General features: G+C 44.1%; 1 protein-coding gene across 1 annotated transcript; it reads left to right on the top strand.

Moving 5' to 3' along the window:
• Positions 1 to 28,350: 28,350 nt before the first annotated feature.
• On the top strand, positions 28,351 to 44,004 carry LOC140731816 (uncharacterized). The gene is made up of 2 exons (XM_073053656.1): positions 28,351 to 28,380; positions 40,613 to 44,004. The coding sequence occupies exon 2, from the start codon at positions 41,365 to 41,367 to the stop codon at positions 42,760 to 42,762; it is 1,398 nt and encodes a 465-aa protein (XP_072909757.1). The 5' UTR covers positions 28,351 to 28,380; positions 40,613 to 41,364; the 3' UTR covers positions 42,763 to 44,004.
• Positions 44,005 to 72,089: the final 28,085 nt, after the last annotated feature.

The following is a 72,089-nucleotide window of genomic DNA, read 5'->3' on the forward strand; positions in this document are numbered from 1 at the left end:
AACCTCACCAGGAATGGCACAAGCAACAATCCAGAAATTACAACCCTGGAGGTACTGCTCTCAGCTTTCTACCAAGCTCTCCAAATTCAATTTTCAGGACCTATTTGCATTTACTGCTAATGTCATTGGTCCCAAAATATACCAAGATATTTGGTGCTTTTCCCTCTCACTCTAAAATGATGCAGACACGATCGCAGGCGTCCCTGACCCTGGCACCTTGGAGGCAACGTACCACTCAGGTGTCCCGTTTACATCCGCAGATTCCCCTGTCTGTTCCCCTGACGATTGAGTCCCCTATCACTACCGCTCCCCTTTCTGTCTCTAACAACAGTGAGAGTCGCTGATCCAGAAGGGAAGAAGCCCTGTGTCAATCAGAGTCAGCACTCACAGCGCAAAAAGGACTTGTGTATTTTCATGACAATCCCGTTAACCACGCTAATATCCGCTTTTATTCCCTACAATATCATCAAGTCAGTATTAATTTCCCAGCTCCTGAGGTAGGATTCAAACCCTTGTCCTGACGTGTTAGTGCAGTGTGCCTGGGATCAGGACGCAGAGGTTCATCTGCCAAACCCGTGTATTGGTTGTATTGTGGCTTTGGGCTAGTGTGTTCAGGGGTCTGACATCTCCAGCTGACCAGGTGACAGTGTTGCTCTAGTCAGTGGGTTTGATGTGGAATAAAATTCAGTTCCCCTTCAGCCCAGTATTACAGCCAATCTTTGCCTGAAATTAGAACTTAATTATGTCTCATAAACAAGGAAAAATGAATCATTGTAAGTTTTACCTTGATTAATGCCATCAAGTGTTTCTCTCAGCATTGTGTTCGACAAATAGAGGTGATCAAATTTTTCAACCGGTAGGGCTTCATCTGTTCACTGAGAATTCCTGGACATCGTCATTAATCCTGTAAATAATAAACTGCTGTTCTGAAATATTTTACAAATCCATACAGGGTTTCAGTAAAGAGCGTGTCCTACCTCCTGTTCTATCGAGCTTCCTCCTGAAATAGATAAAAACACAAAATCTGATTAGACTTGGACTTACTGTCCACATCCTGAATTTCATCAAAATCATTACAAGGTGTTGAAAATTCCCACTCCCGCAGTCACTCACACACACAAACAACACAGAACCATGGGTATATTACAGGTAATGTTTCTGAAAATTATACCATCACTGAGGATGAAACGTACAGGAAAAGCAGGGCAGGTTGTGCATTTTCATTTGGATATGACATCAGGATGATAAGATGGGGGAATTTAAGATCAGGGATGGTTTGGATTGTGTGCAGGTGGAGAAAGTACCTCTCTTTATGGGGTGATAAAATTCCAGTTAATTTTGATAAATCCCATAAGAAATTTAGTGAAGAGGATGTGGACCTCACTGTCACATGAGTGGTTGAATCAGAACAGCAGAGATTGAATGTAATAGGAAAACTGGATAAACACACGAGGGACCGTGGAGTTCGGAGCACTGTCACTGGGTGTGGTGAGTAGATGAGAGGAGGAATGTGAAGCAGGGAATCTGATAGGATTAAATGGACCGAATGGCCTGTTTATGACGGAGAATGGGATATAATCCCGTGTGAAATTTATCTGGGAGAGTAAAGAAACAGTGAAAGTTTCCCTAATCTGACGTAAATCGGATAGAGAGGATAAGTCTGATGTATGCGTCACATTCTTTGTTCTTATTAACTGACAGAGAGACCCTCACACCCACCGCACCAGGCACATTCGCAGCCTGTGACTGGAACTGGGTGCTAATGGGAGTATTAGAGGACATTTAATGCGGAAATTAAGGACAGAGTCAGCAGATCTGTGTTAGTTTCAGAGTAAATCATTTCAGAGCAGATTACATTCTGTCTTGGGAGGTAAAGAATTTGTAGAAGTCCAGTTCTGGGACAACAGCAACCCTGAACGGTTGCATCAATTGTCCAGTGAGAAACAGTTTACTGACATTTGCAAATGCTGCTTGTTGGAGTAATGCATCAGATTTCCCTCTGCTTTGTATTGTGTGCGTGTTTAGTATGGTAACCCGTCACGTGAGTGGGGCGTGGTAATAACGAGCGAAATTAGCTTCGTATTCAAACTTTGCTCTCGACAGCTTTGAGCTGGGGACGGACGGATGTCATATCTTTGTTGACCAATACATTGCAGCTTAATTTACGATTTATAATGTTTAAGATTCATCGCTTCTAGATTGTATGTTGTTGATAAAGGATCGAATACATATCTTAAACATTTTGGAACGTCATTATTGCTGTGAGTGGAGTGCGCGTCATACAAGTCTATCAACCTGTGCGACGTCGCCAGAAGCGGCAAATGATTTGTTGGAATTGGCTGCTGCGCTGTGTTTATTTCAAATATATCACTGTTCATTTAGTGGCCTTTGACAGAAACAAATTGAAATATAATCCCTCACCTTGAGAAGTATCACATTGTCGTTTTGATCCATCTGTTCCTTTAACTTTGAGATTTCCTCCTGCGTAAACCTTATATTCTCTTGAATCTCCGGAAGAATTTGCTCCATTGTGTTTAGAATCCTCTCCTCTTCCTTCCTGAGACCCCTGAGTAAGTTCTGCTTTTCTCAGTGATAGTCTGGCGCAATTCAGCAAACTGGGATGTGATGTGGGTCTGAAGGCTGTGTAACTGCTCCTGTCGAATGAAAGGTGCATATTAATTTACTGCATTGCTGTGTTGTATTTCCTGTTGACATTAAGGAGAGCACTTCGTCCATTAAAGGTCATCCTAGTTCTGAGAGCATTCTTGTTAACACCATTCCCTCACATTTTCCTGAAACCAATTATCCCTCATTGACGCTTTAACTCACATCTGATTCACATACACCCTCCCCCACCTTCGCAGGGTTAATAGTAAATAACCATTCATCCAGCATTTCCTTGGGATGTGTCTGAAACTGTCGTGGTCACAGGGAGAGCATGCAAACTCCACACAGCCAGCACCAGATATCAGGATCGAATCCATGTCACTGGAGCTGCGATACTCTGCTATTCAACATTAAAGGGAGCAAAACTATAAAGTAATATCGGAAATTCTGCACGGGGAGCCTCACCCGAACTCTGGAAATCTTCTCTTTCTGTTGCTGTTCCTTTTCTTGGAAGTCTGATTTCTTTTTTGTGAGAGAGTCTATGGAAGATTTTAGTTGATCCTGCAACTCAGAGAGCGAAGGAAATCGAAAAAAAAAACGATGGATCAAAATAAACATACGATCAAACCCGATTATCGCGCAGAAAATGTCGAAGAAACTCAGCATCTACTCAGGGCAAAGAAGCCGTCACGTTCCGGGATGAGACACTTCATTAGGACTGTGAAGGAATGGGGCAAACGCCAGAATAAAAAGGTTGGGGATGAGAACCAGCTGACAGGTGACGGGTGAGACAACGTGAAGGGAGACGTGGAGAAGGGTGATGAAGTAAGAAGCTGAGAGGGGTGGAAGAGGTAAAGAGCTGAAGAAGAAGGAATCTGATACGAGGACAATTGACCATGGAAGAAACGGGAGGAATTGTGTCTATTTCGGCCCCTGAATAGTGACGAGGGAGGGGGAGTAGTAGTCAGGTGAAGCACTTGTCCCGCTTGCAGGTATCGGTGCCAGGAGAGAGATTTGGGGCAGGTGTGATGGGTTACACTTGAATCCTAGGAGGACCAATATATAGGCGGGGAGATTTGCTAAGGCTCCTGGGGGGACTTTAAACGAGAAAGGTTGGGGGGGGGATCAATTTCAAGAGACTAGGGGAGAGGAGTTAATTCACAAATAGAGGAAGCTAGCAGACAGTGTATGAGGGAGGATAGACAGGTGATAGAGAAGGGGAGCGGTCAGTCCGAAGATGTAGGGGAGAAGGAAGAAAAAGATAATAAAGTTATTTGTACCGTTAGGGAGAGAGAGAGGAGGAGGAGGAGAGGTTCTTAAAAGCATTTATTTTAATGCTAGGAGCATTGTAAGAAAGGTGGATGAGCTTAGAGTATGGATTGATACCTGGAAATATGATGTTGTCACTATTAGTGAAAAATGATTGCAGGAGGGGTGTGATTGGCAACTAAATATTCCTGTATTTCGTTGCTCCAGGTGTGATAGAATCGGAGGAGAAAGACGGGGAGGTGTTGCAATGCTTGTCCGAGAAAATATTACAGCGATGCTTTGGCAGGATAGATTAGAGGGCTCGTCTAGGGAGGCTATTTGGGTGGAATGAGGAACGGGAAAGGTGTAGTAACACTTATAAGGATGCATTATAGACCATCTAATGGGGAGCGAGAATTGGAGGAGCAAATTTGGAAGGAGTTAGCAGATATTTCTAGTAAGCACAGGTTTGAGACTGTGGGAGTCATTAATTTTCCACACATAGACTGTGAAGCCCATTCTGTAAAAGGGCTAGATGGTTTGGAGTTTGTAAAATGTGTGCAGGATAGTTTTTTGCAACAATACATAGAGGTACCGACAACAGAAGGGGCAGAGTTGGATCTCCTGTTAGAGAATGAGATAGGTCAGGTGACGGAAGTATGTGTTGGGGAGCACTTCGGGTCCAGTGATTACAATACCATTAGTTTCAATATAATTATGGAGAAGAATAGCAATGGACCAAGGGTTCAGATTTTTGATTGGAGAAAGGCTAACTTTGAGGAGTTGCGAATGGATTTAGGAGTTGATTGGGACAGTTCGTTTTATGGGAAGGATATAATAGAGTAATGGAGATCATTTAAAGGTGAAATTTTGAGGGTACAGAATCTTTATATTCCTGTTAGGTTAAAAGGAAATTTTTAAATGTTTGAGAGAGCCATGGTTTTCAAGGGATATTGGAAACTTGGTTCGCAAAAAGAGAGAGATCTACAATAAATATAGGCAGCATGGAATAAATGAGGTGCTCGAGGAATATAAAGAATGTAAAAAGAATCTTAAGAAAGAACTTAGAAAAGCTAAAAGAAGATATGAGGTTGCTTTGGCAAGGAAGGTGAAAATAAATCCAAAGGTTTTCTACAATTATTATAATAGCAAAAGGATAGTGAGGGATAAAATTGGTCCCTTAGAGAATCAGAGTGGACAGCTATGTGTGGAGCCAAAAGAGATGGGGGAGATTTTGAACAATTTATTTTCTTCGGTATTCATTAAGGAGAAGGTAAGGGAAACAAGTTGGGTAGTTATGGAAACTATGATGATTAAAGAAGAGGAAGTATTGGCGCTTTTAAAGAATATAAATGTAGATAAGTCTCCGGATCCTCACAGGATATTCCCTAGGACCTTGAGGGAAGTTAGTGTAGAAATAGCAGGGGCTCTGACAAAAATATTTCAAATGTCATTAGAAACGGGGATGGTGTCGGAGGATTGGCGTATTGCTCATGTGGTTCCATTGTTTACAAAGGGTACTAAGAGTAAACCTAGCAATTACCAGCTTGTAGGTTTGACGTCAGTGGTGGGTAAATTAATGGAAAGTATTCTTAGAGATGGTATATATAATTACCTGGACAGACAGGGTCTGATTAGGAGCAGTCAATATGGATTTGTGTGTGGAAGGTCATGATTGACAAATGTTACGGAATTTTTTGAGGAGGTTACTAGGAAAGTTGACGACGGTAAAGCAGTGGATGCTGTCTATATGGACTTCAGTAAGGCCTTTGACAAGGGTCCAAACGGAAGGTTAGTTAGGAAGGTTCAATCGTTAGGTATTAATATTGAAGTAGTGAAATGGATTCTACAGTGGCTGAATGGGAGATGCCAGAGAGTAGTGATGGATAACTTTTTATCAGTTTGGAGGCCGGTGACTAGTGCTGTGTCTCATGGATCTGTACTGGGTCCAATGTTGTTTGTTATATACATTAATGATCTGCATGATCGGGTGGTAAATTGGATTGTTAAGTATGCAGATGACACTCAGATAGGTGGCTTTCTGGATAATGAAGTAGATTTTTAAACTTTGCAAAGAGATTTAGGCCAGTTAGAAGAGTGGGCTGAAAGATGGCAGATGGAGCTTAATGCTGGTAAGTGTGAGGTGCTACATTTTGGTAGGAATAATCAAAATAGGACATACATGGTAAACAGTAGGGCATTAAAGAATGCAGTAGAACAGAGTGATCTAGGATTAATGGTGCATAGTTCACTGAAGGTGGAATCTCATGTGGATAGGGTGATGAAGAAAGGTTTTAGTATTCTGGCCTTTATAAACCAGAGCATTGAGTATAGGAGTTGGGATGTAATGTTAACATTGTACAAGGCATTGGTGAGGCCAAATTTGGAGTATTGTGGACAGTTCTGGTCACCGAATTATAGGAAAGATGTCAACAAAATAGAGAGAGTACAGAGGAGATTTACTAGAATGTTACCTGGATTTCAGCACATAAATTACTGAGAAAGGTTGAACAAGTTAGGTCTTTATTCTATGAAGCGTAGAAGATTGAGGGGGGACTTAATAGAGGTATTCAAAATTATGAGGGGGATAGATAAAGCTGACGTGGATAGGCTTTTTCCATTGAGAGTAGGGGAGATTCAAACAAGAGGACATGAGTTGAGGGTTAAGGGGCAAAAGTTTATGGGTAACATGAGGGAGAACTTCTTTACTCAGAGAGTGGTAGCTGTGTGGTACGAGCTTCCAGTAGAAGTGGTAGAAGCAGGTTTGATCTTATCATTTAGAATATATATATATATATATATATATATATATATATATATATATATATATAGGTATATGGACAGGAAAGGAATGGAGGGTTATGGGCTGAGTGCAGGTCGGTGGGACTAGGTGAGAGTAAGCGTTCGGCGTGGACTAGAAGGGCCGAGACAGCCTGTTTTCGTGTTGTAATTGTTATATGGTTATATCAGTGGGAAGGAGAGAAGGGATAAGGGGGTCACGTAAAGAGCGATCTCTACAGAGCGCGGAGGGTTGTGAAAGTGGCATGGCGGTGGGATGTGCTTGGTGGTAGACTCCCGTTAGAGATGGCGAAAGATGCGAAGAATCATATGTTGGATATGTAAGCTCGTGTGGTAGTAGGTAGCAATTTGGAGATTGAGTTGACGATGGGGTCAGTATCGCATTCGGGTTAGTTTTACCTTGTAAATTTTAACGGCTTCTTTAATCGGCATGAAGCGGTGCTCTCTGTGTTCCTGCGCATCTCTACAGATCAGACAGATCAGTGCCTTGTCCGTTTCATAAAACAGCTTCAGTTCTTCCTCATGTTCCTCGCAGTGAAGTTTACTGTCCTTCGCTTTCGGTTTCAGGTTTAGATTTCGAGCTTATTCAGCCAGATTTGCTAAGGCCTGACTGGCCCTGAGGGTGCGGTCAGCAAACACCTCTCTACATTCCGGGCAGGAGTTTCTCTCATCCCTTTCCCAACACCATGTGATACAAGAGCGACAGAAGTTGTGCGCGCACAGCAGTGACACCAGATTGGTGAAGAACTCCAGGCAGATGGGACAAATTAACTCCTCGGTCCAACTCTCGACCTGTCGATTCGAAGCCATGTTAAATCCCAGCACTTCCTGATTCAGAATGATTTCACTTTCGCGGGGCTGCTGGTCCCCTGCAATAGCGCGATTGTCCACTACACGCGCTGCAGTCTCAGGGAATGAAGATTACGTCCCTGCAAATGATTTCCATCCCAGGGTAGGATGGGAAATACATAAACAGGTCGGAAGTAAAAACTTGGCCATGGACTGCCCATGCCCGGCTGCAAAAGGAAGATGGCGGGCATGGGGCTAGCAATCCCAGTGCAATAGCAACTTCAGGGAACGCAAATATTGAAAGCAAATATTAAATTAGTTCATGCCATGAAACTGGGTATATGGAGAGAATATTGTGCTTTGAGGAGACAGGTGCAGTGGTGATGACCGAACTGTGGCTACAAAAAAAAGAAACACAGGACTGGACTTTCTACCTCACAGCGTGCAAGTCATTATGTTTTTTTTTCGGTGAAGTCCTGATTAAAACAGCCCTTCGTGTGAGAAACTTCGACACTTTACGCATCTTCGTCCTGGTTGCAATGGAAGGCCCGGTCTTCCTCACTCAACCTAGAATTTTAATATTATTATGGTGACTAAAGCCCATATAGATATTTGAAAGGATAAACCGTGCAACGCCTTTACCCAATGAATATACAGTCGTTGTCAGTGCGGTATTTAGTGCTCTTCTACATTCGTTAAAATCGATAGGACTGTTGTCGCTCTTGTGGCCCCCTTGGGTGGTTCACAGCAACAATAACTGAGAGGCTTCCTCAGCCAGCCCGGACGCTCCCTGTCCAGCAGTGGAGGATCCCGATAGTTTCAATGTGTCCCTGCAGCCTGGAATGTACCAGTGGGCCGCATTCCTGTACAACAGGGGTTCCCGACATTTTTTATGCCATGGACCAACACCATTAACCATGGAGAGCAGGTTGGGAATTCCTGTTCTACGGACATCTCGATGTGATGGCAGACCATCAGGCTTCGGGGGTCTTTCCCCGAGTTCCAACAGCATTTGCTGTCCGCTTTCCCGTGCGTCCTGGGAACTGCCCGAACATCAGTGAGCCTTCTGTCATGCAGCTGCTGTGGCACAGGTCCTTGCATTTTTCCCCACATACCTTCTCCAGGCCACAGTCCGCAAATAGGTGAGTGACCGTCTCGACTCCACTGCAGTAATCTCGGGGCAGCGCGCTGTGGGAGTGATCTCCGGGCATGTACCAAGGATCAGACTGGGAGGGCCCCTCTCGGCACAGGGCAGGGAATCTCTTGCTGCCTGTTAGTGAGATCTGGTGATGAGGCATTCTGCCAGATGGTCTAGACTGTCTGCTCAGGGAACCACTCCACAGACATATCAGTGGACACTGACAGAGTGTTGTGCACCCATAGGAAGGTGGGGGCTTCGCGGACCGAATCAGGAGATCGATCAATAAAGCTCACAGTGTGACGGCAGGGCCGGTGGGAACTTGTGTGTGTGTCGACTCATGCCAGAGTGATGAGTCCACCACAGAAGAACGGTCTAGCTGAGGACGGAGGGGTCATAACCGAACGACCACAATGGTACGACGGGATCAGAAAGCAACAGGTTTGCTGGCTGCAGCTGCTCAATCTCTTGCTCGCTCTCTCTCTCTCCAACGATTGCAACATAACCATAACTACCTCAGCACATATGAACTGAACTGAACTTTATATTCTTCTAGGACAATTCATTTACCCGTAGACATTGATAGAGCTTATTTATTATTGTTGATAACTGTTGATAATAATCCCTACACTTTTGTTTATTATTGCTAACCTGTTTTATATGTATATTTGCATTTTTGATCCTGTATTGTGTAGTTTACTAACAAACACCTTTAGTTTTCGGAACCACCGCACTCCAACAGATTCCTCTATTTCTGCTGGTCTGTAACCCCAGTTACGGGGTACGTAACAACTGCAACTTGCCATGGCACAGGTGAAGAGACTGGTCGAGATTCCGTGAGCTTTTCCGTGCCCGGCCTTTCCCTACCGTGGATCGGGCCTCCCAGATCTGTCCCCTGTTGCTGGGAGATGGGAGATGCCCCGAAGCCGCTTGCCGATAGATCTCGGGAGCTCTGTGTAATCCGAATGGCTGAAGGCCAAGGGAGAACAAGGCGCAGAGAAAATCTTGTGATTTAGATAATAAGAAGCATGAACAGGCGTAGCCATTCGGCCCCTTGTGCCTTTGCTGCCCTTCACTCAGAATATGCCTGATCTTTGACTTCACATTCCTGAAAAATTCCCATCATGCATGCAGCCCTAAATTTCCATTTGCATTTAGAAACCGTGTGGAGAAAATTCACTGCATTGTGGTTGAAGAAATTTCCCCACGTCTCTGTCCTGCTGAACTGAACTCGGATTTCAGTCTGTGGCCCCTGGCTCAACACCCCAGCGGTGGAATCATCATCGCTGCCCCTACCCTATCAGTACCCTGTGAGACAGTGCCATTTCTCTTAATTTGAGACAAGCTCCGTCGGTGTAATCTCTCCGAGGACACTACCTCCCCTACCCCCTAGTTCAATCTGGGAAACCTGTCTTCACTCCCTTCATCCCACAGGCTGACTCCGGGAGGGGGACCAGACCCGTGCATAGTGTTCCATGTACATTCTCGCCATACCCCATATACCTTCAGAGAAGATATTTATTCTTGTATTCAAACATTCTTTCCCATTCCCTGTTCATCGTTTAGTATAAAATGAATGAACGATTGAATGGATTGAATGACTAGAATTGAATTGAATGAATGAATTGCATAGACTTGACTTCAACTCTTACATCCTTCGCGTACACGAGGAGTAAAAATCTTTACATCTCCGTTTAAATGTGCAATGTGCAATCATAGTAATTTATAATAATTTATAATAAATAGAGCAATCAAAGTAACATAGAAATACACTCAAATCAGCGAGAGTTAATCAGTCTGATGGCCTGGTGGAAGAAGCTGTCCCGGAGCCTGTTGGTCCTAGATTTTATGTTGCAGTACCGCTTCCCGGATGGTAGCAGCTGGAATAGATTAAGGTTTGGGTGATTCGGGACCCCAATGATCCTTCGGGCCCTTTCTAAGCACCTGCTTTGTAAATGTCCTGAATCATGGGAAGTTCACAACTGCAGATGCGCTGGGCTGTCCACAACACTCTCTGCAAATTTGTGCGATTGAGGAAAGTACAGCTCCTGTACCAGGCAATGATGCAGCCAGTCAGGATGCTCTCAATTGTTACGATTTCGGGGGCCATAACAAATTTTCTCAACTGTCAGAGGTGAAGGAGGCGTTGTTGTGCCTTTTCACCACGCAGCGAGTGTGTACAGACCACGTGATGTGGATGCCGAGGAACTTAAAGCTGAACTCAGACAATGAATTTAAAGGGCAGGTTTTGAAACAGTTTAAGCTGCATAATGGGGTCATGTAGCAAGCAGGGTGTCACAAAGAGAGGAATGTGGGAGTGTTGTCTGAGCCCAGCTGTGTGTGTTTGTGTATCAGAATCAGGTTTAATATCACCAGCATATGTGGCGAAATTTGTTATTTTGTGACATAGTTATGATGATTTACAGTTTTTAGTACTATGTATAAAATTGCATTTAAAATAGTTCAAAAAGAGAGGGAAAATACTAAAGAAGTGTCCATTGCTTCATTGTCCATTACGAGTTCTGATGGTAGAAGAAAAAAACAGTTCTTGAACCGTTGAGTCTGTCTTCAGGGTCCTACATGTCGTACTTGATGAGAAGATGGCATGTCCTGGGTGATGGGGTCCTTAATGACGGATGCCACCTTTTTGTGTCATCATCTTTTGAATGTGTCCTGGATGGTGTGGAGTCCAGTGCCCGTGAAGGAGCTGACTGAGTTTATAACTTTCTGCTGCATTTTCCGATCCTGTGCAGTGGCTTCTCCATACCAGGCAGTGATGCTACCAGTCAGAATGCTCTCCACAGTACATCTGTAGAAATTTGCAAGTGTCTTTAGTGACAGACCAATCCTCCTCTAGCTCCGAATGAAATACAGTCGATGGTGTGCCTTCATTGTAACTGCATCAATATGTTGGGCCCAGGATAGTTCCTCAGAGATGTTGACAGGCAGGAAATGGAAACTGTTCAGCCTTTTCACGTCTGATCCCACAATGAGGACTGGTGTGTGTTCCCTCGACTTCCCCTTCCTGAAGTCCACAATCAGTTCCTCTATCTTAATGGTGCTGAGTGGAAAGTTGTTGCTGCGACACCACTCAACTTGCTGATCTATCTCACTCCTGTACTCCTCCTCGTCACCATCTGAATTTCCTCCAACAATAGTTGTGTCATCGGCAAGTTTATAGATGAGCCTAGCCACACAGACGTTGGTGTAGAGAGAGAGTAGAGCAGTGGGCTGAGCACGCATTATTGAGGTGTGCCAGTGTTGATTGTCAACAAGGAGGAGTTGTTATTTCTGATCCACACAGACTGTGGTCTCCTGGTGAGGATCCTGTTGCAGAAGGAGGTACAGAGGCCCAGGATTTGGAGCTTGTTGATTACAATTGAGTGTATGATTGTGTTGAACGCTGAGCTGTAATCAGCAGCCTGACTTGTGTATTGCTATTGTCCAAGGCTGAATGGAGAGCCAGTGATATTGCATCTCTTGTCGACAATTGGCAAACTGCAGTGGGTCCAGGTCCATGCACAGGCAGGATTTGATTCTAGACATGACCAACCCCTCAAAAGACTTCATCACGGGTCATGTGAGCTCTACTGGGCGATAGTCGTTGAAGCAGCTCACCCTGCTCTTTTTGATCACTGGTATGACTCTCACCCATTTGAAATGTGTGTGTGTGTGTGTGTGTGTGTGTGTGTGTGTGTGTGTGTGTGTGTTTGTGTGTGTGTGTGTGGTGTGTGTGTGTGTGTGTGTGTGTGTGAGTGTGTGTGTGCGTGCGTGCACTTGTTACAGTGAGACACAGGTATGTTATGTCGGACTAGGTGTTAATATCCCTTGTTTGCAATCCTGAGACATGCTGCCCAGACTCTGTTTCCAATTTAAGCCTTCAATTTCCTGCCTGATAGCCTCTTAATCCCCCTTACTCCAATTAAACACTTTTCTAACTTGTCTGTTCCTATCTCTCTCCAATGTTATTGTAAAGGAGATAGAATTGTGATCACTATCACCAAAACACTCTCCCACTGAGATCAGACACCTGACCAGGTTCATTTCCTAATACCAAATCAAGTACAACCTCTCTTCTTGTAGGCTTATCTACATATTGTGTCAAGAAACCTTGCTGAACAGAACCAACAAACTCTAACCCATCTAACCCCCTCACTCTAGGGAGATGACAATTTTTTTTGGAAATTAATATCTTCCACCACAACAACCTTATTATTATTACACCTTTGCAGAATCTGTCTCCTTAACTGTTCCTCAATGCCCCTATTACTGTTGGGTGGTCAATAAAAGAACACCCAGCAGAGTTATTGACCCTTTCCTATTCCTAACTTCCACCCACAGAGACTCCGTAGACAATCCTTCCATGATTTCCTCCTTTTCTGCAGCCGTGATGGGATGAGCTTTCAGATCAGAACAAAATTTACCCAGCAGGTGGTGAACCTTTAGAACTCACAACCCACTCTTGTCTTTGAGAGAGACATCTAAAAACTTAAATATGGAACTTAAGATGTGCAAAGCAAATTTATGATCAAAGTTTAAGCATGTCACCATGTATAATCCTGAGTGATTTGTGGGCAAACTCAGTATCCAGCAATCATAGTAGAATCAACCAAAGGCCGCACCTACCTGGATGGACCAAAAAAACAACGTGCAAAAGATAATAGACTGTGTGAATACTAAAGGAAGAAAATAGTAAGAAAAACAAGCAAGAAATAAATATCAACAGATGAGGTAAAGAGTCCTTAAAAGAATCCATAGTTTGTGGAAAGAGCTCAGTGATGGGGAGAGTGTATTCGAGTAAAGTTATTCTCTCTGATTGATGAGACTGATGATCGATGGATAATAATTGTCCCTGAACCCGATAGTGTGGGTCCTGAAGATCCTGTTGGCACCAACCAGAGAGCATGTCCATGTTGGCGGGGGCCCTTGATACTGGATGCTGCTTTCCTGCCACATTACTCCATAAAGATCTGCTCCGTGTTGGGGAGGGTTTTACCGTGATATACCGAGCTGTATCCATTACTTTCTGTAGAATGATCCTTTTAAGGTCTTTGGTGTCTTCATACCAGGCATTGAACATATTCTGCACCACACATCTGTAGAGGTTTTCAAGGCTTTCGATGTCATTCTGAATTGATGCAAACTTCTAAGATAATAGAGACGCTGCTGTGCATTCTATGTAATTGCCCAGGATGGGTCCTCTGAAATAATAACATGGAGGAACTTAAGATTGCTGACCCGCTCTACCTTTGATTCTTGATGAGGACTGGCTCACGGAGCTCCTGTTTCCTCCCCCTAAGGTCAATAATCAGCTCAGTGCTCTTGCTGACATTGAATGAGAGGTTGTTATTGTGACACTACTCAGCCAGATTCTCAATCTCCCTACTCTCCACTGATTCATCACCAAATTCAATTCGGCCAACAGCAGTGGTGTTGTCAACAAAATTAAATGTGGCATTGGAGCAGTGCTTCACCTCACAATCACCAGTATAGAGCGAGTAGATCTGGGAGTGGGGGTGGTAAAAGATAGATAACTCTCAGGCAAACAATCTTTTGAGGGAGATGAGGATTTTGATGCAACGTGACATTGTCGGATACACTGGGATTACTGACACGGCTGCAGGAATACATCCCGACTTCACCCCGTGCAGCCTTGCTGTGCTGTAAGGTCCTGCTCTTCTCGATTAGATCCCCGAATCCCGCGAAAGAGACCGCTCGGACAGATATGTCTCTGCAAACAAAGCTGTATCCTGAAGACGTCCCATTTCCTGACATTCGGCCCTCATCCTCAAAACCTTTCCTACCAAGCACTTACCTTTATTGTAATTTGTTGTATTTTAATTGTTTTAATTAGACCCTCCTCCGCCATTTCCTCCAGCAAGTCGTTCCACGTACTCACCACACATTCCCCTCACCTTCAAATCTGTCCTCCAGGTTTAGACTCCGTGACCCTTAGAAAAGGACTGTAACCATTCACCTTATCTGTGCATTTTGTGATTTTAAAAACGTCAATAAGATCCGTTCTCAGCTTCTTTCGCTCTATGGCGAAGAGTCCAGGTTGATCCAGTTTCTACTCATAAAATCAAGTTTAATTACCCTTCAATCCAAATATAGATACAGATGAATGAGATTACAGGCCATGGCACCAACCTGTCATGTAAACCACTAAACTCTGGCCTCCAATCTGCAAAAAAATCCTCCACTGCCACACTCTGCCTCCTACCACAAGGAATTGTTTGACCCTGGATACCATGCCAAATGGCCTGTTTCTGCGCTGTACTGTTCCATATAATGTTCCAAATATCTCAGCCGTGGCCCCACAAGGTCCGAGGATGCACTTGGTCAGGCCCCAGGGATTTATTTAGATTTATGTGTTTCAGACTGACAGGACCTCCCCGTTTGTCATGTTTCAGATCATTACCATGCACCTCCCTGAATTCCCCAGTTCCATGCCCTTCTCCACAGTAAACACAACCATTTATCCCCTCTGAGGACTGGCTCAAGGAACTTCGGTTTATTCCTCCTGAAGTCAATAATTGGCTCCTTGCTCGTGCTGACATTGCATGAGAGGGTGTTCCAACACCACAAGATACAGGAAGAGAATTTGTCCCATCGCATCTGCTTCATCTTATCTGACCTATTTTCCTTCTCAGCCCAAATCCCCTGCCTTCTCCCCGTATCGTTTCATGCCCTGACCAATCAAGAATCTAACAACCTCTGTCTTAAATATACATAAAGATGGCCTTCACAGCTGCCACTAGCAACAAATTCCATAGATTCACTACTCTCCATCTCATCTATGTCTTAAACAAACATCTGTCTTAGCATTCCCAGAATAGCAATGCACTCCCATCGACTCCACATCCAGTCTATCAAGGCCTCGGATCATTCTCTGGTTTCAATTTTGTCTGTCCTCATTCTTCTGAATTCTATTGAATTCAGGTTCAGAGCCATCGATTACTCTTCATATAACAAGCTGGAATCCTGGAATATTTTTGTGAAACTCCTTTGAACCCTCTCCAGTTTCATCACATCCTTTCTAAGATAAGGGGCCCAAACCCGTGCACAGTAGTCCAAGTGAGGCTTCACCGGAGTCACAGCATTACATCTTTGCATTTATATTCCAGTCCTCCTGACGTGAATGCGAACCTTGCTTTGGCCTTTTTCACCTCTGTCTCCACCTTTAGGGAATCCTGCACAAGGCCCCAAAATCATGTTGTGCCTCATATTTTTGTATTTTCTCTCCGTTTAGAAAACAGTCAACCTTTTCATTTTTTCGACCAAACTGCATGACCATACACTTCCTGACATTATATTCCATCTACCACTTTTTTTGCCCATTCTCCCAATCTGTCTAAATCATTCTGTAGCCTCTCTATTTCCTCAAAACTGGGAATGGCTTCACCTATCTTCGTATCATCTTCAAACTTTGCAACAAAGCCATCAATTCCATCGTTGAAGTCAATGACATTCCACAAAAAATTGGTCCGAAGAGAGACCACCGTGGAACATCACTCGTCCCCGGCAGGCAAGCAGAAAAGACTGCCTTTATACCTACTGTTTGCCTCCTGCCATGAAGTCAATGCTTTACGCATGCTGCAATATTTCCTGTAATACCATGTGCTTCTAGCTTGTTAAGCAGCCACATGTGTGGCAAGTTGTCAGAGGCCTTCTGAAAATGCAAGTATACAACATCAACTGATCCACTTTTGTCTATCTGCTTATTACTTCTTTAAAGAATTCCAACATAGAGAGAGAGAGAGAGAGAGAGAGAGAGAGAGAGAGAGAGAGAGAGAGAGAGAGAGAGAGAGAGAGAGGAGAGAGAGAGAGAGAGAGAGAGAGAGAGAGAGAGAGAGAGAGAGAGAGAGAGAGAGAGAGAGAGAGCTTTGCACACATCAGGGTGAAGAGTTTTTAAAAAAGAGTGCTTTGCGGGATTCAGCGCAATAACGGTTGACCAATCTATCCGTGATTGATTAGCAGGAGCAAATAGAAATAAAGCACGCCATTGTGTGAGTGGACCAGTGGAGGAGAGAGAAGTTGAGGCTTCAGCGATAAGGCACAGGTAAGTAGCAGGTAAGGCTTTTGTAGTGTTTGAATAAAAAAGTCACTATATTACAGCTAATTAAATCGAGTAAAGATGATACAAGATCAGGTGATGTGCTATAGTAGCATGATGTGGGAGCTGGTGGACCCCATTCTGGATCCTGGTAACCACATCTGCAGCAAGGATACTCGAGGAACCTGGGCTCAAAGTTAACGATCTGAATTCTGAGGTTCAAACACTGTGGCACAACAGGTAGGGGGAAGTTACCTGGACTCTCTGTTTCAGGAGGTAGTCACACCCATTAGATTAGCTGCCTCAAATTCAATTTGTGGTGAGGGACAGGAGGGTGTGAGTGCGAGTGAGGCGGTAGCATGATCTAAGAAACAGTGGCAGAGGAGCCTCAGCCCTTGAACTTGCCGAGCAGGTCTGAGATTCCTGCTCCCTGTGTGGATCAGAGTGGGGGCTGTAGGAAGGATGGGCAACATAATCGTGGCACCGCAGTTCAGGGAGCCATTGAAGTCGGGGGAGAAAAGAGCAATGTAGTGGTAATTGGGGATAGTATAGTCAGTGTAATAGACGAAGTTCTCTGTAACGAGGATAGAGAGTCCCGAACGCTGTGTTACCTGTCTGGAGCCAGGGTTCGGGACATCTTATCTGATCAGCAGAGGAATTTGCAGTGGGAGGGCAAAGCTCCAGTTGTCATGGTCCATGTGGGTACCAACGACATAGGTAGAATGAGGAAAGAGGTTCTGCAGAGGGAATTTGAGCAGCCAGAGAATAAATTAAAATGCAGAATCAAAAAGGTAGTAATCTCTATATTACTATCTATTTTCCACGTGCAATTTGGAATAGGACCTAGAAGACTAGCGAGTTAAATGCGCGGCTCAAGCAATGATGCGGGGGATATGGGTTTGAATTCATGGGAAATTGCCAACAGTGTTGAGGAAGGAGGGAACTTTACCAATGGGACGGGCTTCACCTGAACTGTGATAGGACCAGGACCCTAGGGAATCGCATAACTAGGGCTTGGATAGGGTTTTAAAATAAATAATAGGAGGGTGGGTCCAAAGATTGGAGAAGTCAGGATAAAGTAAAAAAGGAAAGTGTGCAAAAGATAAAGACAAAGCAAAAGCTAAAAAAAAAAAAGGAATATAAGAGGGGAGAAAAGTCAAGTGCAAAATATTGCAAGATTTTAAATGCAAAATGGGTGAAAAGACGTGTTATTTGAGTGCCCATAGTATTCGAAACAAGGTCAGTGAACTTGAGGCATAAATCAGTACAAAGGGGTATGATTTTGTGCCATTACAGAGATGTGGCTGCAGAGAGAAGAGGATTGGGAATTAAATATCCAAGGATATCTGTTAATACAGATGAATAAGGGAGGTAGGGTAAGGCTCAATTAAGGGTTAAATCAGGGAGATAGTGAGAGACAATGTAAGTTCTAGGGAGCAGAATGTTGAATATATCTGGGTAGAGATTAGGGATAGTAAAGAAAAACAAAACGCTGATGGGATTTGTCTATCGACCACCGAATAATAACATTACAATAGTTATCATGGGGATGCTGGTCTTTAACTTGCACATAGCTTGGGTGAATCAAGTTGGTCATGCTTTCTTGAACAGCATGTTACTGAACCTACAAGGGAACGTAATATCTCAGGTCTGGTCCTGTGCAATTAGACAGGTAAAATTAGTAATCTTGTGGTTAGGAATCATCTTGGAAAGTGTGATCACAGTATGATTGAATTTCTGCTACAAATGGAGGGTGCAATAGTTCGATTGCTGACCATGTATTTTGCCTAAACAATGGAGACTACAAAGGGATGCGGGAGGATTTGCCTAGTGTAGACTGGGAACACCGGCTATATGGTGGGACAGATGAGGAACAGTGCAGGATTTCCAAAGAGATATTTCATGGTGCTCCACAGAGGTATATTTCAGTTAAAAGCAAGATCAGTAAGGGTAGTGAGAGCCAGCCTTGGATAACTAAGTAAATAAAATAAGACATCAAACTGAAAGTTCACACATAGTCGGAAACTGGATAATCAGAAAAGCAACTTTCAAAAGCAACAGAGTACCACTAAGCAAGTGATAAAGAAAGAGAAGCTAGATTATGGAAGTAAACTGGCACGAAATATAGTTTTGTAATTATATAAAGCGGAAAAGCGTGGCTAAAATGAATGTAGGTCCCTTAGAGGATGAGAGTGGGAAATTGATATTGGGTAATGAAGAAATGGCCGAGACTTTGAATGACTATTATGTTTTGGTCTTCACAGTGGAGAACACATCTAACATGCCAAAGAGAGATGTTATGGATGTGATGGGAGGTCAGGACATTGATACAATAGCTGTCACTAAAGAGAGAGTGCTGAGCAATCTTATGGGACTGAAGATAGACAAATCACCTGGTCCTGATGGAATGCATCCCAGGGTGCTGAGAAAAATGGCAGAGGTTATAGTGGAGGGTTTGGTGATGATTTACCAAAATTCTCTGGTATCTGGGCAGGTCCCGGGGGGTTGGAAAACTTTGAATATCACGTAACTGTTCTAAAAAGGATGTAGGTTAAAGTCAAGTATCTATAGGTCAGTTAGTGTAACATCTGTAGTTGGGAAAATGCTTGAAGCTATCATTAAAGAAGAAATAGTGAGGCATCTGTAAAGAAATCAGTACATCAGGCAGATGCAGTATGGATTCAGTAAGATCAGATCCTGTTTGACAAACTTACTGAAGTTTGTTGAGGATGTACCAAGTGCAGTGGATAGAGGGGAACAGATGGACCTTATTTCATTGGAATTCCAAAAGGCTTTCTATAAGGAGCCACATAAAATACTTATCATAAGGCCATAAGACATAGGAGCAGAATTAGCTCATCTGGCCCATTGTGTCTGCTCCGCCATTCAATACTGGCTGATACTTTTTTTTAATCTCCTCCTCAACCCTAGTTACTGCCCTTCTCCACGTAACCTTTGATGCCATGTCCAATCAAGACCCTATCAATCTCTGCCTCAAATACAATAAATAATCTGATCCCAACTACTGCATATGGCAGAAAAAATTCCACCAATTCACCATCCTTTGGCTAAAGAAATTTCTCTGCATCTCTGTTTTGGATGTCCCTCTATCCTTAGATTGTGCACTCTTGTCCTAGTCTACCCCACCATGAGAAACGTCCTTTCCACGTCTACTAAGTCTAGGGCTTTCATCACTCAAACGGTTTCACTGAGATCTTCCCTCATCCTTCTGAATTCCAGCAAGTACAGAACCAGAGACATCAAACGTTTCTCTTATGATAAGCCTTTCATTCCTGTAATCATCGACGTGAACTCCTCTGCACCTTCACCAATTGCAGCACATTTTTTTCTAAGATGAGGGGCCCAAAACTGTTCACAATACTCAAGGTGAGTCCTCAAAAGTGCCTTACAAAGCCTTAGTGTCACATCCTTGCTCTTGTATTCTAGACTTCTTGAAATGAATGCTAAAATGGCATTTGTATCCGTTAAGGTGTTCTGCACAGGGACTTACAAGTCCCTTGGCATCTCCGATATTTGGATTTTCTCCTTTTAGAAAATAGTTTGCACATTTATTTCTATTAACTAAATGCATGACCATGCATTTTCCATAACATAAGGATGAATAGAGTTGGGGTGATATATTAGCATAGATAGAAGATTGGTTAACTAATAGAAAGCAGAGAGGTGGGTGTTTCTCTGGTTGGCAATCGGTGGTGAGTGGTGTGCCACAGGAGTCGGTGCTGGGCCCGCAAATGTTCACGATATTCATTAACGATCTGGAAGAAGGGACCAATTGTAGTGTATTAAGTCTGCTGATGATACTAAATTGAGTGGAAAAGCAAATTGTGCAGAATATATGGAGAGTTTGCAGAGATATATAGATAGGTTAAGTGGGTTGGCAAGGGTCTGGCAGATGGAGTACAATCTTGCTGATTGAAGAGCTGAATGAGCTGAATGCGGGGTCATCCACTTTGGAAAGGAAATGAAAAGGGCTGTTTATTATTTAAAATAATTGCAGCGTGCTGTTGTGCAGAGGGACTTGGGAGAACTTCTGCATGAATCGCACAAGGTTGGTTTGCATGTGCAGCAGGCAAATGGAATGTTGGTGCTCATTGCAAGAGGATACGAACAGTGAGGTTCAGGGTACTGGTGAGGCCACACCAGGGGTACTGCATGCCGTTTGGGTCTCCATGCTTGATGACAGAAAAATAAGAGGAGATCTTATAGAGATATATAAAATTACGAAAGAGCTCGATAAGGTAGAGGCAGGAAAGTTGATTCCACTGGTAAGTGAGACTAGAATAAGGGGACATAGCCTTACGCTTCGTGGAAATAGATTTAAGATGGAGATTATCAGGAACAGCTTCTCCCAAGGAGTGGTAAATCTGCGGAGTTCTCTATGCAATTATGCAGTGGAGGCTACATTAGTAAATACATGTAAGACAAGGTTGGACAGATCTTTGCATAGCAGGAAATTATGGAATATGGGGAAAGGGCAGGTAGGTGGTGTGAGTCCATGGTCAGATCAACCATGATTTTATTGAATGCTGGAGCAGACTCGATGGGTCAGATGGCCTACTCCTGCTCTTACGTCTGTATTCTTATGTTATGTTCAACAGATTTGTCAGGCAAGATTTTCCCTTGAGGAAACCATGCTGACTATGACATATTTTATGATGAGCTTCCAAGTACCGTTTGGGCAACTGTAGTTTGGATAACCGGGTGAATCTCTTCCCACATTAGGAGCAGATAATTGGTTCTCCCCTGTATGAATTCACTTGTGTACCAGTAGATCAGATGATTGAGTGACTCTCTTCCCACATACTGAAGAGCTGAACGTTCTCTCTCCTGTGTGAACTCCCTTTTGTGTCTTTGGGCTGGATGAGGGAGTGAACCTTTTCCCACATTCAGAGCAGAACAGCCTCTCCTCAGTATGAACTCGCTGATCTGCCATCAGTTCAGATGATCGAGTAAACTCCTTCCCAAAGTCTGAGCAGGTGAATGGTCTCTCCCCAGTGTGAACTCGCTGGTGTCTCTATAGGTTGGACGAGTGAATGAATTCCTTCCCACATTCTGAACAGGTTAATGCTCTATCCCCAGTATGACTGACTGTTGTGACAGTTTGTCAGATCAGACGATCAAAGCAGGTGTACGGCATTTCTCCAGTGTGAACTGACTGGTCTTTCTGTAGTCTGGATGGCCGAGTGAATCCCTTCCCACTGTCTGAACAGGTGAAATGCCCTGCTCGATGTAAACTGGCTGGTGTGTCTGCAGGTGGGATGAGTGTTAAATCCTTCCCAGAGTTCTTCATAAATTCTCTGTCAATTCAACAAGTCAGGTATCAGTCGCAGTGAATCCCTCGTACAATCAATGCAGTTAAAGAACTGATCTGCAGTGAACAAATGCTGGTGTGTTCTCAGCTCCCGGTTCCAGTGGATTTCACTGAGTTACAACAGAAAACTTCATTTCAGACACAAAGCGCATTTCTTCATCTCCGAGGATCAACAACTGAGGAAATATCTGATCACTCCTTAAAAATCTGGATGTGTCGTTGTTTTTAATATCCGTGTACTGACTTTGTTGTCGTTTTGCCATTTCTAACCTGTAAGTAGATTGAGAAAGGCATCTGTGGATGAAGGTTAATGCCCTGTGAAAAATAAAAGCGTAGACTACTTTCTAACCATGGTAACTTTGACTTATTTTAATTATATAATTTACAACCTTGCTTTCCTCAGGGACCATGCCATAATCAAGTGATTCTTCAAAGACCATGACAAATGAATCGTTATCTCTTCAGCAATCTCTCTCAGGACTCTGGGATGTGGATCATCAGATCCAGGTGGCTTATAAACCACAAGACCTTTCAGTTTGCCTAACACCCTTTCCTTTGCAATGGCAATGACACTCACTCCTGACCCCTGACACCCACAGACCTCTGGTACTGATGTCTTTCACAGTGAAGAAAGATGCAAAGTTCTAATAAAGTTCATCCGGCATTTCTTTGTCCCCCATTGCTATCTCACCAGCATCATTTTGCACTGATCCAATATCAGCTCTCACCTCCCTTTTACACTTTGTGTAACTGCATAAACCTCTTGGTATCCTGCTTTATATTTTGGGCTGCCCTCATATTTCATCTTTTCCCTTCTTGTAGCTTTTATATTTGTTTTTTGTTGGATTTTTAATGCATTCCAATAATACAACTTCCCAGTTTCATTTTTTTACTTTTGTTACCTTATATGCCCTTTCTTTGTCTATTATGTGGTCCTTAATTTCCTTCGTCAGCCCTGCCATTTGAGAATGTCTTCCTTTGTAGGATATATCTATCCTGTGTCTTCTGAACTGCTCCTACAAAATTGTGCCATTGCTGTTTTCTCTCATTCTTACCAGCATCCTCCTCCAATCCACCTGGTCAAGCTCGTCTCTCATGCCTCTATAATTACCTTTATTCTATTGTGATACTGATACATGCGGCTTGTGCTTCTCCCGCTCAGAGAGGATGCATGAATTCAATTATATTATGTTCACTGCCTCCTAACAGTTCCTTTATATTAAGCTCCCTAATAAGATCTGGGTTATTACATAACAGCTATCTAAGATACCCTTTCCCCGAGTAAACACGAGCACAAGCTGCTAAAAATAATGCCTTCTTGAAGTCGTTCAACACATTCCCTGTCTTGCTTTCTGACACCAGCCTGATTTTCCCAATCCCCTTGCATATTAAAGTCCTCCATTACAATTGTGTCATTGCCCTTGTTGCATGTTTTTCCCAGCTCCTTTGCAATATCAATCCCACATACTGGCTCCTACTTGGAGAAGAAAATATGATTCTCATAATGGATATTTACCCTTGCAGTTTTTTTAATTCCACCCACAAAGATTCAACATTCTGTGATCCTATGTCACCACTTTCAAAAAATGTAATTCCATCTTTTACCATCAGTGCTTCAGCACTGCCCATGCCTTCCTGACTGTCCTTTCGATACAAAGTATATCCTTTTATTGTTAAGTTTCCAACTATGGCCTTATTTCAGCCACGCCTCGGTGCTGCGTAGAACGTCATACCAACCTCTCTCATCGTGCCACAAGTTCGTCCACCTGATTTCAAATCAGGCATTTAGATACAGCACCTTTGATCCAGTATTCTTCGCCTTTTGGAATTTGTCTCTGTTTATGCAATTTAACTCTTTGCTCTGTCTGCATTTGTACCCAATCATTTGGCTTGTGCTCCCTTGCGTTTATGTTACAACCATCATCTACTCGTCAAACCTGCTGGCTCATCCTCAGCTCTATCACACTGGTCACCATCTCCCTACCATACAAGTGTAAATCACGCCCAACAGCTCTTGCAAATCTGCTCGCAAGAATATTGGCTCCATCAGATTCAAGTGTAATCCGCCCCTTTTGTACAGGTCCCACCTGGCTCAGATGTTTCCCAATTATCCAGAAATCTGAATTCCTGCCTCCTGCTCTAATTCTTAAGCCAAACATTTATCTGCCAGCTCAACCACCTCAATATATGCCTATCCACACGGTGCTATGGCAAGACAGCAATCCCGAGATTTCTACCTTGAATTCCTGCTTCTGTGCTTCCTTCCTAACTCACGCATTGTTTTCCTTTCTTTTCATGACCTTCTCCCTTTTTCTATATGTCGTTGGTACTAAAATGTACCACGAATTCTGGCTGCTCATCCTTCCTTTTCAGGATATTGTGGACACGATCAGAAACATCACGAACCCTGGCATGTGGCAGGCAAACAGACATCCGTGTTTCCTTTCTGCACTGCAGGAACTCAGCGAAGTGTCTCAGCCTGAAAGAGTCGACTATTCATTCCTCTCCATAGATGCTCCCGGACCCTCTGTGTTCCTCCAGCTTTACATGGAAATAAACATCTTTTTGTCGACCAGTCAGTGTACAAGGGTTTCTGACCTTTCACTGCAGCCACATCATCCTGGTCTGATTCCCTTCTCTTCCCTATGCCTAGAGCCCCAAAGCCCTGAATTGTTGCCGGCTCCTCTTTCAAATCTGATCCATCGAAGATTTATCATAGAAAATAGAAACATAGAAACCCTACAGCACAATACAGGCTCTTCGGCCCACAAAGTTGTACCGAACATGTCCCTACTTTAGAAATCACTAGTGTTACCCACAGCCCTCTATTTCTTTAAGCTCCATGTAACTATCCAAAAGGCTCTTAAAAGACCCTATCGCATCCACCGACGTTGCCGGCAGCCCATTCCACGCACTCATCACTCTCTGAGTAAAAAAACTTACCCATGACTTCTTCTCTGCACCTGATCCCAAGCACCATTAACTTATGCCATCTTGTGGCAGCCAATTCAGCCCTGGGAAAATCCTCTGACTATCCACACGATCAATACCTCTCATCAGCTTGTACATCTCTATCAGGTCAGCTCTCATCCTCCAAGGAGGAAAGGTCGAGTTCCCTCAACCTGTTTTCATAAGGCGTGCTCCCCAATCCTTGTAAATCTCCTCTGCACCCTTTCTATGGTTTCCATATCCTTCTTGCAGTCAGGCGACCAGAACTGAGCACAGTACTCCAATTGCGGTCTGACTAGGTTCCTATATAGCTGCAACATTACCTTTCACCTCCTAAATTCAATTCCACGATAGATGGGGGGCAATAAACCATACGCCTTCTTAACCACAGAGCCAACCTGCGCTGCTGCATATCCAACATTCTGCGTTCACAGACTACAGCTGCTGACCCGTCTGACAGTTACTGAAGGTTAAGTAGGAGACAGCCCGGGAGACTACATCTGCTGACCCATCTGACAGTGACTGAAGTTCAGGGTAGGAGACAGCCGGAGAGACTGCATCTGCTGACCCGTCTGACAGTGACTGAAGGTCGGGGTAGGAGACAGCCGGAGAGACTACATCTGCTGACCCGTCCGACAGTGACTGAAGTTCAGGGTAGGAGACAGCCGGAGAGACGGCATCTGCTGACCCGTCTGACAGTGACTGCACATCAGGGTAGGAGACAGCCGGAGAGACTGCATCTGCTGACCCGTCCGACAGTGACTGAAGTTCAGGGTAGGAGACAGCCGGAGAGACGGCATCTGCTGACCCGTCTGACAGTGACTGCACATCAGGGTAGGAGACAGCCGGAGAGACTGCATCTGCTGACCCGTCTGACTGTGACTGAAGTTCAGGGTAGGAGACAGCCGGAGAGACGGCATCTGCTGACCCGTCTGACAGTGACTGCACATCAGGGTAGGAGACAGCCGGAGAGACTACATCTGCTGACCCGTCCGACAGTGACTGAAGTTCAGGGTAGGAGACAGCCGGAGAGACGGCATCTGCTGACCCGTCTGACAGTGACTGCACATCAGGGTAGGAGACAGCCGGAGAGACTACATCTGCTGACCCGCCTGACAGTGACTGCAGGTCAGGGTAGGAGACAGCCGGAGAGACTGCATCTGCTGACCCGTCCGACAGTGACTGAAGTTCAGGGTAGGAGACAGCCGGAGAGACGGCATCTGCTGACCCGTCTGACAGTGACTGCACATCAGGGTAGGAGACAGCCGGAGAGACTGCATCTGCTGACCCGTCTGACTGTGACTGAAGTTCAGGGTAGGAGACAGCCAGAGAGACTGCATCTGCTGACCCGTCTGACAGTGACTGCACATCGGGGTAGGAGACAGCCGGAGAGACTGCATCTGCTGACCCGTCCGACAGTGACTGAAGTTCAGGGTAGGAGACAGCCGGAGAGACTACATCTGCTGACCCGTCTGACAGTGACTGAAGGTCAGGTTAGGAGACAGCCGGAGAGACTACATCTACTGACCCGTCTGACAGTGACTGCAGGTCAGGGTAGCAGACAGCCAGAGAGACTGCATCTGCTGACCCGTCTGACAGTGACTGAAGGTCAGGTTAGGAGACAGCCAGGGAGACTACATCTGCTGACCTGATTCATGCGGAATCAGCTGCATGGTGCTGAAAGCCTGTGTGAGCCTGTTCTCTTGGATTTTGTCACAATTTTACAATCTGAGACTAGGTCCGGAATAGATACTGGTGCTGTTGAAGACTTCCTGCTTGGATCCTTTACCCAATAAAGCGATGCCATCTGAACTTAATGACTACAGATCAATTGCCCTCACATCTCATGTGATGAAAGTGCTGGAAAGACTGGTCCAGACTTACCTTGAGGGAGTGGACGATATCTGTTTCAGCGAGCTCACTCCCACCGGGATGTTGCTGGGGCCATTGTGAGAATCATATTTTTTGATTGTTCTAGTGCCTCCAATTCAATCCAGCTGCGTCTTCAGATAAAGAAGCTGCAAAGGATGGGTGTAGACAAGTTCACTCTCTCCTGGATCACTGCCTTCCTGACAGACAGACCCCGGTTTGTACCGCTGGGTGGTTCTATGCCTGAGGTGGAGGTGAGTGACATTGGACCCCACAAGGGACTATCCTGTCTCCGGTTCTGTTCACACTGTACACCACAGACTTTCAGTGCAAATCTCTGTCTTGCCACTAGCAGAAGTTCTCTGATGACTCTGCAGTAGTTGGGTGCATGAGAGATGGGTAGGAGTCAGAGTGCAGAGGACTGGTGGACAGGAATGTGGAATAGAAAGGGAGGAAACACCTGCTCCTGAACATGGCCCAAACCGGGAAGATGTTGATTGACTTTAGGAGGAAGAGGACAGTGACGAGTTCTGTATACCTTCTGGGAGAAGACGTTGCGGTGGTGGAGGAGTACAAATACTTGGGTGTTCACCTCGGCAATAGACAACACTGGAAAACCAACATCAAGGCTGTTTACAAGAAGGGGATGAACAGACTCTATTTTCCAAGGAAGCCGCGGTCCTTCAATATGTGAGGCAGGATGTTGCAGGTCTGTTACCAGTCTGTTGTAGTGAGTACAGTCTTCTTGCTGCTTCATGTTTGGGCGAACAGCATCGGTGCTGGCGAGGCAAAAAGACTAAATAAACTCATCAGAAAGGCTGGATCCGTCCTTGACCACAACCCGGAGTCTTTCGAGTTAGTGTTGGAGAAGAGGTCGCTGAACAAACTGTTAACCGTAATTGTCAATCTGGCTCATCCTCTCCATGACCTACTGAATAGGCAGCGGAGACCACACCCCTCTGTCGAACTGACTCACTCAGCTCCGCTGTCAGAAGGATTGTTACAGAAACTCTTTCCTACCAAATGCAATAAGCGTATGCACAGTTTATTTTCTGCAACAGGAGAACACACATCGTAGTTCAATAGTCTCTGCGTTATTATTTAATACATAATTATTGTGTATATTGTTAATCTTTATTTTATTTTTTAGTAAAGTCTGCACATTGCTAAGTATGTTTTCAAATGTTGCTGCTGTAACGAAAGAATTCCCCACTCGGGATCAATAGTATTTGTGATATTATCATTATTATTATTATTCTCCACCCCTTTATCTCTCTTACCAATCAACTTCTCAGCTCTTCACTTCACCCGTCCCAGTCTCCCGGTTTACCCTATCACCTCACCTCCCCATAGATTCTTACTCCCTCCCTTCCTTTCCAGTCCCGAAGAAGGAAACGGCGACTGTTCACTCCTCTCAATACTTACTGTCTGCCCCACTGACTTTCCTCTGGCATTTTCCGTGTGTTACTTTCGATTTCCGTATCTGCAGATTTTTTTCCCCGTTTACTCATATGCGCATGAGCAGAGGACTAATGTAAACCAAATATCGCGCATGCGTTCAGCAGACGAGAGGCTCACAAGGGTCGGCCGCAGGTAGGAGGGGTCTCCGGTCGGAACTTAATCACCAGCGTCTGAAACGCGATTGAAGGGCTATTACTGTAAGCTCTTGCCGCACAGGATAGTGCAATTCAGGACAGTCTCGGTCCGTTCCCTCTTTCTCAGCCCCACGATCCGTACCCGGGCCCCGCTGGGGTTTCGGCTGATGAGCGCTGCAGTCGCCGCCATCTCTGCGGCGCATGCGCAACGCTGGATTTTTCGGTGGGGGGACTGACAGGTTTCTTGTTCGCTTGGCCTTCTGGGTAAAGAGGCAGCCATAGATGACACTACTGGCGTTGTCCTCGTACAGTCGGAGGAAATCCGAGCGAATATACCTCCCAACCACTGCCGAGCTCCAGCTATATAAATGCAAGGATCAGTAACCCGGAATAAAAATATATTTCCTAGCTAATCTTGGATGAAAAGTCTGACTTTCAGTCAGTAAAAATGTTAATTAGTGCTATATGGCAAAAAAAATCCTTCCGTCAGATTTAGTTCTCTCTGGGTAAATAACGAAATGAAACACCTTTGTCCTCGAGGACAAGTGACTTGTGGTTTTCACATCACAGAAGTGCTAGACTCCAATGAGAATAACTGCTGCCCTCACCTTCATGTTCATTGGTATTGCCATCGATGGGTTCATCACTGTCAATCAGCTGGGGGTGGGGATCCGCGTAATTAGAAAATCTCCGGAATTCTACGTGTTGTAACAATTGCTCTTTGTAGTGTTGTGGAACATGGCCAGAACTTGAAATAATACCAAAGGACAGAGACAAATTTGCCAAGTCACAGGTGGATTGAACGCAGAAACATCCCATCCTCATAGAGACGGGAATACAGTCACAGAATTTGATGGTCAGCCAAGATGCCTGATCCATGCCTTGTTAGAAGATGAGTTCATACAGAGACAGAAGTCCACAGTATATTACAGGCCCTTTGGCAAGAACACTGTGTGCCGAACATGGAACTTATCCGAGAAACTGCCTAGAATTTCCCTACCACATAGCCCTCTATTTTTCTAAACTCCATATACCTATCTAAAAGTCGCTGAAAAGATTCTATTGTATCCACCCCTCTATGTGAAAAACATACTCTGACATCCCTCTTGTACATACTTCCAAGCACCTTAAAACTATGCCCCCTCATGTTAACCATTTCAATGTTGGGAAAAAGCCTCTGGCTATCCACTCGATCAATGCACCTCACCACCTTATTCGCCTCTATCAGGTCACCTTCTCATCTTCCATTGCTCCAAAGTTCACTCAACCTATTCTCATGAGGCATGCTCTCCTCTGCACTCTGTCTATAGTATCCACATCCTTCCTGTATTGAGGTGACCAGAACTGAGCGCAGTACCAAAAGTGAGGTCTGACTAAGGCCTTATACAGTGGCATGCAAAAGATTGGGCACCTCAGTTCAAAATTTCTGTTACTGTGAATAGCTAAGCAAATAAAAATGACCTGATTTCCAAAAGGCATAAAGTTAAAGATGACACATTTCTTGAATATTTTAAAATATTACTTTTTTATTTCCCTCTTTTTAAGTTTCAAAAAACAAAAAAGGAAAAGGGCCCGAAGCTAAAGCTTGGGCACCCTGCATGGTCAGTAACACCCCCTTTGGCAAGTATCACAGCTTGTAAATGCTTTCTGTAGCCAGCTAAGAGTCTTTCAATTCTTGTTTGGGGGGATTTTTGTCCATTCTTCCTTGCAAAAGGCTTCTAGTTCTGTGAGATTCTTGGGCCATCTTTCATGCACTGCTCTTTTGAGGTCTATCCACAGATTTTCGATGATGTTTAGATCAGGGGACTGTGAGGGCCATGGCAAAATCTTCAGCTTGTGTCTCTTGAGCTAGTCCATTGTGGATTTTGAGTTATGTTTAGGATCATTTTCATGTTGTAGAAGCCGTCCTCTTTTCATCTTAAGCTTTTTTACAGACGGTGTGATGTTTGCTTCCAGAATTTGCTGGTATTTAGTTGAATTCATTCTTCCCTCTACCTGTGAAATGTTCCTCGTGCCACTGACTGCAACACAAGCCCAAAGCATGATCGATCCACCCCGTGCTTAACAGTTGTAGAGTGTTCTTTTTCATGAAATTCTGCACACTTTTTTCTCCAAACATACCTTTGCTGCCAAAAAGTTCTATTTTAACTTCATCAGTCCACAGGAATTGTTTCCAAAATGCATCAGGCTTGCTTAGATGTTGCATTGCAAACTTCTGACGCTGAATTTTGTGGTGAGGACGCAGGAAATGTTTTCTTCTGATGACTCTTCCATGAAGATCATATTTGTGCAGGTGTCACTGCACAGTAGAACAATGCACCACCACTCCAGACTCTGCTAACTCTTCCTGAAGGTCTTTTGCAGTCAAATGGGGGTTTTGATTTGCCTTTCTAGCGATTCTACGAGCAGTTCTCTCAGAAAGTTTCCTTCATCTTCCAAACATTAACTTCACCTCCGCCGTTCCTGTTAACAGCCATTTCTTAATTACATTACGAATTGAGGAAATGACTACCTGAAAATGTTTTGCTACCTTCTTATAGCCTTCTCCTGCTTTGTAGGCATCATTGAGTTTAATTTTCAGAGTGCTAGGCAGCTGCTTAGAGGAGCCTATGGCTGCTGATTCTTGGGACAAGGTTTGAGGAGTCAGGGTATTTTTAAGCTTTCAAGTTTGCATCACCTGGCCTTTCCTAACAATGACTAAACAAGCCCTAGCCCTAACAAGCTAATTAACGCCTGAGACCTTAGTAAAAGTTATCTAAGAGCTCAAATCTCTTGGGGTGCCCAAACTTTTGCATGGTGCTCCTTTCCCTTTTCTCACTTCTTTTTGTACAAAACAAAAATAATACACTAATCTTCCTTAAAATGTTGCAAAGAATGCTTCATCTTTAACTTTATGACTTTTGGAGATCAGTTCATCTTCTACTCACTTAACTTATTCACAGTAACAGAAATTTTGACCAGGGGTGTTACTAAGTAACAAGGTGCCCAAAAGTTTGCAAGGTGCCCAAACTTTTGCTTTGAGCCCTTTTTCTTTTTTGTTATTTTTTAACTATACAAGATAGAAATAAAAAGGTAATTGTGCTTAAAATGTTAAAGAAATGTGTTACCTTTAACTTTATGCCTTTTGGAAATCAGGTCATCTTTTACTTGCTAAGCTATTCACAGTAACAGAAATTTTGACCAGGGGTGCCCAAACTTTTGCATGCCACTGTATCTGTCTTTGCATTTTCCTGATTTTTCACAGAAACTCCAGTTATTGGTGCTCTGCTGTCATTCCTGCAAATGTCCCTTTTCAGTCAACTTCAGCCAGTTCACCTCTCATGCCATTGTAATTTCCTTTATTCCAATGAAATATTGACACATTGGATTTTATTTTTTCCCTCTCAAATTTCAATGTGAATTTGATCATATTATGCCCTCTGTTCCCTCAGGGTTCCTTAACCTTAAGCTCTCTTATCACCTCCAGATCATTGCACATCACCCAGTCCAGCACAGCTGATCCCTTAGTGGGCTGAACAACAAGCTGTTCTAAAAAGCCATCCCTTGGACATTCTACAAATTCTTTCTCTTGAGATCCAGTACAGACCTGGTTTTCCCGATCCATTTTCTTGTTAAAATCGCCAATGATTATCATGACATTGCCTTTCTGACACGCCTTTTCTATCTCCTGCTGTAATTTGTAATCCACATCCTGGCTGCTGTTTGGAAGCCTGTATACAACTGCCATTAGGGTAGTTTTACCCTTGCCATTTCTTTCATTTCATTTTTAGAATCTTTTTATTGATACATAATCTTCAACAGCTATAAAATGATACAATATTTAAACAAATTGATATATATACAATTAATAAAGCTGAAGAAAAAAAGCTGATCATAGTATATAAAAAAGAAAAAATATTTTTTATAAGGAAAAGAAGGAAAAAAAGAGAATCCCAACTAACTAAAAAAAACCACTAACTACAAAAAAAGGAAAAAGGAAGAAAAAAAACCCATTAGGAATCAACCTCCGGAGCAATATGTCTTACCATCATCTATATATTTATAAAGAAAAAAGAATGATCAACCACCAATTCATGCTTATGTAGAATAAAGTTGGAAGGAAACCATATAAAATAATTCAAATTAAATGATAATATTTGGCAAAAGAGCCCCAACTTCTCTCACAATTGAATTGAGGATCAAAAGTTCTACTTCTAATTTTTTTCCAAAGTGAGACATAACATTACTTGAGAACACCATTGAATTAATGTAGGGACAGAGGTATTGTTCCATTTTAATAAAATAGCCCTTCTTGCCAATAATGTAACAAATGCAATTGCATGTTGATCTGAAGATGCAATACCCTGAATATGATGCAGAACTATTCCAAATAGAACAGTCAATGTATTAGGTTATAAAGTAATTTTCAAAGCTTTAGAAATTGTAGAAAGTACAGATTTCCAAAAAGATTTTAATGAAGAACATGACCAGAACATATGTGACAAAGTGGCTACTTCAGTTTTACACCTATCACAGTAATTGTCTATGCTAGGAAATATTTTGGATAGTCTCTACTTTGTTAAATAATAACGGTGAACAATTTTAAATTGAATTAAACAGTGATTGGCACATATCAAAGAAGAATTTACCATTTTCAGAGCTCACAACCAGTCTTCATTAACAAAGTTCTCTCTGCCAATCTTGTTTGATCTTTAGTGAGAGGTTATCTTTTTGTAGTAAAAATAAAGTATAAATTCTACCAATGGAACCTCTTACTAAAGAATTCAAATTCAAAATGATATCCAACAAATCATATTCTTGCATATATGGAAGCTTAGATAAGTATTGTAAGAAATATCTAATCTGAAAATATTGCAGTAAGTGTGTATGAGAGACAGAATATTTGTTAATCAGCTCTTCAAAAGTCATCAGTTGACCATCACAAAATAAATCTGTAAAATCTTATTTCTCGATAAGAGAAAAATGGGATCGGTTGTTGAAGGTTTAAATAAAAAAATTTGATATATAGAACTAGAAAATTTAAGTTGTATAAAATTTAAATAATTACAAAACTGAAACCAAATCCATAAGGACTGTTTAATAAAAGGGCAGAGATTTAAATTTGGAATTTTAGAGAGCTGTAAAGGTAATAGAGCTCTAATAATGAGGTTAAATAAAATTGTTTGACAGGCTTTAATTCCAAATCAATCCAAACTGGTTTTTGGCTTTTATCGAGCCAATATAACCAAAAACATAATTGTTGGATATTAACAGCCCAATAATACAGTCTTAAATTAGGAAGTGCAAGTCTGCCATCTTTTTTTTAAAATTTTTGTAAATGATACTTATTAATTCTTGGTCTTTTATTGTTCCAAATAATAAACAAAATAATAGAGTCAATTTGATCAAAATTATTTTTAGTTAAAAAGATAGGTATATTTTGAAAAATATATAAAAATCTAGGTAAAATCATCATTTTCATAACATGGATACGACCTATTAAAGAAAGAGTAAGTGCATTCCATCTAGAAAATAGTTGTTTCATGGAGTCCATTAAATGAACTACATTAGCCTTATAAAGATCTTTATTTTTTTTTAGTAATTATAATACCTATGTAATGCTCACGCTATCGGCTGATGTATGTCTAGGGGAAAATCCGCCCACCCGCCAAACCGTGTCTCCCGTATGCGTGGATACTGTCTAATGTACACTGGTACCAACTCATACACACAATTTCAGACTGCACACCATGTACGGTTACAAAACACAGTTTATAAATCTTACTAGAACTAGGTAATTAATAGCGATACAATATATAGGAAAGAAAATAAAAGATAGAAAAGGCGCCAAAACTTATCAGAGTCAGTCAATTCGTGCACAACCGTTGGAACTCAACCATCGAAGTCTTCGGTGCACTATTCGATCTTCTCCGACCTCCTCGACCCGCCGCCTGGGACCAACCTCGGTGGTCAACCAGAGCACATCCCGCACGTTCTCCTTCCATGCCATCTCCCCCTCGACCTCCCCAAAAGCCCGTGCAACACTAGATTTCAAACCCACAAGAAAGAATAACATCTATCCCAATTGGTCAACAAATGAATACAATTCTCGTTATCAGTAATTATAACCCAAACAAGCTGCGAGAGAAAGCACTCTCTCACCAGTTACCACAACAAAGAAGCATTCTTACTTTAAACATAACAAGAAGCCATTACACCTAATGTAAGAAACCCCTTACACCTAAATATTTAAAATAATTAACAATTCTAAATGGAATATCATATATAAAAACAGGGGCATTTAATGGAAACACTTATTCGTTAAGTTTATATCTTTAAAATTTTCCAAAATCTTTTAGTATTTCCAAAAGATTAGGAATTGATTCCTCAGGGTTTGAAATAAAAACAAAAAGATCATCTGCGTAAAGAGAAAACTTATGTATGGTCCAATTCATAGAGATACCATGAATATTTTTAGCTTCACGGAGTGTCATGGCCAAAGGCTCCAGTACGAGGTTAAATAATAAAGGGCTTAATGGACATCCCTGTTTAGTACCACGTGAAAGTGAAAAAAAGAGGACCTGAAATTATTAGTAATAACCGTAGCAATAGGATTCTTATAGTTCATTTGAATTCACCTATTAAAATTATTACCAAAACCAAATTTTTTCATACTTTAAATGAATATGACCACTCAACTTTATCAAATCCCTTTTCTGCGTCAAGAGAAATAACACGTTGGGATTCCTTAGATAATGATGATCATTATCATTATTAATGATGATAATGTTCATCAATCTCCGAACATTGGAGAAAGAGTAACGGCCTTTAATAAAGCCTGTTTGATCCATAGAGATGTTTTCATTTAAAATTATTATCCAAACCATCAGCCATTATCGTAGGGAGAATTTTTGCATCCACATTTAATAACGAAATAGGTTTAGATAATGAACATTCAGTAAAATCTTTATCTTTCTTAAGGATTAAGGAAATAGAAGCTTCATAAAAAGAAGGTAAACTACCCTTCTCAAAGGATTCATGAAATATTTCCAAAATGTATGGAGAAAGTAATCTTCCATTTTTTTTTGTAAAATCCCTCCAAATAACCATCAAGTCCAAGAGCTTTACCTGATTGCATTGACAACATAGCCTTCTGAATTTCATTCTCAATAATTGGAACATCAAGCATCTGTTGATCTTCAACAAAAATTTGAGGAAATTTAATCTTATGTGAAAAAGCCTTCATTTTGCAGGAATCTGCAGGAAATTGAGATCTATAAAGATCAGAATAAAAATCCTGAAAAATATTATTGATGTCTTCATGGTTACTTGCTATATCTCCATTTTCTTTACGAATCTTTAAAATTTGTCTTTTAGCTCTAGCTCCCTTAATTGGGAAGCTAAGAACTTATTATTTTTATCCCCAAAAATATAAAACTGACTTTTCAATTTAAGTAAATATCCTTCAATAGGATAAGTTAATAATAAATTATATTGTGATTTTAATTCCACTCTTCTTTTAAACAAAGTAACATTTGGAGAGGTTGCCTTGATGTTATCTAAGTCTTTAAGTCTAAATCCATTCTTGCGTGTTTCTTCAACTTAGCTATATACGAAATAATCTGACCACGTAAATAGGCTTTTAATATATCCCAAATTACTAACTTTGAGACGTTTCCTGTATTATTAAAGAGAAAAAATTCTTTTATCTGAGTTTCAATTAACTCAACAAATTCTGAACTTTGTAACAAATGTTCTGGAAAACGCCAAATAGTCTGGTAGAAGCAACATCTTTCCGTTCAAATATTAGGTTTAAAGGAGCATGATCAGAGATAACAATTGCATCATATTCACGTTTCTGAACATGAAATAGAACTCGGGTGTCGACTATAAATTAGTTGATTCTCAAATATTTATTATAAACATGTGAGAAAAAAGAATATTCTCTATCACTAGGATGCATATGCCTCCAAATTTCAATTAAGCCCATAATCAATTAAAAAGGAATTAACAAGTGAGGCAGAACGATTAGGGAGTTGATTTTTGGATGATGACTTATCCATTAAAGGAATTAAACAAGTATTAAAATCACCACCCATTAATAACATATATTCATTTAGATCAGGTAATAGAGCAAAGACAGCTTTGAAAAATAAGGGATCATCAACATTTGGTCCATAAATATTAACCAAAACCATTTTCCTTTTATGAATTGTTCCTTTAACAATCAAAAATCTGCCTTTAATATCAGCTATAATATCCTGGATAAAAGGAATATTGGAATCAATAAAAATAGAAGCCAAAATTTTAAAAATCATTTTTTATCACATCACCTGATATGCGTCTCTTGAGCAAAGATTATATCAGGTTGGAATCGGTTAACATTTTTAAATGTTTTCTTACGCATTCCAACTTAAAACATTTAACTGTTTAAATATCATCATGAGACTTTGTATCTAAAAAAAAAGTTACATGCATGTCAGGATAATATAGTCAAGAATGATGGAGATAAACAACAATAATAATAATTAGCATACGCTCCACGATTCCATAATGGGGATAAAAAATAAGAAAGGAAAAAAGAAAAAACCCACCTAAACTACAAAGCCCAGAAATAAGTTGATATCAATCAGCGCAAGCCCCAAAGAATGCATAATAAGCAATTATAACTCCACCTGCCTAAATAAAAAGTAAAAATGAATAAAGTAATCTTTGTCTCCCTCTTCCGGATATAAAGCTCATTACAGTTGACATATAACTCAATATAATTAATTTGGAAGGGAGTGTTTTTTTTAAAAAAAAAAGAAAAACTACCTTCAATTTTGAGAATAACTTACATAATATTAAATAAGGAAAGAAAAACTCGTCCAAAAAAAATTCTTGAAGTATTTGCACAGAAGAAAAACAATCGCCATCTTTAAATTATCCAATCTATCTTTAAAAAGTTAAGAAATCCAGATAATTCTTTAAAAGATCTTTACAAAAGCATACGAAGCAAGAAAGCAATTAATTCATTTAAATGCTACAGAGCAAAAAAATTCTAGATGGTTCAAAGTTATCTACAGTCTTTCCACAGTTCTCCCACTTTTGTCTTCTGAGGTTAAAACCATCCAAACCAGTTTATTTCAGAGATAAAAGTACATTTTAAGGTAAAGACTTGCTATAACCATCAAATCTTCCCATTTCATCACTCCTTACATCGCGAGACAATCAAACAGTTGTAAATCATTCAAATTTCAGACTCGTCAGGCAGAGAATAAAGCGCAATGAATCCACTGGGTCATCAAAAATACGAATCCCAGAATTTTTAACAAAAAGCCTTAATTTAGCTGGATATTGAAGCGATGGATAAAGGTTTTTTTGATAAGCTGAACACAGAGCCGGAGCAAAACCAAAATGTTTCTTAACAATTTCATGAGGAAAATCTTCAAAGAAGTGAATCTCCGAACTTTGAAATTGAAACAACCTTTGTTTCCTTGCAAGCTTAATAATGCGGTCTTTGTCTCTAAAATGAAGAAAACGCACAACAATATGCCTGTTTTTACCTTGGTCCAAAACCTTTAAAGCATCGGTTCTGTGAGCCATTTCAATCTCCAGTGGTTGTGGGCAAGCCTCTGGAAATAAAGACTGAAACATTTTAGCAAAATAATCCAGTGTGTTGGCAGGTTCTGATTTCTCTTTTAATCCAACAATTCGGATATTATTCCAATGCGACCGAGCTTCCAGATTGACGATTCGTTGATGAGCCTTTTCCAAATGGGAAGAATGGTCAGCCGCATTTCAACTAACTTCTTTAAGATCGAGGCTCAGAGAATCAATTTTTTCCTTAAAAGGAAGAAGTTTATCTTTTAGTTGAGTTACTTCAGAAACGGTATAGCTGATTTGAGACTCTAATCTCTTTACCCAAGGCGGTTCCTCCGAGAACTCGTCAGCTTTTTTAGGCTTTCTGTTGCTTGGGTCGGGAGTCCTTTTCATGCTTCTTAGGGTAGACATAATTATAACTGTTGCTCTTCAAATCCGACTGAATAAAGTTAAAATTTCAAAGTTTAAGTCGAAAATGGGAGAGACTAAAGGCGGATAGAAAGAAACTATGTCTTACATGTCCTCAAGCGGGAGGCTGAGTCCTTTGCCATTTCTTAACTCAACCCATAGAGACTCTACAACTTACTATGTCATCTCTTTCCAATGATTTAATATTATTTCTTATTCACAGAGCCACACCACCCTCTCTGCCTAGTAACCTATCATTCTGATACACCGTATATTCTTGGACGTTCAGCTCCCAATGGCAGCTACCTTTTATCCAAGTTTTAGAGATGGCTGCAATGTCAAATTTGCCAATCTGTAGCTGAATTTCAAGATCGTATATTTTATTCCTAATGCTCTGTACATTCAAATACAACACTCTCAGTCCAGGATGTGTTGCTTTCTATTTCAACTGCACCACGTCTCTTTGCCCTGTTCCTCATGCCACTGGCTTTGACTGAGCCTCATCTCCTGACTGTTCTTTCTACAACCTCTGTTGCACACTATTTCTGACTTATTTCTGTTTTCCCCTTCCTCAACCCCATCACTCTGGTTCCCATCCCCCTGCCAAATTCATTTAAACACTCCCTAACAGTTCTGTTAAATGTGACCGTTAGGATATTGGACCCCTTTGGGTTTAGATGGAACCCGTTCTTCTTGTACAGGTTGTACCACCCCCAGATGAGGTCCAAATGATCCAGGAATCTGAAGCCCTACCCCCTAAACCATTCTGTCGGCCACACATTAATACACCTGATCATGCTATTCTTGCACGTGGCACAAGCAGCAATCCCGAGATTACTACCCTAGAGGTTCTGCCTTTCAGCTTCCTACCCAACTCCCTGAATTCTCTCTTCACAATCTCCTCCCTTTTTCTACCTATGTCATTGGTACCAACGTGTACCGAGACTTCTGGCTGTTCACCCTATCCTTTCAGAATACTCTGCACCCGATCCGAGACATCCCGTACCCTGGCACCTGGGAAGCAACACACCATGCGGGTATCTCTATCAGGCTGACAGAACCTCCTGTCTGTTCCCCTCACTGTTGGATCCCCTATAACTACCGCATTCCTCATCTTCCGCTTTCCCTTCTGCACATAGAACCAGGCTCTGTGCCAGAGACCCGATCGTCATGGTTATCCTCTGTCAGGTCTTCCCCCTCATCTGCATCCAAAGTAAGAAAATGATTACTGAGGGGTATGGCCACTGGGTACTCTCCACTCACTGGTGCATAATTTCTGGGTTACCTCTACTTCATTTCTTTAACAAGGGAACAACGTCTTCCGATCCTTTGCTACATCTCCCTTCCCGATTGATAATACAAACGTCATTGCCAGAGGCTCAGCAATCTCTTACCTCACTTACCACAGTAGCCTGTTGAGTGAGATATACCTAATGTAAACAATGACACACTTACTATTTCAAAGGTGGGTCTCATCACAGCTGCAAGAATTATATTGCAAAACTGGAAGAAACCTAGATGCCCCACTGTGAGGGAATCAACTGAGGAAATGGTTACGATTTCATCATATGAACACATGTTGGGAAGAATTAACTGTGAGGGAAAAGTGCAAGACACATGGGATCAATTTTGGTTGTATGTTAATTTAAACTTAAATTAGAAGTTTTTTTTTTCTGTTTCTTAGTTGTTGTATGTTTTCCTGTCATGGGATGGCTGTATAAATATGCTGTACTCTATCTGCTCTATGATATGCTGTGCTGCTTTGTAAAATAAGAATAAATAATAATAAAAGTTTGAATTACAATATTGTGATGCCAGAGCTCACATTGAGAGGAGGTCTTACAGAGACATGTAAAATTATGAAAGGGATAGATAAGCTAGAGGCAGGAAAGTTGTTTCCACTGGTAGGTGAGACTAGAGCTAGAGGACATTGCCTCAAGATTTGGGGGGTGTGGGATGGAGATGAGGAGGACCTGTTTTTCCCAGAGAGTGGTGAATCTGTGGATTTCTCTGCCCAATGAAGCGGCAGAGACTATCTCAGTAAATGTATTTGAGTCAAGGTTGGACAGATTTTTGCATAGTAAGGGAATTAAGGGTTATGGGGAAAGGGCAGGTGGGTGGAGATGAGTCCATGGCCAGGTCAGCCATGATCTTATTGAATGGCAGAGCAGGCTCGACTGGCCATGTTTTCACCACAAACTAAAATCTCACCTGAAATATTGTCCTTCACTCATTGATGTCTTTTGTAAAAATTTTTACAGGTTTGAAATGGCAGAACACTTGTGTACGGGAATATCAAACACAACAGCACAACAGTTTTGCTGACTCTGTCTGGATATTTAAGGAGTGATCAAATATTTTCTTTGCAACACCAACACATCTGTTGTTGATCCTTGGAGATGAAGAATTATCTCATCCAAGCTGGTAATGTAATCTGTCTCTGAAATTAAGTTTTTTGTATTAACTGTGAATTTCACTGGAACCGGGAGCTGAGAACACACCAGCATTTGTTCACTGGAGATCAGTTCTTCAACTGCATTGATTGTACAAGGGATTCAAATGTCTGACTTTCTGAATTGTAAGAGAATTGATCGTGGTGAGATATCATTCTCCTTCTCTCAGTGTGGGAAAGGATTCACTCACAGCCTACCTGCAGACACGCCAGTGAGTTCACCGTGGGGAGAGGCTATTCACCCGCTCGGTGTGTGGGAGGAGAACTACTCAGTCATCCAACCTGAAGATACATCAGCAAGTTCACACCATAGTGAGATGCTTCACCTATTCTGCAAGCAGGAAGCCATTCTGTTATTGATGCAAAAGGTATATCAGAAAATTCACCAGTGAGAGGACATTGACCTGCTCAGACAGTGGGAAGGCTTTCACACACTCAACCACACCAGAGTGACACCAGCGAGTTCACACCGGGGAGAAGCCATTCACCTGCTCTGAATGTGGGAAAGGGTTCACTCAGTTGTCTCAACTGAATTAAGACCAGCACGTTCACACTGAAAAGATGTCGTTCAGCTGCTCAGACTGTGGGAAGGGATTCACTAACTCGTCCACATTCCATAGACACCAGCGAGTTCACACTGGGGAGAGGCCCTTCACCTGCTCAGACTGTGGGAAAGGATTCACTCAGTCATCTCACCTGCTACAACATCAGCGAGTTCACACTGGGGAGAGACCATTCACGTGCTCAGACTGTGGGAAGGGATTCACTTGCTCATCCAACCTACTGAAACACCAGCGAGTTCACAGTGTGGAGAAGCCATTCACGTGCTCTGAATGTGGGAAAGAATTTATTCATTCATCTCAGCTGTTGAAACACCAGCAAATTCACTCTGGGGAGAAACCATTCATCTGCTCAGAATGTGGGAAGAGATTCACCTATTCAGCTCAGCTGAAAGGACATCAGTTTGTTCACACCGGGGAGAGGCCGTTCAGCTGCTCTGAATGTGGGAAAGGATTCACTCATTCATCTCAGCTCTTGAGACACCAGCAAATTCACACTGGGGAGAAGCCATTCACATGCTCTGAATGTGGGAAGAGATTCACCCATTCATCTCAACTGAAGGAGCATCAGCGAGTCCACAATGGAGGGAAGCTGTTCACCTGCTCTGAATGTGGGAAGGTATTTGCTCGGTCATCTGAACTGAAGTTACATCAGCAAGTCCACACTGGGGTGAAGCCGTTCACTTGTTCTGAATGTGGGAAGGTATTTGCTCGATCATCTGAACTGAAGTTACATCAGCGAGTCCACACTGGGGTAAAGCCGTTCACCTGCTCTGATTGTGGGAAAGGATTTACCCGTTCAGCTCATCTGAAAGAACATCAGTTTGTTCATGCTGCAGAGAGACCATTCACCTGCTCAGACTGTGGGAAAGGATTCATTCGTCATTCGCATCTACTGACACACCAGTTAGTTCACACCGGGGAGAAACCATTCATCTGCTCTGAATGTGGGAAGGGATTCACCCATTCAGCTCAACTGAAGGAACATCAGCGACTTCACACTGGGGAATGGCCATTCACATGCTCTGAATGTGGGAAGGGATTCACTCGGTCATCTCGACTTAAGGTACATCAGCGAGTTCACACTAGAGAAAGGGTGTTCATCTGCTCTGACTGTGGGAAGAGCTTTACTCAGTCATCTCAACTGAAGGTACATCAGCGAGTTCACACTCGGGAGAAACCTTTCAGCTGCTCTGAATGTGGGAAGGGATTTGTTCAGTCATCCAAACTTGTGAGGCACTACCGAATTCACACTGGGGAGAAACTGTTCACCTGCTCAGATTGTGGGAAGGAATTCACTCGGTCATCTGACTTTAAAATACATCAGAGAATTCACACTGGGGGATGCCACTCACCTGTTCTGAATCTGGGAAACGATTCACTCAGACATCTCAATTAAGACTATGAGATATAGGAGCAGAAGTAGGCCATTTTGCCTTTCCAGTCTGCTCCGCCATTCAGTCATGGGCTGATCCAATTCTTCCAGTCATCCCCACTCCCCTGCCTTCTCCCCATACCCTTTGATGCCCTGGCTAATCAGGAACCTATCTCTCTCTCTGCCTTAAATGCACCATATTACTTGACCTCCACAGTTGCTTCTGGCAACAAATTCCACAAGTTTACCACCTTCTGACTAAAGTAATTTCTCCTCATCTCTGTTCTAAAAAGATGTCCTTCAATCCTGAAGTAGTGCCCTCTTGTCATAGACTCCCATACCATGGGAAATAACTTTACCATATCTTATCTGTTCAGGGCTTTTAACATTTGGAATGTTTCAATGAGTCCCCTGCCCCCCACCGTTCTCCAGGGAATACAGCCCAAGAGAAACCAGCTGCTTCTCGTATGGTAACTCTTTCATTCCTGGAATCATTCTTGTGAATCTTCTCTGAACCCACTCCAATGTCAGTATATCCTTTCTAAAATAAGGAGCCCAAAACTGCACACCATACTCAAAGTCTGGTCTCATGAGTGCCTTATAGAGCCTCAACATCACATCCCTGCTCTTATATTCTATACATCTAGAAATGAACGTCACCATTGCATTCACCTTCTTCACCACTGACTCAATCTGAAGGTTAATCTTTAGGGTAACCTGCACAGGCACCTCCAAGTTCTTTGCAAATCTGCATTTTGAATTATCTCCCAAACTAAACAATCGTCTGCCCGTTTATTTATTTCACAAATATGCCTGACCATACACTTTCCAACATTGTATTTCATTGACTACTTCTTTGTCTATTCCCCGAAACAATCGATATCTCTCTGCCAGCACTCTGCTTCCTCAGCACTACCCACTCCTCCACTTATCTTTGTATCATTGGCAAATTTAGCCACAAATCCATTAATCCAGTAGTCCAAGTCGTTGACATAAATCGTAGAAAGCAGTGGTCTAAGCAGTGACCACTGTGGACCTCCAGTGGTAACCAGCAGCCAGTTCAGAATAGGATCCCTTTATTCCACTGTGTTTTCTGTTGATCAGCCAATGCTCCACCCATGCTAGTACGTTCACTGAAATTCCATGGGATTTATCTTGCTAAGCAGCCACATGTGCAGCACCTTTCAAAGGCTTACTGAAAAGTATACCACATCTACTGCTTCTCCTTAGTCTATATGGTTAATAAACAAAACAAAAAAGAAAAAAGGCCCATTCTCATGAAACAGTCTATTGTGCAATGTTGGAGCTCACTGATAAGCTGTTCGACCACTATCGACCTCTTCCGAACCTCGTTGAACTTCGGACCCTCACTCCAAGTCCACTCCGTCCGAGACCTACCAACTCTCTCCATTCGCGTCTTCTCTCCCTATCTCTCCCCGGCAAAAGACACGTGAATTCCTGGCTCCCAGACATACAATAAAGAACAACATCCCACTCATTGGCTAGCATGCCCTGTTATCTCTAGTCATGACCCAGACGCTGCTGCAGAGAAACCATTACCTCAACAGTGGAACATTACAGAGAAACCATTACATTAGCAGTGAAACCTTACAGTGTGTTGCACTTGAAAAATGCTTTTTATATCTTCTTGATATTAGTCACCAGTTTCCTTTCATAATTCATCTTTTCCTTCCTGATGACCTTTTTAGTTTCCTTCTGCAAGTTTCCCAATCCTCTATCTTCCCACTAAATTTTGCTTCCCTGTCTTTTGCTTTTACTTTGGCTCTGACTTAACTTGTCAGCCATGGTAGTGTCCTTCTTCCATTCAAAAATCTCTTCTTAAGAATATGTCTGTCTTGCACTTCCCGCAGAAATTCCAGCCATTGCTGCTCTGCTGTCCTTCCTGCTAGAATCCCTTTCCAGTCAACTTTGGCCAGTTCCCCTCTAATGCAACTGTAATTTCCTTTATTCCACTGACACATTGGAATTTAGTTTCTCCTTCTCAAATTTCAAAGTGAACTCAATCATGTTTTGATCACTGTCCCCAAGGGTTCCTTAACCTTAGCTCTCATCACCGCCGGATCATGGCACAACACCCAATCCTCCACAACTAATCACCTAGTGGGCTCAACAACAAGCTGTTCTAAAAAGCAATCCCTCAGATATTTTGCAAATGCTCTCTCTTGAGATCCAGTACTGGCCTGTTTTTTTCAAATCTACTTTCCGGTTAAAATCACCAATGATTATCATGACATCGCCCTTCTGATATGCCTTTTCCATCTCCTGTGGTAATTTGTAATCCACATCCTGACTGCTCTTTGGAGGCCTGTATACAACTGCCATCCGGGTCCTTTTACCCTTGCCATTGTTTACGTCCAACCACAGAGACTCTACACTTTCCAATCCTGTGTCATTGCTTTCTAATGATTTCATATAATTTCTTATACACAAGGCAACACCACCCGCTCTCCCCTATCTTCCCAATATACTGTATATCCTTGCATGTTCAGCTCCCAATGGCAGCCATCCTTTAGCCAAGTTTCAGAGATGGCCACAATGCCATACTTGCCAATCTGTAGCTGAATCTCAAGATCATAGATCATCCATTTCAATTCTTATGCTGCGTGTGTTCAAATATGTCACTTTCAGTCCAGAATTGAATGAACATTAGCAAGTTCACACTGGGTAGAAGCTGTTCATCTGTTCAGACTAGGAATGTATTCACTCAGACATCTCACCCACCGACACACCAGATAGTTTTCAGCAGTGAGAGGACGTTAACCTGCTCAGACTAGGGGGAAGGCATTCAACACTTATCCATGCTGCAGAGATAGTGGCGGGTTCACACAGTGATGAGGGAGGTGAGATGCTCTGAATATGGGATGCGTTTCAAACAGTCATTCATCCTTGTGTTGCCCTACCGAGATTTGACCCATCAATAATCTGAGAGATCAGAAGCTTGAGAAGACGTAATTCGCTCAGGTTCGCCAACCGAGTTTTAAAGGCAATCGTTCAGGGCAGGTTATTTCTGAGCTTTCAGCAGTGGCCAATCAGCATTCAGGATGGATTATCAAGAAGATCTTAAAGTTGGGCAGGAGCAAGTGGAGCGGCCAACGTCGGAGTGGACAGAGTCAGAGCAGAGACTTTGAGATTTCAGTGAGGAGAGCCTTCAGTTAGAGAAGGCAAAATCGTCATGGAGCTAGAATTTTTTTTTGTCCCCTTTTTTACATTTACTCAGAACAGTAGAAATACCAGGCAGGCCAGTGGAAAGCTCCTCTTGCGGGACGTGTGAAGGCAGGGGACCCTTCTGTTTCCCTGATAACTACACCTGTGAGAAGGGCATCCAGCTTCAGCTCCAACTCCAACTATGGAGTTGGAGCTGGAACCTGATGAACTCCAGATTATTCGGGAGGCTGAAGGGGTGATAGGTAGGGCATATAGAGAGGTAGTTGCACCCAAGGTGCACGGCACAGGGAACTGGGTGATAGTCAGGAAGGGGAAAGGGGGAAACAGAGAGTGTAGTTTACCCCTGTGTCCATCCCGCTGAACGACACATATGTCACTTTCGATACTGTTGGGGATGGTGGGATGACCTAGCAAAGGAAAGTCACAGCAATAGTGTCTCTGGTGCTTAGTCTGGCTCTGAGTCTGAGAAGGGAAGGGTGGAGAAGAGGCGAGCTGTGGTCATAGGTGATTCGTCAGTTAAGGAAACTGACTGGATGTTCTGTGGGTGAGAATGAGATTCCCAGATGATATGTCATCTCCTGTGTGCTCCAGGTCTGGGACATCTCAAATCAACCGCTCAGCAGTCCTAAGGAGGGTGAACAGCGAAGGTTGTGGTCCATGTGGGTACCAATGATATGGGCTGGTAGAGTAATGAGGTTCTGCAAAGGGAATTCAGGGAGTGAGTTGCTAAGTTAAATGGCAGCTCGTCCAGGACTATGACTTTAAGACTGCCATCTGTGTCACGTGCCTGGAATAGGAAGAATATACGGTTTAACTGTATACTAAGGAGTTGGTGCAGGAGGGAGGCATAAGATTATTGGATCATTTCAGCCCGCAAGGATTGCTGTGTCCACAGGAGCGTGAGTGTGTTGGGGGAGACGGGACATCGCTGATGGAGGGTGAGTGGGCAGGCGGGTCTCTATATCTCTCACACACACACAAACACATGCAACAGAATATGTGGGAGGGGAGTGAGAAGGGAAAAGAGGAATGAGGAGGATGAAGTCAGGGCTGCTTCACAAAGTCCCAGACTTATCCAACCCTTCCCCTCTGGAACTGGTCCCATTCCCTACCCCAGGCTGGGGGTGGGCATTGAGTTGCCTTGCCAACAAGAAAATGAATTGTTCGATAGCATTATTAACACTTTAATAAATTTACATTGAACTTGAACATTGACATGTATTGTTTGTAAATCGTGCTGATGAGAAATGGTCTCAGTGATGGTCCAAGAGTTCAGCCCCACTGCTCTGTGCCAGACAAGAACCCCCCACCTGAGTCTGTCCCATCTGTGCTTGTCCACTCTCCCTCTAAAATTTCCACTTTCTGTACCTGCCCCAGTGTCTTTAATTTTCCTTCTGTTACAAGAATCACCCCTTGTAATAATGATCAGTGAGATACAGAAAATCTGTATTTACCAACAAGTGACTTCTGCTGCCTTCTCCCCATAACTTTTGATGTCCTTTAATAATCAAGCACTGATCAACTTCTGTTTTAAATAAACCCGATGTCTTGGCCTCAGAACCGTCCATGGCATTGAATTTCACAGGATCGCCTAAAGAGGTTCCTCCTCATCGTCCTGAATGCACGCTGTCTGGTGTTAGACGTTTTGACCCTGGGGGAATAATGATGCCAACTATCAACTCTATATGTCTCTTGTAATCTTGCGAGTTTTATCGTGTCACACTGAGCCTTATCTAGTCCAAAATAAACAAGCTAAGTTTGTCCAATCTCTCCTCACACATTAGCTCATGCCTCTAATCCAGACAACATCCTGGTGAAGCTCTCCTGCACCTTCTCCAGTGTCTCACTATGATAGTGGAGAAAACAGAAAACAGAGGCAAGGGAGAGGAGATGGCCAGAGTTGATTGGAATGGGACACTAGCAGGATAACAGCATAGCAGCAATGGCTGGAGTTTCCGGGCCAATGCAAAATACACAGGATAGATACATCTCAAAGATGAAGAAGTATTCTAAAGGGAGAATGAGGCTATCGTGGCTGATGAGGGAAGCCAAAGACAGCATAAAAAAGGGAGAACTGCAGAGTGGGACGACCTATGACAATGCAGTGACAGCCAGACCAAAAGCACTGAGATTAGCTCTGAGGCTCAGAAGGAAAGGGTGGAGTCAGACAGAGCAATGGTCGTAGGGACTCGGTAATTAGAGGGACGGATAGGAAATTCTGCAACAGCAGAAGAGATGCCAGGAGAGATTGTTGCCTCCCAGGTGCTAGGGTCCAGAATGTCTGAGCAGTTGCAGAATATTCCTGACGGGGCTGGTGAGCAGCCAGAGGTCGTGGTACATGTTGGCATCAATGATGTATGCAGGCGAGGGGTAGAGCAGTAAGTTTAGGGAGTTAGGAAGGAGGATGAAGAGCAGGCCCTCCAATGTGGTAATGTCTGGATAACTGCCTGGACCACGAGCTCGGGAAGACAGTTTAGCCAAATGAGTGGCTGAGGAGATAGGGTCAGGGTTTCAAGCTCTTGGGTCACTGGAACCTTTTCTGGGGAAGAGTTGATGGGGACGGGTTACACCTGAACTGGAGAGGAACCAATATCCTGACAGTGGCTTTGGGGAGGGTTTAAAATAAATTTGTAGGAGACTGGGAACCAAAGTGAAGAGCCAGAGGATAGAGAGGTTGGCGGCGAAGTTGAAACAGCATGCAGGAAGTTTGTGAGGAAGTAAAAGGCGATAACAGAGCGAAGATGAACTCAGCCTGATGGTTTGAGATATGTCTATTTTAATGCAAGAAGTATAAATCAGGCAGATGAACTTAGAGCATGTATCAATGCATGAAGCTATGATGTCGTGGTCATGACTGAGATTTGGATGTCTCAGGAGTAGGAATAGCTGTTGAGGGTGCAGGGCTTTAGATGTTCCATGAAGCACAGAGAGGGCGGCAACAGAGGAGGGAGCATGGCTTGCCAATCAGTGACAGTATCACGGCTACAAAGAAAGAGCAAGTCGTGCGGTGATTGTCCACTGAGTCTGTGTTTCGGGCCCTGAATGGTAGTGGTGGAAGAGCTGTAGCACTTGTTCCACTTGTATGGATAAGTGCCGGGAGGGAGATCAGCGGGAAGGGATTTATGGACAAGTGAGTCGTGTAAGAAGCGATCCCTGTGGAAAACAAAAGGTGGGGGAGGACGGGGTGGAGTGAATAATGCGTTTGGTGGTAGAATCCTGTTGGAGGTGGCAGAGGTTTTGGAGATGTATGTGCTGGTGCGGTGGTAGGTGAGGACGAGGAACCCTATCCTGAGAGCAGGTGCGGCAGAGATGGAGGAATTGAGAGAAGGGGATGGCGCTTTTACAAGCAGCCGTGTGGGATGAGGTCTCGTCCAGGTAGCTGTGAGAGTCCATCGGTTTGCAATGACATAAGTGGATAAGCTGTCTCCAGGGATAGGGACAGTAAGATCGAGAAAGTGAAGGGAGATGTCAGAGATGGACCAGGTGAATTTCAGGGTGGGGTGGAATTTGGAGGCAAAGTGGATGAAGTCGACAAGTTCAGCATGGGTGCAGGAAGTAGCGCCAACACAGTCATCGATGTAGCATAAGAAAAGTGCGGGACGGTCACCAGTGTAGGCTTAGAACATAGACTGTTCCACATAGCCAACAAACAGGCAGGCACAGCTGGGACCCATGTGAGTGTCCATGGCTACCACTTCTGTTTGAAGGAAGTGGGAGGAGCAAAAGGAGAAATTTTTGAGATGGAGGACAGGTTCCACGAGGCGGAGTAAAGTGGTGGTGGAAGAAAAATGGTTAGGACTGCTGAACAGGAAAAAAAACGGAGAGCTTCCTGGTGGGGGATGGTGGTGTATAGGGAATGGAATCCATAGTTAAAATAAGGTGATGGGGGCCTGGGAACCTGAATTCCTTGAACAGGTCAATAACATGTTAGTTGTCACACTGAACCGGGGGATAAAACAGAGCCGATAGGAATTCACTGGGGCAGGAACAAGCTGAAACAATGAGTCTACGTGGACAAGAGGATTTAGGATTTTGCAGAGGAAGTAGAAACAGGAGCTTCCGGGTCCGGGAAATATGAGGTTGGTGGTGGTGTTGGGAGATCCCCAGAGTCTAAAAGGTTGGTGATGATGTGGGAGACGATGTCCTGGTGTTCCTTAGTGGGGTGCTGTTCGAGGGGTAAGTAAGAGGAGGTGTCTGAGAGTTGACAATGGGCCTCAGCAAGGTCGAGATCGGTCTTTCAGACTACTATAGCACCTCCCCTATCTGCGAGTTTGATGGTGAGGTTAGGATTAGTGCAGAAGGAGTGGAGAGTCCAACGTTCAGAAGGAGTGAGGCTGGATATTGAGAGTCTAGACAGTCTTAGTGAGGGCCTGTTCAAGTTCATGTGGCTCCTTTGAGCCTCTTCCAAAGTCCAGCCTCACTCCTTCTGAACGTTGGACTCTCCACATCTATTCTTAGATATCGAGCCGAGTACTCCTAGTGAAGCCTCTTTGTAAAGCCTCACCAATGCATCCTTTTATTTTAATGTTGTCGTCCTCTCGAATTGAATGTCAACATCACATTGAACATCCTCACCATCGACTCAACCTGCAAATTAACATTCAACGAATCCTACACGAGGATTCAGAAGGACCTTTAAAAACATCAATCCAGTAACAAAACAGTCAACCCTTTTATTTTTTCTACTAAAGTACATGACCATGCCGTCCCCGAAAATCAGTCCTTCATCTATTGATGTCTTCTGTTAAATCTTTCTACAGGAAAGAAACAGCAAAGATAATTTGTGTCCGGGAATTCTCAAACACAACACATCTCTGTCAGGATATTTAAGGAGTAACCAGGTATTTGCTTTGAGACACCAATATATCAGTTGCTGATCCTTGGAGATGATGAAGTATCTCATCCCAACTGGAAACGTGCTTTGTGTCTGAAATGTTTTTGATGCAACCCAGTTAAATCCACTGGAGCTGGGGTGCTGAGAACACACCAGCATTTGTTCACTTGAGATCAGTTCTTCAACTTCATTGATTGAACGAGTGATTCACTACGTCTGACATCTGACTTGAAGAATTGACAGAGAACTGTGGGAAGTGATTCACACACTCCTGCCAGCTGCAGACAGACCAGCGAGTTCACACTGGGGAAATGCCCGTTAAGCTGTTCAGATTGTGGAAAGGGATTCACTCGGTCATCTGAACTAAAGGTCCATTAGTGAGTTCACACTGGGGAGAGGCCGCTTACTTGCTCAGACCGTAGGAGGAAATTTACCTTTATCATCCAACCTACAGACACGTCAGCGAGTTCACGAGGGGGAAAATAAATAAGATGAGATCTTTTCAATGATTTTAAATTCCCCCGCCCCGAGCATCTCATTTTCACCAAGGATGTACAGTTCCTATAAATGTCTACCTCCACCAGGAAGGCCTCAAAACTCTCTGTTTCTTTCTGAACATCATAACAACCAGTTCCCCTCCACCACCACTTTCCTCCATCTCGAGGATCTTGTTCACAATTTCAATAATTATTCCTTTGGCTCCTCCCACTTCCTTCAAACAAAGGCGGAGCCATGAACACTCGCATAGGTCTGATACGTGGAAACGGCTATGTTCCATTCCTACACCTGTGTCACTCCCTCACTTTTCCTTCGCTACATCGACGTCGGCATTGTTGTTGCTTCTTGCACCAATGTTAAGCAAGTTGACTTAATCACTTTTGCCTGCAAATTTCACCTTGCCCTCAAATTCGCCTAGTCCATTACCGGCACCTCCCTTGCCTTTCTCCATGTCACTCTCTCTATCTCTGGAGACAGTTTATACATTGATGTCTATTACAAACCCACTGACTCTCGCAGCTGCCTGGACTCTACCTCTTCCCACGTTGTTATTTGTAAAAATGCCATCCCTTTCTCTCAGTTCCTCCGTCTCTGCCGCATCTCGTCTAGGGATGCTGCTTCTCATCTCAAAATGAAGGCGATGTCCTCCTTCTTCAAAAATAGGGCTTTCCTTCCTCCACCATCAACGCTGCCCTCAACTGCATATCTTTCATTTTGCACACCTCTGCCCTCACCCCATCCTGCCGATACCCCATCAGGGATACAGGGAGAGGGTTCTTCTTGACCTCACCACCCCACCAGCGTCCGTGTCCAGTACATAATACTCAGTAACTTCCGCCATCTTCGGCAGGGTCCCACCACCAAGCACAGCATTCCCTCCCCCTCCATACCATTTGCTTTCCGAAGAGATCATTCCCTACGTGACTTCATTATCCACTCATCCCTCGCTACTAATCGCCATTCTGGCACTTATCCTTGCAAGTGGAACAAGTGCTAAACCTGCCGCTTCACATTCTCCCTCACTACCATTCAGATCTCCAAATAGTCCTTCCAGGTGAGGCGACACTTTACCTGTGAGTCTGTTGGAGTAATCTATCGTATCTGTTGTAACTTCTTGAATATTGGTGATACCGAATGTAAATTGGGACACTGCTTCACCGAGCACCACCGCTCCATCCGCCAGGAAAAGCAGGATCTCCAAGCGGCCACCAATTATAATCCAAAGGTTTCAAATGTAAATTTAATGGCTGAGAAATATGCGGGGCCTCCTGACCTGGTGTGTGTGGATTTCCCGCCAACAAAGCCAGATGCCAGCAACACAACAAATGTCTTAGTCATCACGGATCACTACACCAGATTTGCGCACGCATTCCCTACCAGCTATCAGAGGGCGTCCACGGCGGCCAAAGTGTTATGGGAGAAGTACTCAATTTGTTATGGCCTTCCAAGGCGGATACATAGTGATCGGGGACGGGATTTCGAGAGTAGGCTCATACATAATTTACTGAGCCTGCATGGTGTCGAGAAGTCGAGGAATATGCCTTAACACCCACACGGTGATCCCCAGCCCGAGAGTTTTCATCGGACCTTGTTAGACATACTCGGAAATCAACAAGAAGAATAAGTAGAGTGAACGTATTGGATATCTGGTCCACTGCTACAACTGTACACAAAATGAAGCTACCGGGTACTAGCCATATTATCTCATGTTCGGGCACGAGGCGATGTTGCCCACTGACCTTTGTTTTGGGACTGGGGAGGAAGACCTACCATTGGAGACTTATCTGAAGTATGTGTCTGATATGAGAAGTGAGCTGCAAAAGGCTTATGAATTAGCTGAGGTCGCGGCTACCAAGCAGAATCATGGAAATTAGAAGATCTATGATCAAACGTTAGGTTCTCCCAAGTCATGCCATGAATCCTAATCGTCATAAGGAACTTAAATCTACCTGGGATGCATAAGTGGGCTGATAACTTGGCAACCCTATGTACTGGAGAGTCAGATGCCAAACGGCCGAATTTTCCCGGTGAAAACCAAAGGATGAGAACGGGCCTTTCAAGATTCTCCATCGAAACCACCTTCTTCCTCTGAGACAAGAGTTGCAGGTTGAATCAGAGTCCGACCTGCAGCCTACATCTAGTAAGAGGATTCTGTGGTGACACGAAGCAATTGAAGGACCAACAGCAGGAGAGATTAGACCGGCCCCTGCCCCTCAATAGGATACGGTTTCGGAGGATGAGGAAATGAGGGTGTGGTATATGTTGCCTTTTACTAACTCCCCACTGATTGAGGAAGAGATTCCCAATCCTTCTCACGGTGAGTGGTGAGTTAGAAAAAATCGGGGGGGGGGGGGGGAGTGTTGGTTATCTGTGGTTGAACTGAATTTCAGCGGGACGCTGAAAAGGGATGAAGCGGGGGTTCAGCCAAGTGGCAGAGGGGTCCGATCTGCAGGAGACTCACTGTCCTATAATTTCCTGGGCTGTCCCAACTCCCTTTCTTGAATAATGGAACAAAATCAGCAAACCTCCAATCCTCCAGAACCCCTCCCGTCCTCAATGATGATGCAAAGATTATCACCAGAGGCTCAGCAATCTTTTCCCTCGCTTCCCACAGTAGCCTGGGGTATATCCCGTCCGGTCCCGGTGACCTATCCAACTTGATGCTTTCCAAAAGCTCCAGCATATTCTCTTCCTTAATATATACATGTTCAAGCTTTTCAGTCCCTTGCAAGTCATCCCTTCAATCACCAAGTTCCTTTTCCGTAGTGAATACTGAATCAAAGTATTCATTAAGTACCTCTGCCATCTCCTGCTGTTCCATACACACTTTACCACTGTCACGGTTGGTTGGTCCTATTGTCTCACATCTTATCCTCTTGCTCTTCACCATACTTGTAGAATGCCTTGGGGCATATATGTCAAACTCAAGGCCCGCGGGCCAAATGCGGCCCGCGGTGGAATTATCTTTGGCCCGCGAGATAATATCTAATTACTATTAAAGCTGGCCCCAGTAATCGAAGCGCCTATGGCGTATGATATGGCTAATGCTGAGTTTATTCAGGTACCAGGTTTTCAGGGTTTTTAGTGTTTATTCGGCAGTCTTGCTCGGCAGTCTTCTTCATAAGAAACGGAATTTGTAAAGTGAAACACTTTGTAGTTATAGCAGAGACTGAGACACATGAGAGCAGGCTGAAAAAACGGAGGCAACGAAAGCTGCGTTCGCACGCGTCCGACTGATCCGGCCCGCATGAAGCAGCATTTTACTCAATCCGGCCCGTGACCTAAAATGAGTTTGACACCCCTGCCTTGGGGTTTTCCTTCGAGGCTTTCTCATGGACACTTCTGGCTCTCCTAATTTCATACTTAAGCTCCTTCCTGCTGGCCTTATCTTCTTCTAGATTCCTGTCATTATCTAGTTTTTTTTTAACCTTTCGTAAGCTCTTCTTTTCTACTTCACTAGACTAACTACAGCCTTTGCAAACCACGGATCTTGTACCCAACCATCCTTTCCATGTCTCATTGGAACGGACCTACTCAGATCCCCTGAACATTTGTCGCATTTCCTCCGTGCGATTCCCTGTGAACATCTCTATCGAATTTCTGCTTCCAAGTTCCTCCCTGATAGCCTCATATTTCCCTTTAATCCAAATAAACGTTTCCCCAACCTGTCTGTTCCTATCCGTCTCCAATGATATGACAAAGGAGATAGAATTGCGATCACTATCTCCAAAATACTCTCCCACTGAGAGACCTGACACCTGACCAGGTTCATTTCCCAATCCAGATCAAGTGCAGCCTCTCCTCATTTAGGCTTATCTACATATTGTGTCAAGAAACCTTCCTGAACACACCCAACAAACTCCACCCCATCTGAACCCCTCACTCTAGGGAGATGCCAATCAATATTTGGGAAATTAAAATCTCCCACAACAACCCTGTTATTATTACTCCTTTCCAGAATCTGTTTCGCTATCTGCTCCTCGATGTCCCTGTTATTATTGGGTGGTCTGTAAAAACACACAGTAGAGTTATTGAACACTTCCTAACAACCCACAGAGACTCCATAGACAACACCTCCATGATTTCCTCCTTTTCTGCAGCCGTGAAACTGTCTCTGATCAACAGTGCTGCACCCACCTCCTTTGCCTCCCTCCTTGATCTTTCGTAAACACCTAAAGTCTGGCGCTTGTATTAGCCATTCCTGCCCCTGCACCACCCAAGTCTCTGTAATGGCCATAACATCATAGCCTCAGGTGTTGTTCCACGCTCTAAGCTTATCCACTTTATTATTAATACTCCTCTGATTAAAATAGACATATCTCAAAACATCGGTTTGAGCGTGTCCCTTCTCTTTCACCTGCCTATCCTCCATTTTACACTCTCTCCAAGCTCTCTCTATTTCTGAGCCAACCTCTCTTTCCTCCATCACTTCAATTTGGTTCCCACCTCCCAGCAATTCTCGTTTAAACGCTCCGCAATAGCCTTAGCAAAGCTTCCCGCTAGGATATTGGTCGCACTCTGATTCAAGTGCAACCCATCCTTTTTGTACAGGTGACACCTGCACCAGAAGAGACCCCAATGATCCAGAATTCTGAAGCCCTGTCCCCTGCTCCATCTCTCGGCCACGCATTTATCGTCCACTTCGTTCTATTCCTATACTCTATCACGTGGCACAGGCAGTAATCACGAGATTACTACCTTTAATTTCCTGCTTCTCGGCTTCCTTCCTAACTCCCTGTGCCTGTTTTCAGGACCTCCTCCCTTTTGCTACCTACGTCGTTGGTACCAATATGTACCACGACCTCTGGCTGTTCTCCTTCCCAGTTCAAGATATCGTGGACTCGATCAGAAACATCGTGGACTCGATCAGAAACATCGTGGACTCAATCAGAATCATCCTGGACCCTGGCACCTGGGAGGCAAACTACCATAAGCGTTTCTTTCCTGCGTCCATAGAATCCACAATCGTCTATCTGACCCCATAACTATAGAGTCCCCTATCACTGCTGGCATCCTCCTCCTTTCCCTACCCTTCCGAGTCACGGGGCCAGACTCTGTGGAAGAGGCGCAACCGCTGCTGCTTCCCTCAGGTAGACTCACCCCCCGCCCCCAACAGTACTCAAGCAGGACTACTTATTATTAAGTGGGACAGACCCTGGGGTGCTTTCTAGCACCTTCCTCTGCCCTCCATCTCTTGACAGTTACCCACTTCTCTGTTTCCTGGGGTCCCTGGATGACTACCTGCCTATAACTCCTCTATATCACCTCGTCACTCTCCCTGATCAGGCGAAGGTAATCGAGAAGCAGCTCCAGTTCACTAACGCAGTCACTAAGGAGCTGCAGCGCGACACACCTTGGGCAGATGTGGTCGCCCGGGAAGCCGGGAGTCTCCAGAACCACCCACAGCTGACACCAAACACAGAAAACCGGCCGCACACACATACTTTTTGTCTTTATTTTTAGCAGATAACCTACCTGGCCTCGTTGAGCAATAGCCTTCCTCTCTGTCTTCCACTACTCTGCGCCCGCTCTGTAAATCTGACTTCTTTTTAAACTCTTCCCGCTGTTCTCACTGGTCAACCTGCACGCGCTTGCGCAGTCGTGCCCCGTTCAAACCGCTGAAGAAATTTCCACTTCTGTGCTAAGAAGCATCCCAGGATACTTCCAACAGGCTCTTCAATAATCTAAGCCTTTGACTCTAAAGGAGTCCCAGTCACCTCAGGGAAAATTAAATTCACCGACTACAACAACTCTTTTGCCTTTATATCGTTCATTACCTGCTACATTTCTGTTCCTTTATCTCCTGCTGGCATTTGGGAGATCTGTTGTATAACCCCATTTGTGAATGACCCTCTCTTACGCTCTCTTCTACTACTGATATTATCTCACTGGATGAACCCTCTAGTGTGTCCTCTCTTTGTCCCTGCCCCACAATTCTATATGAAGGCTGATCAACCATCAGCTTCAACTATTCGTGCATCCCAATTTGTCTTGTTTCCCTGATCTTACAAACTTTTATCTTCGTTTTCAGTAAATCCCCGCAGACATTCATTATCCCCATCCCACTCATTTAGGGAATTCTTATGTTTGTTATACAGTGTAACCTTTCTTGCCTCATCAGTCTGTGCTCTTGTAGAACAGTCTTGGTGTGTATTGTAGTTTCTTGCAGTGCACTATTTTACACACCATAGTTTCGAACAGTCATCGGATTGTGTAAAAGGAGAGAGAGTTTAAACAAAGAGAGCATTTTGCATGTCATAGTTCCCAAGGAGACGTTTGAATGTTCATAATTAAGAACTTGGAAAGATCCAATAAAAATAACTTGGGTTTCAACAGAGCGGTCATTGCATGAGTGGGCCAGATTTGAAGTGGGAGTTGAGGCTCTGGCTCTTTGGAGAGGGTTGGGGCGTAGGTAGATTTTTTTTTCTTTATTTCTTTCTTGTTACACTTCTAGAGCAGAGAGAACGCCGGAGAAAATACTAGAATACTCCTCTTGCTGGGTGTGGGAAGAAATTAGGAAATCTTGTGTCCTTGATGACGACTCTTGCAAGAAGGCATACAGTTAAAACTTTTATCAGGCCATGCTGTGGAGCTGGAGATTGAATTCGATGAACTCGGATTCCTCAAGAGACTAAAGTGTTGAAAGGCAGGACATGGGGGAAGTAATTAAACCCAAGGTGCTTGATGATTATCGGGAGGGGAAAAGTGAATAGGATGGCAGTGCAGAGTACCCCTGTGACTGTTCCCGTCACCAACACGTATACTACTTTGGAATACCGTGGGCTACATGGATCAGGTCTCTGGCACTGAGCCTGGCTCTGTGGTTCAGTAGGGAAGTGGGGAGAAGAGCTGAGCTGAAGTGAGAGGGGTTCATTGGCTAGGGGAACAGAAAGGAGTTTCTGTGAACAAGAACAAGATCCCCAGATGGTTGCTGCCTCCCGGTTTCCAGGATCAGAGGCATCTCAGATCGATTTCACACCTTTCTTAAGTGGGAGAGTGAGCATCCTGAGGCTGTGATTCCCTTGTGTACCAATGACGTGGTGAGGGTGACTGACGAGGTCCTGTAAAGTGAGTTCAGGGAGTTAGGTGCTAAAAAATAAAGCACAATATCCACAGGGTTGTGTTTTTCAGGATTGCTACCTGTTCTACATGGTAGTGAGGTCAAAAATAGGAAGATCATACAGTTTAAGGAGGGTCAGGAATTGATGCAGGAAGAAGGGCTTCAGATTTCTGGATCACTGGGATCTCTTCAAGGAAAGCTGGAAACTCCACAGAAGGAACAATTTGTACATGAATGAGAGGGGGGCTATTATCCTAGTGGGAAGTTAGTTTAAACGAGAGTTTCAAGGGGATGGGAACCAAAGCACCGGAACAGATGGTGGAGTGGTTGTGGGAAAAGATGTTGTTAACCCCACGTACAAAGTCAGAAAGGACTAATGTCCTGAGCTGCGTATATTTCAATACAAGGAATATTGTAGGAAAGGCAGATGAGGTCAGGGCATAGATCAACATGTGTGTAGGGTTCTCAGTAATATTAACTGAACTGTTAACTGCTTATCATAAAATGACTTCTCTGAAGTGTTACAATGAAATGACTTCTTTGTAATGCTAACTATGAGGCAATGTTCTCTGTAGCTGAAATGTTTGGGTTATAGTTATAGATAACGGAGGAACTAACCAATGGAAGCTATGTTATGCTATCTTGCATGTGTCTGCTGAGCCGGGGCTCGCGGTCTTTTTAGGGAGGCGAGCGGAGAGGACGGACTGCGGGGAACGGACAGCGGTTCCAGGGTGGCAGATACCGGTCCTCGGCGACTCAGATGGTGGCTGGAGTCTCGGAAGGACGTTGTAAATAGAATCGGAGGCTTGATCTCAAACGTATCAAAATATTATGTGCACACGACTGATAAGTTTACTTATGTGGCGCATTTTCTTTTAGTTGTTTCTACTAACCCGTCACCAAGAATTACTGTAAAGTATATTTCTTTACTCGCACTTTGTATATTGTTTGATATTTGTGTCGTGGTTGATCATTGGGTGCCTCACACCGTATCCGCACGAAGCGTTTACACTGTTTGACGGGGTCGACGGCTATTCACCCTAGCCAACGAGAGTCAGGTGGGGTTAAAGAGGTTACATTGTGGGTTGCTCGCCGGCGATCTGAATTCAGTAGGATACGGTGGAAGTCGCCCGTTTAAATTAGAAGAGATGGACTCCGGTAAGATTGAACTTTGGTATAAGATCGAGAAAATAACGGTTAATCATGCTGCGTATTAAATGGGGTGGATATGCGTACCTCAGACAATGTGTCTGAGTACGACCAGAGCTATCGGTAAAGTTGAAATTGGAAGCAGAAAGGTTGGTAAAACGGGGAATTCGGCCTTTGCGCTGGTACAGGCTGGTGCTGACGTCACGGAGGTGGGACTCCCGCCGTGTATCGGTGACCTCGGAAAGGCGGGGCTATGGGGCGTGCACACTGTCACGGAGGGAGTGTCTGATGGGACAACAGAGGAGTTGCCCGAAGCTGGGGGCGGATATTTTAGAGAGCGGGACCAATAGTTTTTGAAGGATGAAGGTAGGGGGTGGTCAGATTTGGAGAATGTAATTAGTTCTCATTCCCCATGGAAGGGGGAAGGCTCTGCGTTAACCTCAGCCATTAACTGCCTGGTGAACAGGGCGGTGGGTCCGCGTCAGAAGGTAAGAATTTTCTCAGGGAGAACTCCCACTTCATCGGGGAGGATGATTATGAAACCTGGATGGAACATACCTCTCAGCTGCTAGGTGAGTGGCAGTGTTCTGAGGAGGAGAAGCGGCAAAGATTGAGAGGGGTGGCAGCTGAGGGGTAAAAGGAGTGAAAGCTAACCAGCCCTTGGCTTCTTGGAAGGAGTGTCTGGAAGCATTAGGGCTTTTGAGCTGACGGGGGACACGATGGATCTTTTAGGGGAGCTTCAGAATCTGCGTCAGGAGAAAAGGGAAACGCTTTCTGAGTATCTTTTACGGCTAAAACGAAGACTAAATTGCTTGAGGCGCTGGGGCGTCATTCCAGGGAATGAAATGGATCGGATAAGGATCGACCAGGTAGCCAGGGGCGCGCAGAGACAAGATTTGATCGCTACGAGCCTCCGTCAGTCCCTTAGAACGCCTCGCCACCCGTCTTTTGTTCAGTTGCTCAGTGAGCTAAGGGAGGAGGAGGACGCATTGGAAGAGGAAGAGGGTTCCGTTAGTACGGCGCAGTCCTCGGTAGTAGATCCTTGTGGTGAAATGACCGGGGACAGCTCCACGCGAGAGACAGCAAAAGGGGTCGCGGCAGGTGTAGTCTCTCCGCATGAGGGGACTAGCGGAGAAGGTCCGTGCCTGAAGGGACGGACGGCACTGAGGCCAGGCAAAAGCCGGGGTCTCGCGAGACGAAGTTTATGCTATACCTGCGGTGAAGAGGGGCACTTCAGACGGGAATGTTAACGGCAGGGAGCCCCTCGGATGGAGAGTTCACGGGTGTCCCGGGAAATTTAGAAGAGACTCAGTGAGGGAACGGACTGGAGTCTCTGGGAAAATACGTTCCCAACAACGTGCCACGGGACCCTCGAGAGAAAAAGACCCTGTCCCAGAAGGATTGATGGGATCCCGATCCGGCGTGTCTATACAGATAGAGGGGATAGATGCAAGCCATACTCGACACTGGATCGCAGGTCACATTACTGTACCGGTCGTTCTACGATCACTATCTAGCGCAGTTACCCTTGACACCTTTCAGTGCACTGGAAATTTGGGATATCAGTGATGGTGATTACCCGTACGACGATTATTTGTCCATGAAACTGGAGTTCCTGGAAGCTGAGGTGGGGGTGTCTGAGGCTCATGAAGCCAAGTGCTGGTTTGCCCAGACCCCGGTGAGACTGGGGCTGTGTCGATTCTGGTGGGGAACAACACCCCTATTGTGCGGAAACTCCTGGGAGCCTGGAAGGAGAAGGCGGGGGGAGCCTTTTTGGAGACCCTGTCAGTGCACCCAGTGTTCCGATCTGCTTTTGAGGAAGCGTGAGGTCGAATTGGGCAGGGCGCGGCATGTGAACGAGGCACTGTGTGGTGTGCCCAGTCGAAGCCCAGGGTGAAGTAGCGAGAGTGATGGGGATCCCTAGATTTTCGGGAGTGCCTGAGAGTGATGCCCTGTTAGTGGACACGCGGGAAGATCTTGAGGGGGAGTCGCAATTCCCTGCTGGGGGTGCTGGTGAGTCCCGAGTTGCTGAAGCTCTCGGTGGTACTGGCACGCAGGCTAGTGGTGATCGTCAGGAACACTACGAAACGGGATGTCACCTTAAAGCGAGGGATGCCTCTGGTGCATTTGTTCCCGGTGACGATGATGCATAGCGCCCCCGGGAGGCCAGTTGGGGGAGAGCTGTTGGGAAAAGGGCCTAAGTTGACCGCTGAAGCTGTTGACTTTGGGACATTACCTTTGCCAGAATGTTGTAAGCGGAGGCTGGTGGAGAAGATGTTGACGATGACAGATGTTTTTTTTTTCCCTTGACGAGTTTGATGTGGTTTGTTCCAGGAGTACTCGCCACACCACATGGTGACTGAGGATACTCCGTTCAGAGAAAGAGCACGGTGACTGGCTCCTGCAGATGTGTAAGACGTGCGGCAGCATCTGTGTAAGGTGAAGGAGGCTGAGTTCCGCAGCCCTTATGCATCTTCTATCGTAGTAGCCTGGAAGAAGATTGGAAAGGTTCGTATGTGTGTGGCTATAGAACTCTGAACAGGCGCACGGTCCCTGTTCAGTACACAGTCCCCCGCGTCGAAGTTGCTGGATTTGAAGAGCGGGTAATACCAGGTACCGATGAGTGAGGCCGATAAGGAGAAGACAGCCTTCATATGCCCTCTGGGATTTTACCAGCTCGAAAAGATGCCGCAGGGTATATCGGGGGCCCCCCCCCCACCTTTCAGAGTGTCGTGGAGAAGACAGTGGGGGAATATGAACCTGCTCGAAGTGCTAGTATACTCATAGTATTTCGATCCTCTTTGGAAGACCACGAAGCGAGACTGATGAAGGTGCTCAACCGGCTGAAGCAGGAAGGGTTAAAACTTTCCCTGGACAAGTGCCAGTTCTGCCGGACGTCTTTTGGCTGTGTTGAACATATAGTGTCGTGGCTGGGGTAGCTACGTACCCAGCGAAGATCAAAGCGGTGACCACCTGGCTGAGGCCGCAGACTGTGAGCGATCTGCCCTCGTTCTTGGGTTTCTGTGGATACTATCGGAGATTCGTGAAGGGCTACTCCAAGGTGAGTCATCCTTCAACCCGCTTCTACGTGGCTACCCTCCTCTGGGGCAGAAAGGGAAAGGGAGGAAAGGACGGGGGTTTGAAGAATATTTTAACCCGTCAGAGCCCTTCGGACAGAGATGGGTTGACAGTGAAGCGGCTTTCCACAAGTTGGAGTTCCTGGCGTTGAAATGGGCAGTGGTGGATAAGCTGAGTGACTATCCCGAGTCTACGGGGCCAATTTTCAAGTCAGAACAGACAACAACCCGCTCACCTACATCCTGACCTCGGCGAAACTGGGCACCACATGCCATCGGTGGCTGGCGGCCTTGTCTGCTGATGATTTCAGCCTGAAGTACCGGCAGCAGAGCCGGAATGTCGATGCGGACGCTCTGTCCAGACGGGGTCATGAGGAACTGGAGAAGGACAAGGAGTGCACCCCTTATAATTTAGTAAACCTCTATCAAATCTCCCCTCATTATTCTACGCTACAAGGAATAAAGTCCTAACCTGTTCAATCTTTTTTTCTGTAACTCAACTTCTGAATACCCGGCAACATGCTAGTAAATCTTCTCTGCACTCTTTCAATCTTACTGATATCCTTCCTATAGTTAGGTGACTAAAACTGTACAACATATTCCAAATTTGGCCTCACCAATGTCTTATACAAGCTCCCCATAACATCCCACCTTCTAGACTCAATACTTTGATTTATGAATGCCAGGATGCCAAAAGCCTTCTTTACAACCCTGTCTACCTGTAACGCTACTTTCAGGGAATTATGTATCTGAACTCCCAGATCTCTTTGTTCCTCCGCACTCCTCAGTGCCCTACCATTTACTGTGAATGTTCTACCTTGATTTATCCTTCCAAAATGCACCACCTCAGACTTCTGACATGCCAAAGCTCTTCAAACTCCCAATGACATATAATCGTTGTCCTGCCTTCCTTATAACTGCATCAATATGTGAGGTCCAGCTAAGCCCCACAAAGAAATTGACACCCAGAAATTGAAAATTGTTCACTCTTTCCACTTCTGATCCATCTATGAGGGTTGCTGTGTGCACAGTAAAGCATCCGGATATATAAGTGGAGCCTTTGTTGAAGCATGCTACTCGTGTTTATACAATATGCAGAAGCGGGGAGGGGGCGATGGGTCTTTGCAATTTCACGAAACAAGCTTAAAATCGCAATTGCAGCAATTGAGCTAAAACCCATTAGAAAGAAAGTTGCGGTCCAAGCAGAGATGCAGTCGAAGGAACGGGAATATTTCCAGAAATCTTTCGACTGCAGAAGCTGTGGTGTTTCTCCTTGGCTTGGAACAAAAGCGGATATTGTGCCCGGAATAGGACATCCATAACCCGCCCATTCATGTAGTTACTCCATTTTAGTTCAAATGTTGAAATGGATTCCACTTCCAGCACTTCCGCTGGAAGCTCGATCCACACTCTTCCGCACTGTGAAGAAGTCTCCTTACATATTGTCCTTAAATATTTCACCTTTTACGATTAACTTATGAGCTTTTGCTCTACTTTCATCCAATCTCACCGGGGAAAGGTCTGCTTGTGTTTACCCGTCATGTGTCAAAGTTTCAAAGGTTTCAAAGGTAAATTTAATGTCAGAGAAATGGAGACAATATACATCCTTAAATGCTTTTTCCTCGCAATTATCCACGAATACAGAGGACTGACCCCAAAGAATGAATGACAGTTAAACGTCAGCACCCCAAATTCGACCTCCCGCTCCCCTCCCTCCTGCGCGTAACCAGGAGGTAGAAACGATCTTTCCTCCTCCCACCAGCAAAAAAAAAAGCATCGGCACCCACCAGCGAGCACTCAAGCATTCGTACATGGAGCTTAGAAAAATTGAGTGCTATGGGTAAGCCTCGGTAGTTCCAAGGTTCCACATTCGGGACAGCATTGTGGGCTGAAGGGCCTGCATTATGCTGAGGGTTTTCTATGTTAAAAGATCAGAAGTTCATATATATTATCTGACGAGCATACACTAATGTCTCAAATAGGAGCGTAATAGGGTAACGGATCCGATCCCCAACGACAAACACGTGATTAAGCTCTCTCCGCCCTTTCCTATCACGCACTATCTGGTTCAGACACAGAGTGAATCTCCCTCTGCACTGGCTTAGCAAACACTACTGGGCAGACACATATTGACCCTCCCTCCACACCGTCCAGTCTCGCCCTTTCGGGTACAGGTACATAGAAAACGTCTTGGAGTGAGATCCATCAGCTAAGTAATCTGGACGCCAAAGAGGGAGCGATGGCAGACTAAGATGGAAGTCATCACTGTTGTTAAATAATCGTCAGTAAGAGAGATATGCACGTCCTCAATATGGTCGCTGTCAGCTTGTTTAAATTTGTCGAAAGGGAGTTAGTGAAGCCCTAACAAAAGAGACAGAGCTAGTTATTTTGGCCGGCAGGGTAGGAATGGTAGCCATAGAGGCAGTGCTGATTAAAATGGAAGTTTGGTACGATTTGAAGGGAGAATTTAAAACTGTCAGTAGGAAAGACGCGCAGACTGAAAATGGTCACCGGCGAGGGAATAATGCTTTGAGGGAAAATGGACGTCAGGAAAGGAGTGACAAAGGATTAAAGTTGGGTGCTGTCCAGTAATTAAAATGGCGGTCTGGGAGTGATTGACCCTCTGAAAAGACAGAGGGAGTGGCGGTCCGACCAGGCGGTCTTTTGTCTCCTTTGTTATAATGGACGACAAGGACAGATTGCTGGCCAGACTTGAAATGGCCGGCAGGAAGTGAGGCACTGAGTTAAGTTGGGTAAAAGGGAGTGAGTGACAGAATTTTAAGAGAGAGGTCGACAACTTAAATCGGTCGACTGCGAGAGAATGACGCACTGGCCGAAAATTACTGTTATCTCGCTTAAAATGGTAGATGAGGCACGTTAGGGTACATGATATCTTGGTTAAAGTATGCGCCCTGAGGGAAGGAGTTGCGACACCGATTATAAACGGCCGTTACCGTGTTTAAATTAGTTCAGAGAGAGAGAGATCTGCGGTGATTGAAAGAACCTTCGACTGGGTTGAAATGTGAGGTAAGGAGGGAGCGATGCCTTTGTTAAAGACAGCGACCGAGAACAAGTGAATGACATGTTGACTTAAAATGACCGACGTCTCACTGGAAACAGTTTCTGGGGAGAGAGTTACACCTTGGTAGAGGTGCGCACAAGAGAGGGAGTGACTCACTGATTTAAATTTTGCGTTTGAGTGGGTGAGTAGTTGGCAAACAGTAACCATAATTCGTTTTATTTCAGGATAGGTACGGTCCTTGTGGAAGGGTTTTAAATTTGGATAAGACACATTGCGAGGGCATTAGGCAGGAACTAAGAAGCTTTAATTAAGAACAACATTTTTCTGGTAAATCCACATCAGACAAGAGGGGAGTTGATGAATTGCACAGAGCTTAGGGCAAGTCAGTTCCTGTAGGGAGGAAGGATGGTGATAGGAAAATGAGAAACCTTGGATGTCCAGAGAAATGATGAATTTGGTCAAGAGGAATAAGCAAAGGTACATAAACCATCGAAAGTTAGGATCAAACGAAGCACACGTGAAGTATAAAGAAGCCAAAAAAGAACGAAAGAAGGGAATTAGGAAAGCCAGGAAGGTCCAGGAAAAATCCTTAGCAAGTACGATTAAGGTTAATCTTGAAGAATTATATACATGCATCAAGAGCAGGAGGATAGCACAGGAGAGGGTGGGGCCACTCAAGGACAAAGTGGCGGGGGGGGGGGGTGTAAATCGTTTGTTTGGATGCAGAGAATGTGAATAACATCCGAATGAGCTTTCAGGATTTTGCTTCAGTATTCACCAACAAAAAGAATATCAAGGACCAGCGTTGAGAATATAAGCACTTTATGGCATTTACGCATCAAGGAAGATGAAATATTGGGCCTCTTAATGAGTGTTAATATGATGGGTTCCCAGGGCCTGATGGGATGACCCCAGGTTATCGAAGCAGGTAAGAGACGAGATTGCTGCGCCCTTGACCACAATCTTCACTTCCTCTCTAGCAAGGAGGGGACGTGAAAAGTACTTGGCGAGGAGTCTGAGGACAGGCGGGTGGCTAACGTGGTACCTCTATTTAAGGAGGGCAATAGGGAAAGTCCTGGAAACTATATGCCTGTGCTTCTCATGTCGGTTGCAGAGAAATTGCTGAAGAACATTCTTACGGTTAGGACGTATGGCTATTTCGAAACCCGTGCAATCAAGGGAGAGCTAGAATGGATTTGTACATGGCAGGTCTCAACTGGATTGAGTTTCAGACAAAGGGCCGAGAGTGGTTGATCAGGGTAGGGCACTGCATGGTGTCTACATGGATTTTAGGAAGGTGTTTGACAAAGACCCTCATGACAGGTTTGTTCAGAAGATTGGAGTGCATGGGGTCCGTAGTAAATTGGCTGTTTCGACTTAGAACAGACTTGCACATAGAAGACAGAAGGTTGAACTTGAAGGGCATTTTTCGAACCGGAGGTCCGTAAATAGAGGTGTTCCGCAGAGATCTGTGTTGGGTCCTCTGCTGTTCGTAATCCACATAAATGTTCTGAATAAAAATATGGATGGATGGGCTAGTAAACATGCGGATGCTAGTAAGATTGATGGAATTATGGATTGTTTTGAAAGACAGGTAAAGACACGATACAGAAAAATTACAGCAATAGGCTGAGAAATGTGAAAATGCGTTTAACCCGGATAAATGAAAGGTGTTGCACCTCGGCATGACAACTACAAGGAGGCTGTTAAGCGCTACATCCTTAACTTTTGCTGGGCAGAAAGATCTTGGGATGCAAGTTCAAAGTCTTTGAAGTTGGGTCGGTAAAGGGATAAAGAATTCTTATTAAATGCTTGTTTTTATTGGTCGAGGCACTGAGGTCAAAAAGCAGTAAGCTATATTGCAACTTTTGAACTCTGGTTCTGTCACATCTGGAGTACTGTGTACAGTTCTGGTCGCAAGTATGTTGAGGCTCAGAGGAGGGTAGAGACGAGGTTTACCTGGATGCTGCTTGGTTTAGAGAGAATACGCTAGCACGAGAGTTTCAGTAAACGCTGCAGCGTCGGAGGCTGAGAGGTAATCTGATAGAAGTTTACAAGACATAGTTAGAGTGGATAGAGTGTATCTATGTCGCAGGTAATACTAGAGGGCATGTACTTATTCTGAGAAAGGTTAGGTACAAAGTTAATATGAAGACAAAGTTTTTCAGCCAGAGAGACGAGGGTGCCTGGAATACGTTGCTTGGTGTGGTGGTAGAGGCAAATGCATTAAAGGCTTTTAAGAGACGTAGGCACATGATAGGCACATGGATAGGCACATGAATGTAAGGAACATTGCGGGATATGGACGTGGTGTCGGTGGAAGGGATTAGGGTTCAGTTGTTTTTGATTTCCCGTTTGCTTGTTCGGCAGAACATTGTTGCTGCGTTCTGCTGCCATATATTCCATGAGTCCTAGGTTCAGGTGGGTACCAGGGATAGAGTAATATACTGATCTAAATTGGCAACAGGATGAAGGGCCGTGGCCAGAATCATTGACTATTTACTCTTTCTTTATAGATGCTTCCTGGCCAGCCTAGTTCCTACAGCATATTGTGTGTATCATTTAAAATGGTCACTGACATGAACAAAATGGCTGGCGAAGGAACATGGTGTCTCCACTGATATAGATTTTTTTTTCTTCGTGTCAACGGTATTGTAATGTGTAACTACAAAACACGCGTTTCGTATAGATTTGATTATCAATTGCATCAATAGTAAGATTTTAGTTACCTCGTGTGGTTTTGTGTGTGTGTGTGTGTGTGTGTGTGTGTGTGTGTGTGTGTGTGTGTGTGTGTGTGTGTGTGTGTGTGTGTGTGTGCAATGGTTTTAGGGAAGGAGAGGAGAGGTGCTTGGAAGGAGTAGGAGTTGTGGGACGACGAACATGACATAGGAACTTAATAGCGAGGAAGGGGGGGAAGGGGGGGGGGGCGGTAGTTTCGAAAGTTCCTGTGTTACATACCCGTGGGTATCTTGTACTTGTCACGTGACAGTGGTGTTGAAGCTATACTAGACCTAAGGTAATGGTTTTGTGATGGTGGAGTGACGACATTTTCCTCCCAGTAGAGGTCATGTGACAGCTTTTTTCAACAGGGTATAAAAGGACCCTTCCCCGTGAGGAGGGGCGGTTCGTTGCTGGATTTGCCATTTTGACTCCATGCCACTGCGTGGTCCAATATTATTACGCAGTTTGGTTGAAAGGTGGAGTTTTATTTAATGCCTAAAGTTTAAAAGGTCATTTCCGGCAGTTTCTTTATAATACGCCAGTTAAAAATCAGTGGAAGGTGAAGATCGGAGTTCGGGAGCTAAAAGATCGAGGAAAGTCGATTTCGACGGTGAAACAGGTTCGACCTTGTTTGATCCTCATTCGGAAGGAATTCGTTGGCTGTGCCCGCGTTAGCCCCTGCGATAAGAGCAGAAAGGATTGGGTACAGTTTCGTCAAGGAAAGGTCAGTGCCTTTAAGCCGTTTCATTTTCATCTTCGTGAATTCTCCGGGTAAAGTATAGTTCGACTGGGAACCGCATCAAAACGACGTGAAAGATAATTTAAATCGTCTAAAAAAGTCTCTCCTTTAATGGACTGTGAGCATTTTGAGCTTTCGCAGTACTACATTGAAGAACTGTTTTTGCAACATCGCTTTAAGATCTGTTTTTGTTTTATCCCTTTAAGAACTGTTTGAGCTGCCGCACAACAGCTGATTTCCGGTTACGTTAGTCGTTTGTTTACTTTTTGGGGGGGGGGTTGTTTTTCAGTGTTTAATATATGTTTTATTTGTTATAAAAACAACCCTGCCTCACTTATATATTTATTGTTGCTGAATCCGTAACACCTGGAACAAAGTAGCGCCCGAAATGGATAAGACAAGGAGTGAAGCGACCGGACGGAAAGCGGGATGATGGGGCGGGGGTGGGAGGGACAGGGTGATGAGGTTGGGAGAATGATTTACTGAACATTGGAGGAAGTGTTGGATGTGACAGGTCTATCCCAAATTTACCTCTAGCCAATATAACATGGACGCTTGCAATGTGAGGAGGTATTGGACGAGGAGAATAGGGGCAGCGGTCAGGTTTGATGAGTCACAGAGTCAAGTGTCGCAACAGTGGGAAAGAGGAGCGAGTGAGCCAAGGACAGGGGGAAGTGGTGAGTGGGGAAGCGAAAGTTCCTATCAGAAAACATTCATCAACTAGGATGAAATGGATGGCGTGAAGGAAGTCAAGGGGAGGGTGTCAGGATTGTTAGGACGGCCAGAGCATTACCTCACTGAATGACAGAGGGAGAAGCAATGGGAGGGGAGGCGGAAATTAGGAGCGCAATATGTCAGCCAACCAGCACTAGATGCACAATATTGAGGTCCTGTAGTAGGAGCGAGTGGGGGGAGGGAGTAATTTACGAGCGATGGGACTGGACGAATATTGACAAAACGGTGAGTGTGGTGTAGTGACGATTTGCGATGGCTAAAGTAGGTGGTAAGGTCAAATTCTGTCACAAAATCCCTGCCGGTAGACGGTTAAGTGAATGGCGGGGAGGTGTGGGGTCCACATCATCAGAGCATCTTATACCAGCATGTTTGCAGGTCTTTGCACCTTTACCTATGTTTTTTTCCCCTGATCTTTTCCAGAAAACATCTGCTCGCTCAGCTGTCCTACATTTACATTCTGCTGAGTAAGACGCATTCGATAATACAGTTCAATCTGGCTTCTGTAATGGAGACAGAACAACAAGTGTCGGCTCTCGTCAACAGTCTCCATGTTGGACAAAACTTGATAAGGTCCCCGATTCAAAGCGTACGTGAAATTCAGCACAAATACGGCACCGGGTGTGGTGGGGGAGGGGCACTACTGCTATAGCGGAGAAAGAAAGAAAGAAAGAAAGAAAGAAAGAAAGAAAGAAAGAAAGAAAGAAAGAAAGAAAGAAAGAAAGAAAGAAAGAAAGAAAGAAAGAAAGAAAGAAAGAAAGAAAGAAAGAAAGAAAGAAAGAAAAAGACGGAAAAATGTGTAATAGTGATTCAGTGGAACGGCAGGTGTTCCTTTAGACATCTCCGGTTCCTTGAAATAGCTGCGCCGGGTGCGACAGTGACTTGTTTGTCCACGACTTCCGCTGCGGACATGGTGAGGCTAAGCAAATACTGTACCCCACACTCTGGACTGAGATTCTCATCTCCACAACACGGACATCGGATTTACAAACTTCCATGAAGATTGAGATTGCAAGGTGTTCCTGCAATCGCTGAAAGTTTCACATCTGTACCCGGGACACGAGCTACTTTCTGCTCTCGATCTGCGAACTGGGTTAACCCCAGACCGTTATATCGGAGAGGCTTCGGAAAAACAGAATGACACGTTGGAGCGGAGCCGTGCGGTGAAACCAGGCGGGCAGTGCCAGACTGCGGGTCGCAATGACGGCACTGATGTGCACTAATAAACGTAGTTCGCTCCACTGGGGAAGAGGGGAAATGTAAACAGGCGAATGTAGATAAAAATGATCGCAAGGTATATCGGTAAACCAGAGCAACGAGTCAAGTGGGATAGTAAAACGGGTGAGTACACAGTCGAACAAGGAATACGCCAGGCTCCATTGGTGAAGGAGTTTCCTGCAAAGCGGGAAGAATTAGTCGGGCCAGGCCGGACTAATTCATGCAGCCCTCCCATCCGTGTACCTATCCGAACCTATCTGAAAGGTTGAAATCGAAATCACATCCACAACTTGCGCTGGCAGCTCGTTCCGCATTCTCACCGCCTACTTCACTTTTCACACTTAACCCATGACTTCTAGTTGTCGTCCCACACACAGGAGCCGAATGAAAGCCTGGTTGCAATTACGCGAAATATACCCCTCTTAATTGTGTACACCTCTATCAAATGTCCTCTCAATCTTTTACGTTCTAATGATAAATGTGCTATCTATTCAGTCTTTCTTTATTACTCAGGTCCTCCAGTCCTGGCAACATCCTTGATTTTTTTTTCTCAGTACTTCATCGATCTGCTTTACATCTATCCTTTAGGTAAATGACCAAATCCGCACACGTTACTCCACGTTAGGCCTCACTAACGCCTTAATCTCGCAGAATAAGAACCACTGGAGATGTTATTGCGACCCTCAGTTGCTTCCTGAACTTGGTCTGTGTGACGGCGTGAAGAGCCGTGTTTGTGCAGCAACTCAGAAGCTGCAGCATCGAGCCCATATCTCGCAGAAATTCGGGAGCAGGAGTCGAGGTATAGTAACCTAACAACTGGGTCCACGCAGAACACACAGTGTACGGTGCCCACAGCAGTAAAACGAGGGATTTCTTGCGGTTCCCCATCACCGGGTCTCTGGCACTCTGACCCTTGTCAACACACCGGAGTCTCCTGCGCCTTCTGCTGGTGACTAAAACGTATCTGACGGTTAACGCATTCCATATAACAATCAACCATATAACAAGCACAGCACGGAAACAGGCCATTCCGGCCCTCCTAGTCCGTGCCGAACATTCGTCAGGAGAACCAGCAGGAATGGGACTACAGGGGTGAGGAGGTAATTAGATAAATC

This window comes from Hemitrygon akajei, chromosome 1 (genome assembly GCF_048418815.1).
Source record: "Hemitrygon akajei chromosome 1, sHemAka1.3, whole genome shotgun sequence".
Taxonomy (NCBI): domain Eukaryota; kingdom Metazoa; phylum Chordata; class Chondrichthyes; order Myliobatiformes; family Dasyatidae; genus Hemitrygon; species Hemitrygon akajei.

Bases quoted from the DNA above. Each gene is read 5' to 3' on its own strand.
- LOC140731816 (XM_073053656.1), top strand. From the start codon at position 41,365: ATGTCGTTCAGCTGCTCAGACTGTGGGAAGGGATTCACTAACTCGTCC.